This window comes from Boleophthalmus pectinirostris, unplaced genomic scaffold (assembly GCF_026225935.1).
Source record: "Boleophthalmus pectinirostris isolate CB_2022bp ecotype Guang Dong unplaced genomic scaffold, ASM2622593v1 HiC_scaffold_15, whole genome shotgun sequence".
In the NCBI taxonomy this organism is placed as follows: domain Eukaryota; kingdom Metazoa; phylum Chordata; class Actinopteri; order Gobiiformes; family Gobiidae; genus Boleophthalmus; species Boleophthalmus pectinirostris.
In genome coordinates this window covers 30,065,955-30,138,043 of record NW_026571070.1, presented here as the reverse complement: position 1 = coordinate 30,138,043, position 72,089 = coordinate 30,065,955, and the positions used below count along the sequence as shown (strand labels likewise).

The following is a 72,089-nucleotide window of genomic DNA, read 5'->3' as shown; positions in this document are numbered from 1 at the left end:
ATGCCACTTGTTTCCAGGGCAACAGACATCCTGAACGCTCATCAGATATTTTTCTCGCATTCATCGTTCATTTGATTCACCTGACCCACCCGTGTGTAATCACTGCCCGGCCGTATAATTTCAGAACGTTAAAACCCACCTGTTTCAGCAACTACTTGTGGGTATCCATTGGGGACATTTTGAAACAGGATATTATTCCCTTATTTAGTTTTTTTATTATTATTATTATTATTTATTTATTTAATTCCATGTGACAGGTTGCTGCTTTCTCTACAATAAGCCATAAGAGTCCGTGATCCCCCCCTGCAGCCGTAGTGCCGTATACACGATAATGAAACATATAGGCCCCATGATGAGCCCCCCACTGCCCCCCCCTCTCAAACAGGGACTTAATAGAATTAGCAGTGAATGGAGGCGGGGATGGGAAATGTCACATGTGGCTAATCACCACGGCGACAACAAAGAGCCAAGACAATGAGTCAGTCCATAACCTTTGGACAGATCCGCATGTTTGGACAGTGACGTCAAGATATTCAGCGAGATATCATAATCAGCATAATATACATTTCATAAGGAGGACAATTAGGAAAGGTCACAACTAATTAAAATACACAACAATTTGATGAAAAGTTTTAAAAGGCTATTCACGAGATGAGCCAAACAAATAGCAAATAATGAACCAAAACAGGAAATAGGGACGGACTAAATAATAACAACAACACATTTGGTTTATGTAACATTTTCACTTCACTCAGTCACTTTAAGCTGCATCATCCATCCACTCCACACTGGTGTAGTACAGCAACAAGGACCCGCCAGTCACCTCCAGTTACTAAATCATACACTGCATTTCAAAGGTAAACTGGGTGAAGTGTCTTGCCTAAGGACACAAAAACAGTGCAATAGTCTGAGCTGGTTTTGAGCTGGACGGACACCACTGCCTTACTGTCCTTAATCGACAGACTCACATCTATTGAGGCATTAACGTCCACACATTTGTCACAAAAATGCATATTTGGACTTTAAATGTGTGCATATTTGTCACTGTGACGTCTCTCGAACATCCTGGTGACATCACTATTATGTAATAATGATGTTACAGTGATGTAATAATGGTGTAACTGTGATGTTATAGTAATGTCACAATGTCAAATATGCACAAATTTAAAATCCAAATATGCAGTTTTGTGAAGAATATGTGACATCACTATTACATCAGTGTAATATCTCTGTGACAGGAGTGTCAAACTCAAATTCACAGAGGCCAAAATTCAAAACTGGGACCAAGTCGTTGACCAAACTAAATATTTATTGAAAAATTTCAACAACATCTGCATGTTTTCTCTTCTTTCGGATATGTAATGTTAAACTTTTCTTATTAAAATAAATGTTTAATAATAGTTTTGCTTAAACAATGAATCCAGAACAAGCAAAATATAAAATAATACCAACATTTTTAATAAAGAATGTCTCCGTAGTCTATCTGTAGCCGGCGGGCAGCTCTAATACATATTTGATATGATGTCGTGGGCCAAATATAATTATATATTGGACCAAATTTGGCTCCTGAGCCTGAATTTGACATGTCTGCTCTATGACTCACTTTTACATCACTGGCATCAATGTGACATCACTACTACATCACTATCCCTATCACCTCCCTGTGACATCACTGACATCACCATGAAATTACTTTGACATCATTACTCCAGCACTGTGACACCACAATGATATGACGGTGATATGACTGACATATTTGAAAAGAGCATTATGTAACCTTTCTGATGGAGGGTATATCACCTTGGAGATGTTATTGCTGTAAACATATGTATCTTGTATTTTACTTCTCGAAAATGCTTAAAAACATACTCTTACTGTGAGTGGGGTCATCTGACTGATACATTTAATACCATATTGTGGAAATATCAAAATCAAATCAATCAAATTAATATTATCTCCAGGGACACAACCCCAAAAAGTTGCACAGTGCACTTTTAAGCTGCAAAAAGAATGTGGACTAGTGGGATGTGGAAAAGCAGATTGCCATTATAAAGACTTAATAGAAAGAACACAATAAAGCCTATATGACTTTTACATCCGTGCTTGGTAATGCTTGGCTTTTGTGACGTTTAATTAGACATGATATCTCCATTTGCGCGCAGATGTACCACAAAGTAATTATAGAGAATTTTCCAAAGACTAAGCCCAACTGGCTGAAATCCCCCCTGCCTGTTGACTGTAAAAATAGCTCATTTAGAGAGCGCGGAGAGGCTGTCTTAACTGCCTAAGTCTTCACCAGCGCGGCCCCATGGGAAGATCCGCTGCAGTTCATCTCGCAGGCTAATTATACAAGACGCTCTCTGAAGAAAGACCAAACAATAATGAAATCACCAAGAGGAGATGGTGAGCGCAGCATATGTCTGGATGGAGCTCGTACCAGGCATCAAATAGGATTGCGAAGATTGTTTATGCGTGAGGGGATGAGGTCGGAGCACTTCTGAACTGCTGGGATGTCACTGGGTTCAGAAAACAAGATGGGAAAAGATTATAAAAGGTGTTGTCCGTTTCCAGTGTTGTGTCTACGTTTAGTTTCTTAAAGGCGCTCTACCTGACATTTTCTTTTTTTATGAACTAAAAAGTGAACTGATTTTTTGAAATTTTCCATCCAGTTCTTGTATTTGCAGAGGTCGCTGGTGCTAGGCTAGTGCATGTCAATGGTCTTACCCACTCCACAAAACACCCAAAGCAAAACTGTTATGTCTGTTTTGATAGTTTCTCCAACACTGTGGCTAACTAGGAAATGAGGTCCTATGTCCAAAATTCTGGACTGTCCCTTTAATCAGTCAGAAAAACTCATGATCCATTTGTGTCAAAACAAACATTTTGCGTAAAGTAAAATGTAAAATTTCGTAAAGTAAGTAAAGAAAGAAAGGACAAAGAACTGGGAAACAACATGAATTTTTACAGAATCCCCAAGTGAAACAATTTATGTGAAGTAAAATAAAGTAATTTGTTTGGAATGGTACAAGAATATTTGAGGGATTTGAGAGACAGAAGAAACAAATTAGCACTTTGACATTACGATGACATCACTGACATCTGTGGCCATACCTGCTTGTCAAAAACCTTACCTCATCAGATCTCAGAAGCTCAGCAGGGTCGGGCCTGGTTAGTACTTGGATGGGAAACCACTGGGAAAATCAGGAGCCACAGTGGGGCGCTAGTCAAAAAAAACTCTTGTTGTCTTAGGCAAGACACTTCACCCAAATTGCCTAGTATGAAAGTGGAGTGTGTGAGTGAGTGTTGGTGGTGGTCAGAGGGGCCGATGGCGCAGATTGGCAGTTGCGCTTCTGTCAGTCTGCCCCAGGGCAGCTGTGACTACAATAGTAGTTTACCTTCACCGGGTGTGGAGTGAAATAATAATGCTCTTTAAAGCGTCTTTGTGGCATTTGTCTGTGAAAAGCTATTCAGGGGTCACCAAACTTTTATCTCTGGGGGCCACATTATGGCTCCTGACTGTGATGGGGGCCAGGGTCGTTGTATAACAGAATTATATGATCCTGAAGACACACATTATATTCTTTGAAAACCGCCACACTTTCTTTACATATCAGACAAACTGCACGCTCCTTACACTGAACAAAAAAGAATCAGTCATCCACTGTCCACTGAAAACTCAGCACGCTCTGTCAACTTTTATTACTTTGACACTTGCTATTTTGTTGTCTTTAACTGCACTACAGAACTCTGCTTGTGCGTCGACTGTCACTGTTTGATCTCGAGCTTGTCAGGTGACAAAAATTCTGCGGAAAATGTAAATATGTCATATCATTATTTAAATATAAATATAAATACTTCATATACATTTTGTTTCTGAATTGAAAAAAAATTACCAAATACAAGATGCAGACGTGTTATTATTTCCCAAATAGTCATTTGAAAAAATAGGCCATGACAACTTTTGAGGATTGCCTCATAGGGCAGTTCAAGTGGTGGGGGCAGAGGGGCTGGGGGGCCGGTCAAAGGGGTGTGGAGGGCCTGGAGTTGGTCCTCGGTCCTTAGTTTGATGCACTATAGAAATAAAAAAACTTTCTTCCTTACATCACTGACAACATTATGACATTACAGTGAAATTATTATGAGAGCACTTTGACGTAATTTTTTTCAAGGTACTTTTGTAAAGCCTGAAACTGATTTTATGCAGGAAAAGCGAGAGTAAAGCTTGACGATCTGTGGAAAATCAGTATGAGCTATTAATTAACAATTACGGCACATGTTTCTTTTTTCCAGGAAATCACAATGTATTTCTATTTTTTGCCAAGTTACATTAACTCTAGTCTCCAAACATTCATCCACTTCTTTTTTTTTTTTTTTTTGAAGTAACTGTCTGGGCACGTCTGCATGCTTGTCCGCCGCATTATTCACCCGCTACGCTTAATTAATCTGCTTTAATTTAGCACATTCAACCCCATTCAGACCACACGTGTAAAACAAAATCACATTTACTTTTCAGGCCGTTCCCTTCCAACCCAGCGTCTTCTGTTCTTAGCTTGTGTTTTGGCCTTCATTATGTAGCGGCGGACTCACATTTATTCTAGGTCAATAGCTCCATTCAAGACTATCTGGTTGGGAATCTTCGTGCGAGCTAATTACGCTAATAGGCCCTTGCAATTGTTGATAGCAGCCTACACTTAGAGTAATGCGGCACGAGAAGGTAGCAGGCTCGAGCACCATTCGGTTTCCTTTCATCCGCTAGTTTAATAAAGTTGTTTCGCTGTGTTCTTTTTTCCGTTTATTCCTACTTATGAATTATTCAACAGTTGCCAAGGCTACAATACGTCTCCAGTTAATTAAAAAAAAAACTGTTGCGAGGGTAAAAACGATATAATTTTATTTAGATCCGTCGTGTCAAGCTTTAACAAGTGCGAGAAACACGGAAGAATGTAAAAATAATTATAAGTTTTTCAAGGTTGTGGAAAAATGGGACGATACGAACAAAGAAAGAGCAGAAGGATCAAAGTAATAATCGCTGCATAATATTTTCTGGGGTAATTGCGTTTACGGGCGCGTATGAATCTATGATTATATACAACACGCGTGACACACAAAGTAGGTCCTTTGTTTAAGATTGCATTCCTACAGCCAAATGAAACAATGAAAAATATATCGCTGCGTACTAAGTGGTAGTTACGCCGCCGACGTGTAATTGTTGGAAACAGGTAAAAAGTGTTTCAAAACCGCAGCGGATAATTTTCTATTTTAGACACACAAAAGTATAACCTGTTTTTACACAACGATTACTAAAGGTTTTGTGCCTTTAGTCTCACAATTCTCAGGTCTCAGGTTGTATGGAGGATTTTATTTTTAGTTTCAAATTGTCAATGAAAGTTTAAAATACAATTACAGAGACGCAACAGCCTTGTAATTATGATGACCAAAAAAAAAAGAATGAAAATCTATCAACTGTGGACGTAGTGAGGCAGATAAACATCAGCCAATAGAAAACGAGGCTCCCTCTTTATCTATTGGCTGTTAGGTTGTCAATCAAACTCCCTACATTTCTAGTGTAACTGACTTGCTGGCGGGATTACGTGGTTTATGCAGCGGTTCTTAGAGGCTTTTTCAAACTGTCGCTTCCCCGCAATTCGCACAAAGTTTGTCGCGATGGCAGACGAGAATCCACGACCAGTTCGCCTCAAAAGAAAGTCGGTTTTTGAGGTCGCTGAAAGAAGAAGAGAAGGGGAAAAGGAGCGAAGATAAACTGAGGTGATTCTTGGAGATTCCTTCCAGCGATTGCGTGACTGAAGCAGACGAAGGGTCTAAAAACTGACGCGTCGGTCACAAAATTATTTCTAGACAGGTCACTTCAACAGTAATTCTGAAAGCGCACTGGCTGTAAACAAGTGTGATTTCTAGAGTAAAGTGGCAGGAGATGTTTCTACTGAGGGAGCTGTGGAGGAGGAAGGTGGTGTCACGCATGAACAACATTTGAAAAAGGACTGTCGCTGTATTTGTTTTCCCTTAAAAAATCCTCTATACAACCTTTAAGTGTAAATAATGCAGATATTACACACACCTGATCTATGGAATCTGATAAAAATATATTATGGCTGCATTTAGACTGCAGCCTGAAGTGACCCAAATCCGATTTTTTGGCCTCTATGTGACCTGTATCTGATCTTTTAATGACAGTCTGAACGACACAGATCCGATTTTTTCAAATGTGACCCAGGACACTTGGATATGTGCTCCTGAAACCGATACATATCTGATCTTTTGACATGTGACTTCAGTGTGAACGGCCAAAACGCATTCATCAGACCTACACGTTATCAACAAGACACAAACGTCACTATTCTGCGCTGAAGTAGGTGAAAATTGTTCATGAACTCTGTGTCACTGAAGTGAAGCACATCACCACTCACCACTCTTGGCTCCGTCTCCACATCCACACGTTTCTTTTGACGGACTTTACTGCCGCTGTCCCACAAAACACCACGACCAAAAACCTCGTCCTTCTCCTTCTCAATCTCCTCCTTAAAACAAGTAAGTTGTTCATGTTCTGGCTCCGGTACGAGAGGAACTTTAAAATCTCCAGGTGCTCAATGCTGCGTCCATGTTTGGACAACTTCAATCAATCAATCAAACTTTATTTCTTTCACACTTTCCAACGACCAAAGCCGACCAAAGTGCTGTACAACATTAAAACAAGATAAAAAACAATAAACATCATACAAATAGGTCAACAAAGCACATTACACCATTAAAATAAAGAAAGTGCCACAGGGCCACTAAGTGTTAAAAGCCATTCTAAATAAGTAGGTTTTAAGTTTGGCTTTGAACAAAGGCAGGTCAGGGATGGACCGTAACTCAATGGGCTTCCGAACTTCTGTAAACACAGAGCACGCTCACTGCAGTTGACATCGTCGTGTCTCCAGTGCACATGCGGGACACTTTTGGGCCGTTTAACGTTCACACTGGAGTCACATACAAGTCACATTTAATTGGAAATGTGAACGACCTCGAAAAAACATCGGATTTCACAAAAAAATCGGAATTGAGCTTTAAGCAATGCAGTCTGAACGTAGCCATATTCTCACATTTCTTCAGTATAAATAGTGCAAATATCACACCCACCTGAGATAAAGAGATGTGCAGTGTTGAGAAGGTTACTTTTAAAATGTAATCCCCTACAGATTACATATCCCAGAATGTAGTTTGTAACGTTACATTAAATTACTTAAAGTGAGTAACGTAATCTGAATACTTTGGATTACTTGATATTGTCATGGTTTTTAGTTTAGTTCTGGTTTTAGTCCTAGTTTAGTCCCAGTTCAGTTCTGGTTTTAGTCCTAGTTTAGTCCCAGTTCAGTTCTGGTTTTAGTCCTAGTTTAGTCCCAGTTCAGTTCTGGTTTTAGTCCTAGTTTAGTTCTGGTTTTAGTCCTAGTTTAGTCCTAGTTTATTTCTGGTTTTAGTCCTAGTTTATTTCTGGTTTAGGTCCTGGTTTAGTCTGGTTTAGGTCTGCCAGTTGTTTGTCTCCATGGAGATGTTGCCTAGATTGTTCCTCAGCACGGCTTTTAACTTAAACCACCAGATTCAGAACCAAAGTTATGGAGCGAAACCACTCCACTTTACCTATATTTGTTGCTCATGTAAACAGGCCCTAAATCACAAATATTCATCAAACCGAAATCTTCACTTTTACGTGCAACAACTTAGTTTTCTTTTTCATACACACTCATTGCACTGTATTTGATTTATTCTTTGAACTCCATTATTGTATTTGATCATTTGAGATCTTTGTCGAGACTATTTCATAATTGAACTCCTTTTGCAGCAATACTTCACTCCATAACCTTGGTTCTGAATCTGGTGGAACAGAGTGTTTCAGCCTAAATATGCAGGGTTTTGTGTGTTAAACGTGTGTGAATGAACCAAAAGTCCAGGTATGTTTTTGATTAAGAAACAGGATTATAACACAGACCAGAAAACAGTGTAATAAGGGCTCTTTAAGTATTGAATCATTCACTTCTACTGTCCTAACATACGCTTTTGTTCTCATCTGTCAACTGTTCCATGAGTTTAAGCAGACGCCACATTGGAGAAACAACTCACAGTGTATGGATTTACTCAGTATCCAGTGAAATTGTGTTCTGTACCACGCCGCATATAAAGACGACCATCTGTTTTATACAACAGCGGCCATATTGTGTGCTCTGGTGGATTATTGCATCATGTGAGAGCTATATTTGCTTCCATTCTTCCATACACTCATTCACATCACAAGTGCTTGGATCCAGGCCCGAGGAGCTGCGAGCTGTGAGCAAAATTTCACACAAAAAACTGGGAAATAAATGTGTGGAATGTGTAGAATTGGTTACGTATAAGAATTCTGTTAAATCCACAGTTTTTATTCACAGGGAGAGACAAAAAGGTAACAATGGAAATGGGCGAATGTTCCATATGCAGATTTTCAATTATGAGCTTTTGAATGAAGCTTAGGACACGTAAAGCTCTTTTCCTATTGGTTTGGTATTTTAAGATCAACTGTGTGTGGAAGTATACAAATGTCTGTAAGTACAAGTACAAGTACAAGTAAGCAATAATGCAGTATGTCATCGTGTACATCAAGGGATTCTAAGTGGGGGAATGTGAAGTAGGCCAAAGTCAAAATAAATAATTACATAAAAAAATAAAAGCATGAATTTGAAATGCAAAAAAACATCTTAATATACAGAGAAATAGAAATTCATACAAATACTATATAAAGAATGACATATTAAAAGTAGTTTAGTAAATGTCATAAAAATATTATATTGATTTAAGAAAAAAATAAATAAAATTTCACAGCAAATGCAAAATTCAATTAATAAAATAAATAAAAAGCAACAAAAAGAGCATGAATCAAATATGTATTGTATCATTTTAGAACATTCATGTCTTTTTATTTGTTTATTATTGTGATTAACTGTATTTTATATTTATTTTTTGTATCAACAAATTAGAATTGCATCTTGGGACGAAAGTTGCACCAGCATTTAACCACCAACCTTTCCACTCCTGTCACGGGTATGTTGAGAAACGAATATTTTCCTCCCTCCTTTCTCCAAATTAACATCGTGCACATTAACCAGGCTGGTGCCACCTAGTGCCTCTGCTCAATTTCATTTCTCTCCAGCGACTAGGTCAGGAACCAGAAGACGGATGGATGTGGACGAAGACAGACATTCTGTGTTGCCAATGATTCCCGAGATCGAGAAATTTCAGAACAAAGAGAATGTTTGGTGAATTTTATCAAGGGGAAAGACATTATTGTCCTTCTTCCTACAGGATTTGGCGCATTACATTCATCACGACCAAATGGCAGTGATTGGTTAAATAAAAAAATACCCGCCTACCGTCGAGCGAACAAATCCTAATGCTGTGAGGTCAGACGGTTGATGAATCAGGCTACGTGCACACAGCATAGCAACTTGCATAAATATGACAGTGAGCGCCATCGAAACTACGCCAAGCCTCTGGGCGGCGCCTGGATTACATTTAAACCTGTAGCATTTATTTCATTACAGTATTACTCAAAAATACCTTGAAAAACATCAATTACTGAGCGGGCTCGCCTCTCCACAGACCTGACCTCCTGAGCTCATTGGTTTCTGTTCATGGATATGGTCCATCAAAAGTTTTTGCACCTGAGGATATATGCCCCTGCTGCTCTGATGCTTCATCATCATCATCATCATCATCATCAGAGCTCAAGGGAAACACTGGTCGCACTTTTGGTGTGTCAGCTCCTAAAAGTCTGTTTGTCTCAGTTTACAAGCAAACGCCAAACCGTCATTTTCCAGCATCTCCACTCTAGCCAGAGTTTCTAGAAGGATTCGTTTTCAGAGGTGAATTTGCCATTTGCGTGTAAAAGATGAATCCAAACGAAAGGAAATGTCAGTTTTTTAAAAATACCCGTGTAAGTGTAAACCGGGCCACAGTGTGACAGATTACAACAGGAAGGGCATCTGGTTTAAAAACCTTCCAAAGAAAACAGATAATTAGAATAACAAGATAATCAGATGATGTCACATTTCAGTCATAATTTTTTGGTCATTTTTGGTCCTCCATTATGCAACAACCCTGAGTAAGGAAATGAAAAGTACGTGTTTCCATTCTTTGTTTCTCACTTTTGGACTTTCTTCAGCACCTCCATTTCCCATCGCACCACTTTGTAAACTGTCCTATAGACTCTCCCTTCTTTAGCAGAGCGCTTGACCTCAGGGAAATTGCTAGAAGCCCTCCGCGCCCCACTTGGCTCAATGCAAACTCGGAAACTAAAAAAGAAAAAACAGAGGGAAAGAAAAGAAAGTAAAAAGGGTTGATGGTGGAGCGTGAAAAGGAGTTGTCTGATGCGGAGGGGACAGGGGCACAGGAAAGCTGAAATGGATTGCTAATGGCCCCTATATGTCCCCCGGGCTGTGAGGGCCCCGGGACACAGATAGGGGTGTTTTCTGGGGGGCCGCTGCAGACAGAAAACAGCTTACACAGTCTTCAGTGCACTACTGAGTCACAACAAATTCATTTCACAAGCAAACGGGAGAGAGTAAGATCTAAGAAGGACAAAAGAGTGGATTTCAATGCAAAAAAGTGGAAAAAAAGGTAGTACTTCATAAATATTACTACTATTACTACTATTGCAGCCATAGTTACCCTAGGACAGACTTAACTCTTTCCCACATGAAGATAACATTTGACGACCCCCTTGTTTCCTTAAAGGATTTTTTGACATAAATCTGTATGTCATCCCCGTGAGCAGTGTCGTGCATCCACACTGACTTACCCCCGACAGCGTCCGGTGAGCTGAGATACTGGTCGTTTTCGGTGCTGACGAAAGTAGTCCAGCAGTTGTCTGGGGACTGTATAATAAAGCGTTTTTCTTCTCAAAACAATATGTGTCCAAAAGAGTGATACATTTGCATCACCAAAGCATCGTCCTCAAAAAAGTCAGACCTCATAATCGCTTGGCACTATTTTCTCTCCGTTTCCTCCGGGCGCTCCGGTTTCCCCCATCAACCCAAAACATGCTACATAGGACTCCAGAAGAGTTCATAGTTAAGGTCAGTTAAATACAATCAATCAATGAATCTGCCCACGGACTACAGGTGGAAATTAGCCCTGGTGTTAGTGGCTAGACACTTCACCACATTGCCTAGTATGAAAGTGGTGTGTGCGTGAGTGATGGTGGTGGTCGGAGGGACCATTGGTGCCAATTGGTATGGCAGCTGTGCTTCTGTCAGTCTGCCCCAGGGCAGCTGTGGCTACAACAGTAGCGTACAGTAGTTTACAGGTGTAGGTATAGAGTGAATGAATAATGCTGAATAATGTTCTGTAAAGTGTCTTTGTGACAAAAATGCCTGTGAAAAGCGGCTATATAAATAAAGACTTACTTATTTAATTAGTAAGTCTGACAAAATCTATGAAAAATTTAGAAAATGTCCCAGTTTTCTTCATCTCCATGTTGTAGCGTTCCAAGATGTTCAGCTTATCAACAATTCCAACCATACCTCAGTTTTCATCATTTCCCCACTGACACACAACTCCGAGCACAACTCCCAAGGTACATGTGATTAGAAGAGACGAGGCGCCGAATTCTATATGATTCCAAACAGCACATACTGTACATATGCAGTCTTCATTTTACCTCTGATCACATTTACTCCAGTGGGTTTGATCCCAGTCGCTCAGAGAGTCCAGTGTCGGGAACTACACTGAAAGATGTTATCACATGTTCCCAAATGTCTTCCTGGTTTGTGACGTAACGTGAACAGAGCCTATTCCAGTATTGAAATAATCCAATGATTCTGTTGAAGGTGTATGGAGTTATCATTATTATTATTATTATTCAGTATTTTACCAGGTAAGTCAGTTGAGAATTTCTTCTCATTTACACAAACAGAACACTCTCACACATCAATCATAACAACAGAAACATGAGACAGTGAAACATTTGCAGATTAAAGATTTTAAAAAATATTAAAATCACGTGCAGTGATCCTGTAAAATACTCTGGATGGGGTTTTTAAAAGTCGACAGAGGTAAAAATGAACTACAGGATTCCCGCTCTTTTTCACTGACATTTCAAAACTTTTCCATGACTTTTTCATGACCTAAAGTGAATTTTCAATGACTTTACACATGTAGAATTGATCAGACTTTTAAGGACTACATATGAAATGTTAACCCTTTCCACTCACCTGATGGTTTGGGATTATAGTTTTTTAACATTCAAAATCCTGTCAGTGCATTTTTGTCATCTTTTTTAAATAAAGGCACAGACGTTCAGAAATAATCATAATATCCTAATGAAAACTTAACAGAACGCTGTAGTTGCGTGAAAGAGATACGAAAATGCCATGACTTTTCCAGAACTTTAATTGAATTTACAAAATGCCATGACTTTTCAAGGCCCGGAAATTGATATTTTACAATTTTCATGATTTTTCCAGGATTTCCATGACTGTGGGAACCCTGTAACTAAGGAACACCGTGGAACATTTTCTGTATTACCACATGACATCACAAGGTGGAACAATTTTTTTTTTTGTTTGCGAGAAGCGTGGATGTGTCACTCTGGTTGCACATGTTTTTACTTATGAAATCAGACAATATTAAACCGTAGATTCCCAATAGCAGATTTGTTACCATGGCGATGACTGATTGAAAATGACACTGGCCCATAGTTGACAACCATTAGCTCCAGTTACCACACCGTCTACCCCATTGTGACCTAGAAATTACAAGTGTTTCAAACCAGGAAGCCCCAGCCGCTGAAGGCAGTGCAGATGACAACCAGCCCTGCTCTGGTGCTACGAAAATTACTTCTTAATCATCAAACAGGAAGAAAAATGGTTTGCTGCAATTTCCATCACGAGACACGTTCGAATTCAATGGAAATGGAATACGCTCCGCTGGCACCAAGTTAAAATGTAAAATCGAGTTCAAGACAATTTGAGTGGAGCCATAGAGTGCCTCACTGTAACTGATAAGACTGAAATAACTTAAAGAGGCAGTGTCGTGCTAAATCGACTTCTTTTGTAATTTGAAAGATCATGTTATAATGTTCTAGCCTCATTAAATATACGCCTGGAGTTAGGTTGTGTTTCATTCAAGATAATAAACCTGCCTCTCCTGTATAAAGCAGCATGTTGTAATATATGAAGCTTCTCCTTGTTTTAAAGCTCATGCATCTCATCACTAGCCTTGTTTTGATTGTTGGCTCTACTGCTGTGCTTCATGTTTAAGGATGTTCAATGTTTAAGCAAAACTTTTATTAAACATTTATTTATTTAGTTCCAGTTTTTAATTTCGTTCTTCTGTGAATTTGAGTTTGACACCCCTGACTTGAATCATGGACAGGTGGATTAGCCAATCAGGGACATATTTGTCTAAATCTGAATCTGTTGTGAGAGAAGTTTGACTTTGTTTAAAATTATGAGCTCATTCATTTCACATGCATCACTGAAATAAACAAATCTGATTGGACAGACTGAGCTTGAGTCTGGCTCAAGGCGCAATGGAGGACGAGGTAACCAGACTGATGTTTATTTATTTATTTATTCATTCATTCAATATTTTACCAGGTAAGTCAGTTGAGAACACCTTCTCATTTACAATGACGACCTGACCAAGAGGCAGAATAAAACAAAAGCACAAACAGAAAACACTCACACATCAACTAGAACAGGAAACAGTGAATTGAGATATAAGACAGTGAAACAATTGCAGATTAAAGATAAAAGTGTTAAAAACACGGTGTCGCCCCCCAGCACAGGCCATTATTATGACTATTTTAAAATGATTTTGATTGGCGCATTTCACTTCGGGCTGAGGGCACAAACTTTACGATATCACAATGAGTGCGTATACATGCACATCAGTAACCCGGTTATGATCGGGTTTTTTGAGTATCCCGGTTTCTTGATGGTGCATGTATACGCAGTAACCCGGTTTCAGTAACCCGGTTATGGCAGTATCCCGGTTATTAGAAACCGGGTTACTGTAGCTGGTTTATTCCGATAGTAACCGGGTTACTTGTGGCATGTAAATGCAGTATCCCGGTTACTGCTGCAACATAAAGTTGAGTGCGCATGCGTCCAAAAGACACTTTCCAGCCTTTCACCACAACAGTAGTCACATAAATAAATTGACCAACATAAATAAAGTGACCAAACGAGTGAAATGACTGTAAAATAAAGAGCTGCGCTAAACCTGCACACGTACAATCTGCACTCGTACGACCTGCACTCGTGTGACGCTGAAAAGCTAAAACATGAACTATCTCCTATACTGTATATGCACGGAACACACTTACCATCATTAGCGCCTCTTCTGTCACAGAAATAACACACATAATCCACAGAGTCGTGTCATTTAGTCCAAAAGAAACTGATCGCATCAGCGGCGCAAGGAGCGAGTTGTTTTTATCGCCGCTAACAGTTTATGCTAATTAGCCTACACGGTCTTAAGTTTCGTTTCTGTAAAACGTAAACAAATGTGATCACAGCTGAATTATTTGATCAAACGGGCTGATGTGTCTATAGTCTTTATGGTTTATATGTTGTAAAGTTGAGTTTATTTATGCAGAAGATTTTAATGAAGAATCTGCACAGTGGATTGTGGGAAATCTCGTAGCTCCTTAGCTTCTTATGCTAAAGGAGCTCACGGTTTGTATTTTTCCTGGTTTATGAAATTTATTTAAGTTAATTTTTGCGCCTGCACATTTGTAAGATTATGTCAAGAAATCGGGATACTCCATTTGATCATGTACATGTGGATATGAGTGTCCCGGTTTCTCAGTGCGCATGTAAACACAGTAACCCGAATACTGACATAACCGGGATATGGCTAATAACCGGGTTACTGATGTGCATGTCTACGCACTCAGTGTCTGTTTATTTAGTGGAGTCTGATTGGACAACTGTCCTGTCACTCACGTCACGTCACGTCAACCTGCTGCGTCAACTCGTCGCAGCTTCACGATTAGCAGCAGCAGCTACTTTAGCCTAAAGCTCCACACAGGAAATGATGAGGACAGAGTCAAAGACACACGGACAGACCCGCCGCCGGGACCCGGGACTGTCACTACCGCTGCCGGGACCCGGGACATTCGTCGCGCGGACTCGGGACAATCGCTGCCGCCGCCGGGGCCAGGGCAGTCGCTCGCTGCTCTATCCACCTTTGCCCGCTCGTTTCTGGGTGTAAAAGTTTGACCTGAGCATCGGGCGCAGAGGCATAATTCTACCTGGTGTCCTGGTGCTGATATGGACTGGTGTAACTTTCACATTTAAGTGGGAAGTTACAACCGCTCATGCACTCAGCTCCTGGACCTCGCGTCACGGACCAGACTGGACCAGGATTTGGACCAGTTTCATCTCTTCATATTGGACAATAGACTTTTGGAAACAGAACCAGTGGGACAGTGGACAGAGGAAACACTCTGCTTCAGTCTCTGGAGAAGGTAAGAGGCTGGTTTTCATTAGTTTGCAGCAAATCTGAACATGAAGCCTCACAGATAAAGAGTGTTATAGTGTTAATAGTTAAATAGTGTTAATAGTTAATAGTGTTAATAGTGTTTATAGTGTTAATAGTTAATAGTGTTATGTGTTAATAGTTTATAGTGTTTAGTGTTATAGTTAAATAGTGTTATAGTTAATAGTGTAATAGTTAGTGTTAATAGTGTTATAGTGTTATAGTGTTAATAGTTAATAGTGCGTAAATGAGCTCGTGGGTGTGTTTGAGCTGCTCTGGTTGTTCTGTCGTGTGCTGTAGGAGCGGCATCTGTGTTCATGTTGTGATCGGAGCCTCTTATTGTAGTTTTACTGACATTGTTGGGTCTGGGTGTGAGCGGTGTGTTACGTTGTGTTACGTTGTGTTGTTGCGTAAAGTTTGCGCTTGGCTGTTCATTGTGCTCTGATCGATATTGTTCAGCCAATAGTAACCAAAATGTCTGTTTCTGGTATTTGTTATAATACTACAGCCTATATATATATATAATACATATATTATTCATAATATATATTTATAATTTTGGCCTTGGTGCCCCTTCCAAAAAATTATACCACCAGCCGCCACTGGTTCTGGTTTAGTCCTGGTTTAGTCCCGGTCCCTCAAGTCTCAGGTCTCTATAGGACAGGACTGGACGGCGTTACCCTCGTGTACCACGCCCACTACAGCCCTGGTGCTGCCCGATGCGTGGCTATTTCTAATTCAGAGGTGTTTTTGACGAGAGGCTGTTGTTTAATGTTTACAACCAGTGTCAGGCCTTATTGTTTTTTTAATAAACCTCAACCTTTTATTATTGTCTTGTGTTGTATCGTCTACCACACAGCCTCAACAACTATTGCAGCTAATAATAATAATTTTAATAAAATAACGATAAAAATAACAATACATAATTAGCCTAATACTGTTAAAGAAAAACGTGTTTGATAGCATGTCTGCTGTGTTTGACTCCACCGCATTAAAATATTTCTCAAATGGCAGTGCCCCCCCTGCTGGTGACCCACGCCCCTCCAGTAGATGTGCTCTGACGCCGACTCTGTAAAAACATGTGCATATCCTATAAAATACTCTGGATGGAGTTTTTAAAAGTCGACAGAGGTAAAAACGAACTAAGTTTTAAAGTCTGTTGAAGGTGGTTCCAGTCACTTGCTACAGAAAACTTAAATTGAGGAATGGCCCAAAGCTGTGAGGCTTTAGGAACGACCAGGGCGATGTATCTGTTGGAGCTCAGTGTGCGTCTGGAGCTGTGGATGAGTGAGCTGAAGTAGGACGGATGTGTATAAAAACAGAGATGTCATTAGGGAAGTTGAGGACATAAAGCTACCGTCCTTTAACCCTGGCTCACGCTGAATTGAGTTCTAAACATTATGAGTCTGGAACGGCTCTCGCTGAAAGTGAAGTGGAACATCTGGAAGGCGGAACATCGGGACTAATATCTGAATGTGATGGTGGAAGTGTCACAACAGCGGAACAAACCGAAAATAAAATGTTGTTACATCTAGCTGGGACAAAAGCACAAACGTTTCTCCCTCCACAAATGCACAAAGCTCTCACCTTCCCCACGTTTTTCACAAACCCAGTCATTTGTGTTGATGCTAGAATAGACTGAAGTACGTCTGTTGGTGTCGCCATGTTTGTTTTGGTTCACGTGCACAAACCTCATTGCTGCAACGTGATGAACGTGAGTTGGTGAACACACAAATGTCGAAATAATAGGCTCTATTCACGCTTACGTCACAAACCAGGAAAACGTTCAGAAATGGTAGTACATCTGACAACATCTAGAAAAATGAGAAAATGTCCCAGTTTTCCTCAACTCCATGTCGTTGTAGTGTTCCATTATGTTCGGCTAATCAACAATTACAACCACACCTCAGTTTTCATCATTTCCCCACTGACACACAACTCAGAGTGCACTGTGTACATGCGATTATGAGGTGATAACATAATAAATACCTATAATGTAATAATTTTAATGTAATAAAGCTAATAATGTAATAACTTGCCAATAATGTAATAAAATGTCTGAACCAATAACATAATAACCTGATGCCAATATTGTCATAAGTTATTGCATTATTGGCTCATTATTACATTATTGGCTTGTTATAAAACTGCTGCCAATAATGTAATAATTGTAATAATAATTCTTAATATTTCTTAATATCATTTAAAGGAACAGTATGCAAGAAATTACTGTAAATTAATCATAAAATGACCCCGATAAATCCAGATAACCAGACCGGGACCAGACCGGAGGCTCAGAGCTCACGGCAGGGCCAGAGCTCAAAGCTGGTCTTGGTCTCAGTCCCGGTCTCAGTCCTGGTCTGGTCCCGGACCTGGATCAGTCCTGGTTCAGTCCGGCATCGCAGTCACGGAAGTCACGTAAATGGGCCGTTATCTATTTTTACCATTCTTCATTTAAACACAAAATTGAAAACTGAAAAAACATTTTCATTTTGGTTATGAAGACAAATAATGAAGAAAATTTTAGTTTTTTTTTCATTTTCTTATTTTTGGTTTTATTTTGAAAAACGAATGAACGAATGATACACAAATTCAGATATATCACCAGACATTAAAGAATCATGATTATTTCAAATACTTTTATCACCTGACCACAGTAATCCAGCCTGAATAGTCCCTTTCCCACAGAAATTGCAGTTCAGAAATAGTTTTGGCCTGTTGCACCACCCTGCACCTCCATCTCTGATTTCAGCAAACCAGGTGGGGGCCTCTTGTGTGGGGAAGGGGATACTATGCTCTGCAGTACTTCATATGTGATTGCAGAACCAGTTTTGGCCACAAACCTACTTGCTGTTCCTTTAATCCTTTTAGATTTATTAGTTGAATTTAAAGTGTCACACTGTGAGATAAATTGTTACTTTTGCAAATTGCAAACTATTACTGGCTGCTACAAGGCGCCAAATTCCAGATGATTCCAAACAGCACATACATCTGCAGTCTTCAATTTACCTCTGATCACATTTACTTCAGTGGGTTTGATCACAATCGGTCGTCGAATCCAGTGTCGGGAACTACACCGGAAGTTGTCATCGCATGTTTCCAAATGTCTTCCTGGTTTGTGACATACTGTATTTTCCGCACTATAGGGCACTGTGCATTATAAGGGGCACTGTCATTGAATGGTCTTTTTTCAAACTTTTTTCACATATGAACCGCCCCGGACTTTAAGGCGCATTAAATGAAACACAACAGTTGGATGGGTCAGTGGGACTTGGTGTGACTCTGGGCTTTGTTCAGTTGTGGCGTGTAGGGAGGGTGCTGTCTGGGGGGTCAGCCTTATCATCAGAAGAGCCTCTAGTCAGAAAATCCATGTTCAGGTAGTGTTACAAATTGTTACAAATGAAATTGTATTTCAAGTTTTAAATAGTTTAAAAAGTAAATATTAAAAGTAATAAATATATTAAACCCTTAAAATACAGCAAAAATGTTTGAGGAAATAATGATTTATGTGGAAATGTCTGTCTTAAGTGGAACAGGGTTAATAATTGTCTGATTTTCAGGCAACAACTTGCAAAATGTTCAGTAATTCGAGCTCTACAACCTTCATTTCAATTTTATTTTAAATCTTTTTCTTTTAATGTAGCATTGGTGGGTTTGTAAACCAACAAATTAAGTCATGCTGGCCTTAGCTAATGCTGTTATGCATGATTTATGTGTTTTCCTGTCAATATCTCTAAAAATGTTGATGTTGCAGCCATTTTTAATTGGTAAACATCCAAAAGTTTACTAATTCTTCCCTGATATCCAGGAATTATTCCCTGTTGCTTTCATCAAATATACATTCAATTATTCAAGAAATATGTTGCTGACAAACCAATAAAAGAGGTCATGATTTTCTGACTAGGGGGCCTTCTGATGATAAGGGTGTAACCCTGTCTGGGACCGCTGGATTGTCGGCGTGTTCGCAGTGACTCAGTTGTTCAGTTGTGTCTAGGAGTGGCACATTGCACTCGCTTTTTCGGTTCGTTCCTCTGTTCCGTTCCTCGTCGGCGTGGAGTGACCTACAGAACAGACTTACTGCCACATTTGGCTGAAGTTTGTCTAACAAAAGTGCACAAATGCATCTGTGTTTGTCACGATGTGCGTTTGGTTTGGTAAACGTGCAGAGGCTGGTAAATATCACTGCAAAACCAGAAAAGAATGCAACTCCAGTTTGGTACTTTAAAAAACAGGTTTAAAAATCTTCTTCCACATTTTTCAGTTTTGTGTAAAGTGCCAGAGGAAGTTCTCTTAAAGAAGGGGTTCTCAAACTGTGGGTGAGGGTCCCAAAATCGGCACAGAGTGTTTCAGTACAGTTTGCTTGGCTTTGTAGTAGGTCGATCATTTTGACTTGGTCATTTTATAAGTAGCTCGCATGCTGAAAAAGTGTGGGCACCCCTGTTGTATAGGGTTCTCTGGATTGTGGGGTGCGCAGTCGTTTTTTTGATGGGGTTGGAGGCTTATGAGCGCGCCCTATGGTGTGGAAAATGCAGTAAGCATGAATAGAGCCTATTGCAAAAGTTTGAGCATCCGTGATGGCAGATGTGAAACCTGCTTCCCCTCCTGTCACCTGTGCCTTTTGCTCTGCTTCTGTCAGGCCAAAGTTGTCACACTGTCAGACTGAAGTATCGTAGGCAACAATCTAATTACGAATGGTGTTGGATTTTACATTTCAAAAATGCAAATTTCCACACAACTTTTATGTAACGTACAGCTTTGAGGTTTTTCCCATCCACACCATTCCAAGTTGTAGAAACATCATGAAAAGGCCATAATGCACATTGTTAAACTTTGAACATAAATACAAAAAAGCACAAAATGATCCCCAGATAATGCCAAGTGGAGCCTGTTTTTCATTATTGGCACATATTGTATGCAAGACATTCACACGTATGCAATTAATTTAGATTTGTTTTGTGACCACTTGATTAATCTATGGGCAATAATGATCTCCTGTGGGAAATACGAGCTGTAATTACTCTTCTCATAACTATTCTGAGAGTGGAGCTGTTCACGGCGCCGCCAAATGCACACATTCATTTAGCACTGTGGAATAATATTATAAAAGTACCTCTTGTGTAACTTTGTTAAGAGCACGGGGCCCAGAGAATGGAAGGATTGTATTGTAGGAGTAAGCACTAACTGTTCTGGGAAATATTCAGTGATTTGAAATGTTATGATTTTAACTTTTAATTACAATTGTTGTCATTGTGTTCATAACTGAGAAGTCCGTACGGTATCGCTCCGTAGAGGTTTGATTTTCTTTTGCACAAATGCACGTTTTTGCTAAACCGTTCACTGCATAGAGTAATTTTAAAGGTACATTGTGTAACTTTTCTGCTGTTAAATGCTTTTCTTCATGGAGACATTATTGCTTTGCCTGGAATGTTTCACAGTATGGCATTAAACCTTTCTATCTTCATGGAAACCAAACCACGCCAAGTTACAAGTCTGATCTGTGGAGTGGTGACACCGCTCAGTCAGAATGTCTCTTTCTAGGTATTTTTTATGCTATAAGACCACCTGTAATTGAATAAATGTAAGACAGAGCTGTTTAATGCCATACTGTGGAACATTCCAGGCAGAGCAATGACGTATCTACAGTATAGAAACGAGCAGGTGATGGACCCCCAAACAAAAACTTACAATGCACCTTTAAAGCAGACCTATTCTATAAAATGAACTTTTCAGAGCTGTTAACCATGTTATAGTTGTTTCTCCTTCTCATTTACCATATTTTTTGGACTACAAGGTGCACTTAAAATCCTCAACAGTGCACCTTATAATCCGGTGTGCCTTTATGGATTAATTCTGGTTGTGCTTACTGACCTTGAACTGATTTTATGTTGGACATGGTGCTCAAAAGTCTGTCAAAATGTTTTAGTACGACTTTGGTAAGATAAGAAGCCACACCGCTTGATGGATTGTCGGAGTATTATGGCTACTGTAATCAGGAGCTTCACGTAGTGAAGGGCGAAGTACACTTCTGCATCGACTCAACACACACATTCCACTGAGTCGTGTTCTTTAGTCCGACAGAAGCTGAACCGCATCAGCACACAAGGAGCGAGCAGTTTTTTTCAGCGCTTTATAATTCATGCAAATGAACTAGTTTCTTTAAAATGTGAACAAATGTGGCAAAGCTGCATTAAACACATTACTCAATGTATATTTGAATTGTAGTAGTGGTAGTGGTAGTGGTGCAATCAGAGACAGCAACCTGGTCCCCCATGAGGCATCGGTGGGTCAGTTCATCAGCACAGAAGCAGTTTATGAGGAGCCCAGCCCATATTACATGATCGTTATATCCACAATACAATGTGTGTATCTGTACAGGCCCATGAACATTAGTGTGATCTTGGTCACACATGAGAATGTCTGTGTTTACTAATGTGTAACCAAAATGTCATTTTTCATGAGTTGTGTGTATGTTAGCTGTGTGACTGTAGATCAGTGTGTTGTGTGCAGTGTTGGGAAGGTTACTTTTGAAATGTATTCCCCTACAGATTACAAATTACACACATCAAAATGTAGTTTGTAATGTAATCCATTAAATTACTTAAAGTGAGTAACATAATCTGATTACTTTGGATAGCCCAAAATGTGAAAACGGGAAAACAGGAAAATACCACCGTGTAATCCATTTATTTCAACAAAGTAACTGTAATCCAATTACCACTCACTGAAACAGTAACTGTAACTGAATACAGTTACTCATAATTTGTACTCTGATTTACGTAACTCCGGTACATGTAATCTGTTACTCCCAATCACTGGTTGTGTTTCACTAGAAAAACAAGAAATGGAAATTATTTTTGCTCCAATTAGAATTTTAATGGCAAACACTGAAAGAGAAACGAACTGTTCTAATTAGTGATTATCTGCAAAACTATTAATATTTGACTTTATAAATGCATAGAATTATAAATAGATCATAATTTTTCTGAGATTTTGAGACCACTCCTGTTGCTGTAGCTAGATCCTTCGCGGAGTTATGACCAAAAATGCATATTTGACCTTCAAGTGACCTTGACCGGTTTCAACCTGTAACATCCAGTGTACCCCGGTTATGTGTGTGCCAACTTGTGTGATGATTGGGCAAATATTTTGCCGAAATTGCCTATCCTTTATAATGGTGTGACCTTTCAATTGACCCGTGTGACCTCAAATGACCTCGGATCGTCACCAAACTTTTTTTTTTTTGCGGCATCGGGCACGGGGACTTGACCCACGTACCAAATTTGGTGACAATCGGTCCATAAATGGGGGAATTATGGCGGGTGGACAGACACAGACACAGGGTGAATACAAAACCTGGTCAACCCGCCGCTGACCAGCTAAAAATTGTGTACTGCCACTTTAAGATACAGTTTTCAGCAAAATCTTATAGAGAAGATGATCCCTGACTCCTGGTTCGCTCGTAATTTACCTAATTTCATCGTACGCTTGTTTCCCTCTATGCATCAGCTCTACACAGACATACCCAATCAGTAACTGTCTGTCACCGACCTAAATAAACCATGCCCCCGCTGGATTGGGGGAGCTACGGCACTTTGAACCTCTCCTCGCTCGCTGATGGCTTCTTTATTAATTCATCCGTTCTTTTGAAAAACTCCGCCTCATTACCAGCCCCGTATCACGTAGCATCCCGCGGGTTAGCGTGCCGCGCCAACACCGTCAAAGAATCTCACAAGCCTCGTCAAATTAAAAAAAAGGTTTGACGGTGACACTTTGAGGATAACGCGATGAAAAAGGGAGAATGAATTATGTAAGATCGTGGTGAATATTGCATGCTAGTGAAGGGGGCGTCCCGCGAGCCGCCCCGTTTCAATCTTAGTCAAGACATCAGTTGGAAGGAAGTTAGAAGACCCAGAACAGCAGAGGTAAACGGATCGTCTTTCGGAATTGTCGTCAGCGCTGGGATTTCACACTGTGGTGGAGTTGGGGGTGTTACCATGGTGATTGATAGAGATGGAAATGGAGGAAATAAGCTCAGAGAAGTGGCAACGCAATGTTTAGTAGAAGTTTTCATTTGGAGTTGGAACCTGAGGAACTTTGAAGTGGCAAACCGCTGGGTTGAAGTTAAGATTAGGCTGAATTTACTTTTTATTAACAAGTAGAACATATTTATTCGACCATAATGTGCTGTCGAAGGATTTCTCTAGGCCTAGATAATCATAATATTGTCTTATATTTCATCCCTGGAATTATATGGTTCTATTGAAGATTTGTGTTGGTATTATTGTTTATTAGATTTTTTTTTGTTGTTTTTTGCAATTAATGTTTTATTTGCAATTGGATACCAAAATCAAAATGCATTTTATATTTTACCTCAAAATCCCCAGTCTCGAGCTCATGGTGCACACGCACACGCACACAGACACGCACACAGACACGCACACAGACACGCACACAGACACGCACACAGACACGCACACACACGCACACAGACACGCACACAGACACGACACACAGACACGACACGCACACACAGACACGCACACAGACACGCACACAGACACGCACACAGACACGCACACAGACACGCACACAGACACGCACACAGACACGCACACAGACACGCACACACGCACACACGACACACACAGACACGCACACACAGACACGCACACAGACACGCACAGACACGCACACAGACACGACACACACAGACACGCACACAGACACGCACACAGACACGCACACAGACACGCACACAGACACGCACACAGACTCGAGCTCATGGTGTGAATATACACACACATATACACACCCCCCCCCACACACACACACACACAGAAGTGTATACCTGCCCACATGCACACACAAATACACAAAATAATACACATATGTATACATATATATACATACACACATATACATCCATTGCATGTGTACACACACACAAACACACAAACACACACAAACACACTCCTCACCTTCCACAGTGGTTGGTCTCTCTCCCTCATCCAGCTCAGGAGCTTGAGAGTTTTGTGCAGTATCTTTGCTGTTCCCAGTACTGCACTTTTCTGGACTGAGATGTCTGTTGTTTTTCCTGGTATTTGCTGTGGCCACTCTTCCTGTTTGGGGGTTACAGCCCTGAGTGCTCCGATCATCACGGGCACCACTGATGTCTTCACCTTCCAGACCTTCTCCAGCTCCTGCCCCTGGTATTTCTCTAGTTTCTTCTAGTGTTCCTTTTTCCTTATATTGCCATCGCTTGGTATTGCAATGTCCAACACCACGGCTTTGTTCTGCTTATCCACCACCATCCATTGATCTATATATCTATATATATATATATATATAGATATATAAATATATAATATATATATATATATATATATATATATATATATATATATATACATACACATACACACACACACACATATATACAAGCGTATGCACCCAGACACACATATGTAATTTGAAATTAGTAAAGATTTTTTGTTCTTTATTATATTTTTTAACCTTTATATATATGGTCATAACTTCAAATCTCACTGCCCAAAACACAGATAAAACTATGATAAAGTCTGTGAAGTGTCTTGCTCAAGGACATAACGACAGGATGCACTGAAGAGAGCATCAACCCAGCAACCTTTGTGTTCCCAGCTCTGGGTACTGAACTGTGATCGCCCACTGCTCCTAACAGCGCCACACTGTCTATAGTTATTTTAAAAGGTCTACTGTGTAACTTTCCCATTTGAGGGTTTGTCACCTGCTTTTCTTCATGAGATGTCACTACTGTTTTCCATGGTGTGGCATAAAACTTGTTATAGGAAAAACAGATCTTGTAAAACGTGTGCATTGTTTGAGTGTGGTTGTTTCTCCTCACCTGTAACATCAAAAAAGTTACATAGTTCTGCTTTGATAAAAAGTTATTATGATGTGAAAAGATGTCTGCGTACTCTCTCTCAGTCGTCCAGCGAGGATTCATAGCGATTCAAAAGAAAAATTCAATTCTGTCAGCTGGACCAAAGTTTCACTCTAAAACAGGTGTCCGTTCAAGTATGAGCATTTTTAACAGATCAGAATGAGTCACCTGACCTTTATTCATATTTAGATCCTCAATATTACACACTAAATATTTGATACAGACTTTATCCAGGTAAATTTTCAGAGACTTGCTGGAAAAGGTTCTGCTTAATGTAATACGGACCAAAAGCCTGAGGCCAAGGAGAATTGGTCAGCTGACAATTCAATTTTTATTTTTTTTTATTTTTTTTGCTAAGCTGTGAAAACAAACTTATTTCCACTGCCACTGCTTCTCCTTGACGCAAACCTATACTTAAAGGTGCACTTGTGTAATTTTTTGCATACAGGGTCTGCCACCTGCTTGACTCCAGAGACAGAGATGATATTACTTTGACTGAAATATTTCACAGTGTGGCATTAAACTTCTGCTGTTCATTCAATTATAGGTGTTTTTATTGCTCAATGACATGCACACCTATGGTCAGTGGGTGATCCTCTACACCAGGCATGTCCAAACTATGGCCCGGGGGCCAAATGCGGCCCTCAGACAAATTTTTTTTGGCCCTCAGGCTTCCAGGTGAATTGGCCCAAATGACCTTTTATCAATTAAAAATGAACTTTGTACTGCAAGTTTTTTGAAAAGCTACCTTGATAAAGCCATTATTTAATATTTAGTGTGTGGTTTTAAGGATCTTAGCGTGAATAAAGACTGATGGCTCTTTCTAACTTGTTAAACATGCACATATTTAAATTATTCAGTGTACTGAGCTCCAGTCTACGGCCCTCGATAGGCCCTCTGCCTTGTCTATGTTTAGATATGTGGCCCTTGATGAAAATGTGGCCCTGCTCTACACAGATCTGACCTGTATCTTGATCTGGTGCATGTCCTGCTCGTTTCCATGGAGATAGTTAACTTTAATACCATACAAGCTGTTTTCAGGTCGGCCAAAGCGGTGCCAGTTCCCACACCAGTTTCACAGGGAACCAAAGTGCTAACCCGTAAAAGACCCGTGTTCATAGCATTTCAGTGAACCCATGATTCGTCATTGACAGATGGTGTGGATTTGCCACCAAATAAAAACAAGGCCATACGAAAGCGGATGTCACAGCGTGGAAAATAACAATCATGATTCGCATCATCGATACCGGCACAGCGAGCATTTGTACTCATACAAATGATTATTTATCTGCGCCGAGCTATGCTACATCATCTGCTGTGGAGAAGGCGGCACCGAGGCCCAATCCAAAGATAGAACCTTACCGGGCGTTCACGGATACAACAAATATTTGGTCTCAATCTTCTTGTCACTTGATTTCTCCACCATATTCCACACACACGTTTTCTTTGTTTGTTTATTTTACCACGTGTGACCTGGATAACCCTGCTGACGTCTACTGTGTCGTCACCATTCACTTAGAAAAAACAACTTTTACTTTTTGCTCTGATTTTCGCCGCTAATACTGAAACATTCCAAGCACAGCGATTACATGATCATGGAGACAGCAATGTAGACAGACCCTCCACCACGAAAGTTACATAGGCTATGTTCAGACTGCAGGGCTTAATGCTCAATTCTGATTTTTTTGTGAAATCCGATGTTTTTGCGAGGTCGTTCACATTTCCAATTAAATGTGACTTGTATGTGACTCCAGTGTGAACAGTAAATGGCCCAAAAGTGTCCCGCATGTGCACTGGAGGGCATGATGACGTCAACCGCAGCGAGCGTGCTCTGTGTTTACGGAAGTTGCCCAAACATGGACACGAGCATTGAGCACCTGGCGATTTTTAACATTCCTGTCATACCAGAGCCAGAACATGAACAACTTACTTGTTTTAAGGAGGAGATTGAGAAGGACAAGGTTTTTGGTCGTGGTGTTTTGTGGGACAGCGGCAGCAACGTCTGTTGAAAGGAACGTGTGGATGTGGAGACGTAGCCAAGAGTGGTGAGTGGAGATGTGCTTCGCTTCAGTGACACGGAGTTCGTTAACAATTTTCGCCTACTTCAGCGCAGAATAGTGACGTTTGTGGCTTGTTGATGACGTGTAGATGGGATGAATGCACTTTCAGACTGAAGTCGCATGTCAAAAGATCAGATATGTATCAGTTTTAGGAACACATGTCGAAGTGTCCTGGGTCGTTCAGACTGTCATTAAAAGATCAGATACAGGTCACATAGGGGCAAAAAAATCAGATTTGGGCTGCAGTCTGAACGTAGCCACAGTGTCCCTTTAAACAATCAGAACAAATGATAGTATTTTACAAACTCTTTACTACACCCAGCATGAATACCACCAGTGTAAACACAGAAAACAGACTCAAACACACACAGACAAAGACAGATCGCCTAAGAACTTGTTTCTGACAGGGCTCAAACAATTATAAACGACTGCCTGTGTGTACAATATTCCACCATCTATTAGTTTTACTGCTAATCACTTTTCCTCTCCGCGCGGTGCTTTTATTGACCTCTTATCGGTTTGGCGTCCCCTCCCTCCTCATGCTCCGCTCCTCACAGAGAAACAAGCAAAACCATAATTGAATTGCACCCAACGGGCCACCTGATAAGTCAATCTCATACGCCGTAGTTTTGATGAAGTCTCCGCGTATGGTCTGCATGCTTATTTGGAGCGCAGTCGGAGCATAGCTAATTGTTATCATAATAATTACAAGTGTGTTTGAAGGGAGCGCGGCGTCTGGTTTACACGGGGGAATTAAACAGCGAGGGGGCGGGGTTAGACTTCTGTTGTACGACCTGGGGGGACAAGCTGGACAGTGTGGGTGCGGCGGATTAGAAGTTTTATGGAATTTAAAAAGGTTGTAAAAAGTTGAAGAGCCTGTAGGTCATTCACCGTGTGTGTTGAGTGGGATCATCATCAGCCTGTTTGGGTCCATGAATTCTGAGTTCCACTGACGTAGAGCAGAAGTATGGACTTTGTCTGAACATTCAACAGGCCAGAGGCTGAAGTTAAGGCTCCAAAGATGAAGCACCCAAGTGGTCTAAAAGGTGGGGATACCGTCCGACTATGCTGGGCTGTTTTAGGGGAAATAACAATCAATCAAACTTTATTTCTATAGGCGAGTTTCAGCTGACGTCATTGTTATTAAAAGACCGCGTTGCATGCTGGGAAATATTTTGGTCGGAGGCAAGAAACACGATAGCGGTCAAACACAGTGCGTAACCTCGCGTATTTATCCTCGATAATGGTAAATTCCTGCTGCATTATCGGATGCACAAATAGAAGCACGGAAGAAGGAAAATGTCTTTTTCGTATTCTGAGTGAAAAGAACCACTAACGGTGAATTAAACGGCTTTCAAACATTTGCAGAGCAAATGTAGAAGATCCTAACAAACCGTGGACTCCAACAAGTTCAACAACACATCGAGACTCTTGGAGGCTTTGATCTTTTCTGCTGTGAATGGACCAGGAGTTTCCACCGAGTCATTGTGGATATCGCCGAAGTGAATGTTTAGCCAGGTAGTTGGTGATTCTGACCAGAAATTTGGTTTGGTCCAGGCTTTGTCGGGGTTGAAAAGGGTGATTTGACGTCCATCGATGCTTATGACCAATTTCTGGTCTTGGGTCCTCTGCCGTTAGAGTGGATAAATTACCAGGATCTATACCCTTTACGTGCTTTCTCGCTTCGTCCGTCATGTTGAATTAGTGTTTATTGCCGCCGACCAAAATAATTCCCAGCATGCAACGTGCGCTTTTGTCAACAATGAAACTCGCCTATAGCACCTTCCAACAACCAAAGCCGACCAAAGCATTAAAACAAGATAAACAATAAACATCATACAAATAGGTCAACAAAGCACATTACACCATTAAAATAAAGAAAGTGTCACAGGGCCACTAAGTGTTAAAAGCCATTCTAAATAAGTAGGTTTTAAATTTGGCTTTGAACAAAGGCAGGTCAGGGATGGACCGTAACTCAATGGGGAAAGAGTTCTAGAGTTTTGGACCAGCCACTGCAAAAGAACGATCACCCCACTGTTTGCACCGGGACCGGGGGACCTTCGGCAGATGTTGCCCAGCAGATCATAGAGCTCTGCTGGGTTGGTGAAGGGTCAAAATCTCACAAGGAGGAAGGTGCAAGACCATTGACTGCATTAAAAACAAACATCAACATTTTAAAATGAATTCTGAACTGGACAGGGAGCCAGTGTGAGGAGTACAGGACAGGAAATACTGACTATTTTGTTTATTAAAAACAAGGGAAGCACTTTTTGTGGAGGGAGAGAAGTCTTTGCTTTTCTCTCAACTGGATTTACCAAAAGTGTGATTTCGTCTTGTTTTGCCTTTTACGCTTCAGTCAATCATCTTAGGTCCAGATTGTTTTCAGTGAGAGCCATCCTGGATAAGTAAATGTGTAGAACTTAATTCTGAGAGCTGCACATATCAGTCTGGTGTTGGGAGGTTATTATGACCTTAACTGTACCTGTTCCTCATTCATTTAAGAAATCTTGTTATTACCATTATTTTTATTATAATTTTTTTTATTAACATCAACATCAGTGTAAGTAGCTACTCCTAAATGTATCCCCAGTGGTGCCACCAGTGTTTGAGGCATGAACAGTTTGTACATTTTACATTAATGTGTGTGCATTTGAGATAGAAAATATTTCACTTTCTGTTTAAAATTATGTGCTTGGGCAAGTTATTAAAAGTTATTTTCTTATTTTATTTAAGAAAAGCTAAAATTTTATTGTGCTCCATTGTGCAGAATTTGCTGCAATGTGAAGTTCAAGAATGGCAAAAGAATATGTCTTCTTCTTTTGGCCCATCACATCCTTGAACAAAATGGACATGTGGTTAAACAATACAATAAAAATTTATATTTTCTACAATGCTTCAAATAATTGCTGTATTTATGGACTTTTTCCCTAAGAATTCATAAGAGAACAGCTCAACCCACGGCATAACTTACCTTAATAATCAAAGCAACGTGTTGTGGCTAATCACAGTGTAGCTAACATCTGAGATGTTAGGGCGGGCTTCATCCATTCCTCATGAGAAGGATTTCCATGAGTCTGCCTGTGAAGTGCAAATGGAAATCTGTTAGGACTGTGATGCTGAGTGCTCCCACATGTCCACCATCTGCCCGGGACCCTGCAGAGAGCCGGCGGTGCGACCCGGGCTAGCAGCTCCTCCCCGGTCCCCTGCCCAGCCCCCTGCCCCTCTCCGAGTGGTCATCGCCCCAGCGGAGGTGGCAGTCTGTCCCTGGGTGAGTCACTTGCCGTTGGCCGGAGTGTGGTTGTGTGTTATTCAGCAGATGCACGTCCTCAAGTGCCCCAGTGGAGACATGAGGCACTGAGTGTGGAGGATGTGGTGAGGCCACGTCACACAGGCCATATGTTACATATGTTGACTTTTATCACCGGAAGAGCCAATGGTAACATTCTTGTAAAGATACTATGTAACATTTTGTAGGTGATGAAAGTACAAACCATATTTTGGAACAGTCAGTCAGTTGATTACCAATGCAACATTTCCATAGAGAGGAGCAGGAGGAGGTTCACACGCTCACACCAGTGTGTCACACTGAATTTAATCAGTCTGGAGGTTACATGCAGCTATTCAGACATTGATGTCTAATGGTCGGAGAAGCAGCATAAACACTATTTTTCAAGTGTCCCGTCCCACTACTTTGACTTTTTTTTCTTTGTCGGAGCATATATTCCAATCTGGAATGGCTCTCAGATCAGAAAACGGCTTAACAGGCTCAACTCTCCACTGATCTGACCTATAAGTCAGCCTAGTGGTGTCATCAGCTTGCAGCATTAAGATAAATAATTTAAATTCAGTTAAATGCTGCATTGTGAAACTAAAACACAAACATCTTCATGGTAGAAGACCCACCATCAGAAAAGTTCTGTTCTGCACCTTTAAACTTAAATGTGTGGCATACAGACCACTCTGAAGGTGACAAAGTTGGAATCAAAAACATGTTTGTGGGTGAACTCTGTTGTCATAGCAATTAACTACTTCATATTCTAACTTTGGAAACGTAAAATCAAAATGGCGCCTTTAAACAGGAAATTTAAACCAAATAATAGAGCCGTACACTTCTGGAGACTAGTAAAACACTTCTATTATTTTGAAATACTTTCTTTACGGCTTTGCACCTTAAGGGGACAATTTTAGCTTTACGCCTCATTAAAGTCAGAAAGTACATTTTCACAAAAATGCACAGCCCTCCCAGCTCCTCACAACTGTAGCCGTATCATATTTTCTAATTACAACCAAACACTCCTCTCGGCACGTCGCTAATCAGCACGCTCGCTCGGCCGTTCAGCGGATCAGACACGTTAGCTAGGTAGGCTAACATCTTCCATCCTCTATCCACAGTGTTGGGGAGGTGACTTTTAAAATGTAATCCCCTACAGATTACAGATTACATACCCCAAAATGTAGTTTGTAACGGTAATCCATTAAATTACTTAAAGTGAGTAATGTAATCTGAATACTTTGGATTACTTGATTTGCTGTAGAGAAGCAAAGCTGTTTCATCTGCTAAAAGAAAATAAAAAGCTCAGACTTTACTGAATCAAAGTAAAAAATATTATTGATAGAAGAAGAGGAAACACAGTCCATGCAGCATGATTTAGTCCAGTTAAATCCTGGTTTAGACCTGGTTTAGACCTGGTTTAGTCCTGGTTTAGACCTGGTTTTAGTCTTGGTTTAGTCTTGGTTAGACCTGGTTTAGTCTTGGTTTAGACCCAGTTTAGACCCGGGTTAAGACCTGGTTTAGACCTGGTTTTAGACCTGGTTTAGACCTGGTTTTAGACCTGGTTTTAGACCTGGTTTAGACCTGGTTTGGACCTGGTTTAGTGTCCGGCAATGAGTGGAATTACTGGGGAAAAAAAAAAGGGATATAGCCCAAAATGTGAAAACAGGAAAATACCACCATTGTAATCCACTTATTTCAACAAAGTAACTGTAATCCAGTGACTCATAATTTATACTCTGATTACATAACTCCGGTACATGTAATCTGTTACTCCCCAACACTGTCTAACCATAGCATTTATTCCTAGCCTCCGTTGCCTTGGTGAGCTCCCCCCCGCCGGGTGCTCGAGCGCTCCACGCTAGCGGTTCACGGCCCTTTTTTTTGGAACGCCGCGGTTTCACGATGCGTTCGCCAGACCCCCTCCCGTCGCCGCGGAGTACAGATGGTTGCGTCGAAGGCCCGGTGGAAATGACACTAAATAAAATTCCCCGCAAATTCCCTCTCAGGACGTGACAAAAGAACGCAGGAGCACCTTACGCCACCTGTATCGTCTGGCGCCTCATGTCTCTCTCCCTCCAATTAAAAAGGCAACGGGAAAAAAATAAAAAGGGGGAAAAATCGTCAATGCTCAAGGGTTGTGGTTTTGCATAATAACATTAGCATAAAATGAGACCATCTGGTTTGCTAGCTTTAATTTTTTGACTGTGACTTTAATGTGCTAATGCTGCTAGCGCCTGATTTGTTGCGCTGACGATTTGCTGGTGGGCAGAGGAACTAAAGGTCTAGATTGCTGTTAAGTGCAAATTAGAAGGAGCTCGGGTTCATGGTGCAGTAACAGTTTTGGCAAAGAAGTGCTAATAAACCATTGGTCTGATTATAAAAATGCAAATGAGGTGTCAATATTGTTTTAAGAATGTGACCCAGAAAGCTAAGATAATTAAATGCTGGATTAGTCTTTTTTTTTTTTTTCGTATGGTAACACAATTTTGTTTAACTATAAAACGCAACAATGCTTATGGCAAGAAAGCCACAGATTCGATGTGTCTATGTAAAGTTTACTTGTTCTACCTGTGTATATTTTATTACATAGGCTACATTCACACTGCAGCCTGAAGTGACCCAAATCTGATTTTGTGGCCCCTGTGTGACCTGTATCTGATCTTTTAATGACAGTCTGAACGACACAGATCAGGTACATATCCGATCTTCTGACATGCGACTTCAGTCTGAACAGCCAAGGCGCATTCATCCGACCTACACATTATCACATGGTGGACTTGTATATGCCAAAGAGGTTGCTGTTGTGCAGTAACAAGAGCCTGTTGCAAGCCAATGCAGCCCAACACCGACACGTTTGCTCATGGAAATAGGCCGCCGAAGATGTGTTTCCTCCTGCAAGAGTGGCACAAGTAGTGCACAAACGTTCTTCTCGTCATACGAAAATTGTTAATGAACTGAAGGGAAACACATCGCTATCCCACCACTCTTGGCTACGTCTCCACATCCACACGTTCCTTTTAACGGACGTTGCTGCCACTGCCCCACAAAACACCACGGTCAAAAACCTCGTCCTTCTCCTTCTCAATCTCCTTAAAACAAGTTGTTCATGTTCTGGCTCCGGTACGAGAGGAACTTTAAAATCTCCAGGTGCTCGATGCTGCGGTGGATGTCGTCGTGTCTCCAGTGCACATAGTACTTACTTTTATATTACCATGTGGACTTACTCAAAAAATCAGAATATTATGTAATGGAGATAGCTAAGGCTGTCCACTGTGATTTATTTGGACAGTTCATCCAAACAAGACTCGGTAAATATTTCACTTTAGGTGTAATGAGTCCATGCAATATACAGGTTTGACTTTCTGAAATGAGTGACAAAATTATATATACATTTTAAACCATATTCACATTTTTGAGAAGTACTTGTATATCTTTGTAATCCCTCAGTTGTCTAGGTATATTCCATAATCTTCCACGGATGTGTACTAGTCTGTGATCTTACACTTCTGTCCTGTGAAAGTGACTTTAGTACCAATACCTGCTTAAATGTAGTTACAATTACAATTATCTAGTTACAATACTAGTTTTAGTATCGATTAGTATCAACCTTAGTATTCCTACATCAAAGGATAATAAAGTGTACCTGACATGGTGGGATTCTATCTTAACGAATTTGCGTCAAGATTGGGAATAGAGAAGTAGATATCTTATTAGATGTAAGGTGAATTTATATAACTACACTTTCATTCATTCATGCCTTAATAAAGCATGAACAAAGACTTAACAAATACCTAATATAGAATGAAAGAACTCGGTAAATGCTGATTCCTTAAGGTGCTATATTACGCTGTTTTCTGATCTGTTACAATGTTTCCTCATCACAAACATACCCAGCGTTTGGTTTTGTTTTGTTTCATTCACACATTTTTAAAGCTCACAAGTCAATTTTGTGTAATACAGGACCTTTAACATGCTCTAAATCACAGGTGTCAAACATGCGATCCGGCCCTCCAAGACCTTTAATCTGGCCCTCGGCTGATTTTCTACTAAAATATTTGAATTATATTTTCTATTAAAATCTTGTTAATTTTCTGTGGTGTTTATCACAGCAGCGTCTCCAGCGTCTCTGTACGTGGCCCCTCCCACCAGAGCAGCACAAATGAAGACTTGTCTCTTTCCAAACGCTCTTAAAGGACGATCGTTTTTGACTGTTGACCGTGACACCCTCATCAACAAAAATGTCCAACATGAGAAAAGTGGAGCCGAGTGCAGGATTTTCCAAGAAAAATTGACTTATTCCTATTTACATACAAGTTAATGTTCAAACTTTGTGTTGAAATTACATTTTTCTTAAAGTTTAAGGTTGTTCATCATATTATAATATTTTGTAAATGAAAGAGTTCATCAATTAAAAAAGATTTCTGTAATAGATTTGTGTTTCTCTGCACAAATATTTGAACTTATTGTTATTTTTGGGTTTATATGACATGACTTTTCTGATCCGGCCCCTTTGGGATCAAAGTAGGTTGGATACGGCCCCCAGACCAAAATGAGTTTGACACCCCTGCTCTAAATGTTTTGGGGTGATGGGATAAGCAGGAGCACCCAAAGGAGATCCACCCAGACAAGCTTATATTACCGGGTTTTAGTGTTTCTTCTGTTGTTTCTTCTTCTTATTTAATCCTAATAACACAGTGACCTTATTATTTATGCAAATGATATGTCAACACTGGCTCTGAACATGACCCTCGGGCAAGATAATGAGCTTTGGAATGTTCATCTTGGATATGGTGAAAGAAAATGTGATTATTTGAACCAGCGTTATTAAATTTGAGTTTTGCTTGAGGCTAAAACAAGCAATATTTTATTTTTTAACAATGAGTGTTTGAAGTAGCTACACTAAAAATGGTCTGACGTGGGGCGCTCGAATTGCAAACACAAATCTGACAACAATAAAGGCCAACACACGGAGTTATGGTACAGGCTTTCGATTATTTTGCGTCACTGTCCAACATTTTGAGAATTCACTTGATTGTAGTCTTGTTGAGAAGCGTCACGTGATGGTGCAGTGATATGTCTTGGAGGTTGATATACTTGTGTGACTTTAGGTACCCATAAATTGCAAATAAATAGATAAATAGGTAAAATACAACACATAAAATAACTAAGGCCACAGGTAAGTACGTAAAATAAGGACAGAGATGTGACTTAAAATGTATAATTAAAATGTATTAAACACTAAAAAGGAGGGCAAGTAGTTATTCTATAAAAAGGAGCCAGATGTAGGGTTACATTGATAAAAAGCCAAATTTCATAAAAGGTACTAAAATAAGGATAAAATTTCGCAGCCCCTGGGCGGAAGAACAAAATCTGTAACATTTATTTCTGTTTGTTGCAAATAAACCAAACAAGGCTGACTTGAGAGGGGGCATTCCACAGTGAGCGCATGAAGGAGCCCAGAGTCTGTTTCTTTGGGGTCATCAGGTGCAGGCGGATGGCGTCCAGGACCTTGGTGCTGTAGTCTCTCTGGGTGATGGCTGCGTGTTCAACATGGTTCTTCTCCTGACCTTTGCACAGGTCTTTGTACACGGCAGCGGCTACTTCTTTGTACCTGCTTGGCCTCACCACAACTGTCCACTCTGAAACCTGGTCCTCCAGCTGTGCCAGGAGGTCCTGGGAGAGATGCACTGAGAGAGGGTCAAATTTCTTCTGGAAGATCTTTGACACCACCTCAAATACCAGTGCGTTGCAGTCATCGCTGCTCCACAGTTTGGGCAGGGGGTCCAGCTTCTTTGATGAAGGGGCGCTGGGCACATCTGGAGTGGGCAGTGGAGCTTCAGCCACTATCTTTGAGGGCACCACCTTATCCTGAGGGGCCATAGAAGGCTGAAGGGGAATGGGTGCCATAACCTCTTGGTTACTGGGCTGAGGGAGCAGATGAACTTGTGTGCGGATCCTCCCCAGATCTCTCTGGACCGAATCTGTCAGGGAGGGCTGCTCTGTTTGCCCGTGCAGACAGTCAGAGACTTGTGACAGTACTGAGCTTACTGCCATCTGGACACTATTCCTGGACCATGAATGGCTTTGTCCTGAAGTAATGCTCTCAGTGAGGCTCTGACTCAAGTCACTGTACAGTTCCGGGGTTAAGCCTCGGAACAGTTCATGGAGCCTGTACTCAATGATGCACTCATGCAGAAGAGAAGCGATCAGCTCCGCCACTTCTTCTTCACCAGGGCAAGAACTGGGGCAACAGCACAGGATTCTCGTGTAGCACTTGTTGGCCACACTTTTCAGACAGGGGAAGCGGGTTAGAAAGATGCCGTCCTTCTCCTCAATAATGGGAGATCCTTCTGACTCTGCCTTGATGCGACGTAATTCATCGGTGATGGTGTTGACTACATCACCAGCGGTCTCTAGGCTGGGTCCTAGGTCCCTCAGGCTCCTCTCCTCCTCTCCGGTCAGCTCCATGGCCTCGGCCAAAAGGATCTCGTGTACTTTTGCAATGGGAGCTTGGATGCTGGGGCTGGAGGTGTCAGACAGTAACAAACTCCTATTACACCCTGCAGTGGAGTGGGGAGTGAGGCTTTTAGAGCAAGAGGCAACACTGGAGCTCTTCAGGGCCCCAGTGCGGCAACAGCTAAAGGGACACAGTCTGGATAAGAGGGGTCTTGCTTTGGGCAGCTCCTCTTCACTCTGTTCTCCATCAGAGAGGTTCTGCAGCGCAGGACCTTCATCAGACCTTGGACTGGGTACAGTCTGCTCCACCAGAGACTCCTCTGAGCTGGATCCAGCACTGTACGTGGTGGTAGTATGTCTATTATCCATTTATATAACATTGAATATGAATGTGTTATAATTATAATATGTATAAGGATAATAAAATTTAAATAATAAAAGTGTCAAAACTTGTATCTGGCTGAGTTGCTTGTCTGTGTTTGTTCTTGTGTCAAACGTTGGATGTTTCTCACACTTAGAATCTCCTGTTGGGGAAGTCAAAGCTTGATGTGAAATTTCAAAGGCAACTTTGGTTTCCACGGCAACAAGTTCTAGTTCTCAGTCACATAACCTTCACATGGTTTTATGACATCATCACACCATGTGAAGGTCCTTTGACCTTTCAAAGACAGAAAACCTATGGATCTATTAAAATAAGATAAAGCCCAATGTTTAGCTATGTAAGAAACCAATAACTTGAACCAGTTGAACCAGTTTTACCTAATGACTTTAGGAGCAGCGCTTGAGATGATAAAATGAAAAAGGTCAACACAAGTGAGCTGGGTGTTTCAGAGCTGATCAAAGCTGCTGACTCCAGGCAGGCCTCCAGAGAACCAGACTGGTTTATTTATGACAACCAAGGGATGATTTTGCCTCACAGCATTTTGGGTAGCCTGGAGGACTTCAGGATTTATGTGGAGGCCAAAGGAAAAACGAGGCTTTTGAAAAAAATACCAGATAATGACCATTTATATGAGGCTTTAAGAAAACATAAATTCAGTGCTGTAGAACATAAAAGTGAGGTCCCCCCAGGTGTCGAAGAAAATGCTTTGGAGCATTGGAACACACATATGAGGCTGCGGAGACGTCAACAAAGCAGTTTATCTGGTTCCTTGAGCAGGCCAGTTGAAAACCTCCTGATGAATCATGCTAATCGATTCAGAGAAACACAGGAAAAAAGAGAGATGCTAAAGTCAAGTCTTGCCACTCGTTCAGTCTGGATATGGTCACTGTGTAGGAAGTGAATTCTGGAGGCTTCCCCAGCATTATGGAGATGAAATGAGTGGCATAGCAGCTACTCTGACTAAGACAGAGAGAGGCATCCAGGAACCTAGCGCCCAAGTTGGCTTACCATGCAGCATACGTCAGGAATCAGGACTTAAGGATACAGCGTGCCATGCATCTCGGGCATGGGATCAGAGCATATATTTGAAAGAGCAATGCCAGAAGCTTGGGGAAATTGTACAAGAAGTGGATTTCAACAAGCCGAATATGGATAAACTGGAAGTGATTGGCTCCTCCAAGCCATTTAGTACTTTGCATTGTAGCAATGCATTACTGGAGGATCATAAAGAGAAAGAACCCAAAGACACCCATGAAGACCTGGTTCTACAAAATAATGATATGGAACCAGAGCCAAAAAAGTCAGCTATCCCTGCTTTAAGAATCTCTGGGCAACTTGCAAACTGGACTGGAAACTCTAACACTAATCAGGGTCTCATGAATGTTGCCCAAGTAGGGATCAATGCCACTCTCTTGTTTGAGGGCCCCACTGGTGAACTACAGCGGTCCCATCTGGATCTGCACAATGAGGGAACTACAGCCATCTTCTACAGTTGGCAGCAGCTCCCTCTGCCTCAGCACTTTCCTCACCTGTTGCCGTGCATAAAGAGACCACACTTCTACTTCAGCTCCAGCTCTGGTGTGATCCTCCCTGGTGATACAAAAAAAATAGACTTTATCTTCAAGTCTGACTCTCCTGGCATCCAGACAGAGCTCTGGCAGCTAAATACTCACCCTGTCCTACTACAAGGAGCCCCCATACATGTAACTCTGAGGGGCGTGGCTCTGTATCAGGACAAAACTGCAGACTACCGGCTGTACATTGAGAAAAGGCTGGAGAAGGTGGTGACCTTGAAAATATGTCAAGCAATAGTGTGTATGAGATGGTGCAGGGGATCCACTCACCAGATAGACCCAGTTCCCCTGCAGAGCTTCATCAAACTGAGGAGCAGGAGTTTCTTTATAAAAACCCTAAGATATGTTATAAAAACCAGCCAGTTGAGCAGCTAAAGAAATTGTGGCATCAAGTCAAACCAAAAAGCCATTGGGATTTGTCTGTAGGTACTTTACGACAGGCTCTGCTCTCTTTACCTGTTACAAAGACAGACGATGACTGCCTTAACCAAGATACAGGGCTGGCCCAGCTCAACTCTGTGCTTCTACAGCTCTCTGAACCTTCACCTAAAATGCATAGTGCAACAATAACAACTATAGGGCAGCTGCTGTGGAGGGATCCATTAGACACCCTGACTAGTGAAGCTGTGAGGCTCACACACCTCCTCCAACTCTCTGAGAAAGCTACATGGATGGATAAAATAGAAAATAAACAAGAAGACATCTCTTTGGACCATGACTTGAGTCCAAGTATAAGCGAAGAAAAGACTGATAAAAAAGGACGAACTTCTATAAAAGAGGAAAAGACAGTGACTCCAATCAAACAAAGTGAGGACAGAAAGAAAGGGAGAGAGAGTCGTACTGACCTGGGAAAGCCAAGAAAGAACAGACACAGTAAAGAGAGTGACTTACATCTGCAAGAGCAGGCCTCTGAAGGTCCTGCTTCTGACATCAACAGGATGGACATTTACACCAGGCTTCTTCACCAAAAGGTTTATGGACTGATTGAAAATCTCGTGGAGTCTCTTTGTGTGCTTACTGATGAAGAGGCTTCCCTCTGATACTGTCACAAGACTGGAGAAATATAAAATAATAAAAGTTGAAATTATAAAAAATAAATAAATAAATTTAAAAAAAAAAAAAAACTTTCAAAGACAACTTTGGTTTCCACGGCAACAAGTTCTAGTTCTCAGTCACATGACCTTCACATGGTTTTATGACATCATCACACCATGTGAAGGTCCTTTGACCTTTCAAAGACAACTTTGGTTTCCACGGCAACAAGTTCTAGTTCTCAGTCACATAACCTTCACATGGTTTTATGACATCATCACACCATGTGAAGGTCCTTTGACCTTTCAAAGACAGAAAACCTATGGATCTATTAAAATAAGATAAAGCCCAATGTTTAGCTATGTAAGAAACCAATAACTTGAACCAGTTTTACCTAATGACTTTAGGAGCAGCGCTTGAGATGATAAAATGAAAAAGGTCAACACAAGTGAGCTGGGTGTTTCAGAGCTGATCAAAGCTGCTGACTCCAGGCAGGCCTCCAGAGAACCAGACTGGTTTATTTATGACAACCAAGGGATGATTTTGCCTCACAGCATTTTGGGTAGCCTGGAGGACTTCAGGATTTATGTGGAGGCCAAAGGAAAAACGAGGCTTTTGAAAAAAATACCAGATAATGACCATTTATATGAGGCTTTAAGAAAACATAAATTCAGTGCTGTAGAACATAAAAGTGAGGTCCCCCCAGGTGTCGAAGAAAATGCTTTGGAGCATTGGAACACACATATGAGGCTGCGGAGACGTCAACAAAGCAGTTTATCTGGTTCCTTGAGCAGGCCAGTTGAAAACCTCCTGATGAATCATGCTAATCGATTCAGAGAAACACAGGAAAAAAGAGAGATGCTAAGTCAAGTCTTGCCACTCGTTCAGTCTGGATATGGTCACTGTGTAGGAAGTGAATTCTGGAGGCTTCCCCAGCATTATGGAGATGAAATGAGTGGCATAGCAGCTACTCTGACTAAGACAGAGAGAGGCATCCAGGAACCTAGCGCCCAAGTTGGCTTACCATGCAGCATACGTCAGGAATCAGGACTTAAGGATACAGCGTGCCATGCATCTCGGGCATGGGATCAGAGCATATATTTGAAAGAGCAATGCCAGAAGCTTGGGGAAATTGTACAAGTGGATTTCAACAAGCCGAATATGGATAAACTGGAAGTGATTGGCTCCTCCAAGCCATTTAGTACTTTGCATTGTAGCAATGCATTACTGGAGGATCATAAAGAGAAAGAACCCAAAGACACCCATGAAGACCTGGTTCTACAAAATAATGATATGGAACCAGAGCCAAAAAAGTCAGCTATCCCTGCTTTAAGAATCTCTGGGCAACTTGCAAACTGGACTGGAAACTCTAACACTAATCAGGGTCTCATGAATGTTGCCCAAGTAGGGATCAATGCCACTCTCTTGTTTGAGGGCCCCACTGGTGAACTACAGCGGTCCCATCTGGATCTGCACAATGAGGGAACTACAGCCATCTTCTACAGTTGGCAGCAGCTCCCTCTGCCTCAGCACTTTCCTCACCTGTTGCCGTGCATAAAGAGACCACACTTCTACTTCAGCTCCAGCTCTGGTGTGATCCTCCCTGGTGATACAAAAAAAAATAGACTTTATCTTCAAGTCTGACTCTCCTGGCATCCAGACAGAGCTCTGGCAGCTAAATACTCACCCTGTCCTACTACAAGGAGCCCCCATACATGTAACTCTGAGGGGCGTGGCTCTGTATCAGGACAAAACTGCAGACTACCGGCTGTACATTGAGAAAAGGCTGGAGAAGGTGGTGACCTTGAAAATATGTCAAGCAATAGTGTATGAGATGGTGCAGGGGATCCACTCACCAGATAGACCCAGTTCCCCTGCAGAGCTTCATCAAACTGAGGAGCAGGAGTTTCTTTATAAAAACCCTAAGATATGTTATAAAAACCAGCCAGTTGAGCAGCTAAAGAAATTGTGGCATCAAGTCAAACCAAAAAGCCATTGGGATTTGTCTGTAGGTACTTTACGACAGGCTCTGCTCTCTTTACCTGTTACAAAGACAGACGATGACTGCCTTAACCAAGATACAGGGCTGGCCCAGCTCAACTCTGTGCTTCTACAGCTCTCTGAACCTTCACCTAAAATGCATAGTGCAACAATAACAACTATAGGGCAGCTGCTGTGGAGGGATCCATTAGACACCCTGACTAGTGAAGCTGTGAGGCTCACACACCTCCTCCAACTCTCTGAGAAAGCTACATGGATGGATAAAATAGAAAATAAAAAGAAGACATCTCTTTGGACCATGACTTGAGTCCAAGTATAAGCGAAGAAAAGACTGATAAAAAAGGACGAACTTCTATAAAAGAGGAAAAGACAGTGACTCCAATCAAACAAAGTGAGGACAGAAAGAAAGGGAGAGAGAGTCGTACTGACCTGGGAAAGCCAAGAAAGAACAGACACAGTAAAGAGAGTGACTTACATCTGCAAGAGCAGGCCTCTGAAGGTCCTGCTTCTGACATCAACAGGATGGACATTTACACCAGGCTTCTTCACCAAAAGGTTTATGGACTGATTGAAAATCTTGTGGAGTCTCTTTGTGTGCTTACTGATGAAGAGGCTTCCCTCTGATACTGTCACAAGACTGGAGAAATATAAAATTATAAAAGTTGAAATTATAAAAAAATAAAAAATAAAAAAAAAAAACTTTCAAAGACAACTTTGGTTTCCACGGCAACAAGTTCTAGTTCTCAGTCACATAACCTTCACATGGTGTGATGATGTCATAACAAACAAAAACATTCTAAATTCCAGGATGGATGTTTGGAGACAAAAGTGAAATAGAACATAATGTAAGTTCATTGAGTGCATATACATGCACATCAGATTCCCGGTTATTAGTTATATCCTGGTTATGGCAGTATTCGGGATACTGCACTGTAAATAATTACCAGGATTTCACAATATTCAGCTGTAAAATTTCACACTAAATTGCTGTATTATCACTTTACATTATTTAACTTTAATGTTTACAGTATGACACTGTAATTTCAAAGTTGTTATGTTGGTGGTGTAGAAGAAAACGAAGGCTAGATGAATCTTCAATAACGTTTAATGCGGCAATCAGTTTTTCACATGGCTATATTACACTGGTATTAACTTTTCTATCTATCACTCAAGTTCCTCTCTTATATGTTACATCGCCCTCTACAGGTGAGGCGTATATCTCTGTAATATTACACTAACCACTATAGTAATCACCTTTACATATCTGTCAACACAACAGAAGTTTACTGTAAAAACAGTGCCATCACAGTAAACTACTGTATTATTTATTGTTTTAATTATTACTAGGATTTCACAGTATTTTATTGTATTTTTTCACCACAAAATACTGTATTAAAGGCCGTTACAGCGAAATTCACTTCACTCTGACTTTGAATGGAGGCGAAATTTGGCCTGACAGTCTAAAGGCAGGGTGAATTCTTTTTGTCTCATTAATATTCACAAATACACAGATTGTGACCTACAAATAGTCATTGGTTTGTGCATGTGTGCATTGACATCCACAAATGCAAATTTAATATTTGTAACTTGGAATTTGGGCTTTACAAATTGGTTTGTATTTGTACTTTTTCTTTTTTCTTTTTTTTTCATTTGCAAAAAATTATTTCAATTGTAAAACTGAAAATTCTGTTGTGATTCACATTTGTGGATTACCAGTTACTCAAATCCACTCATTTTGAGAAATCCACAAACTCAGACACTTACTTGACCAGCAGGTGTCAGCAGTTGGCACACGAAACATTTGACACTGCTGAAACGGAAGTGTCTCTTGCTAACTTAACGTCACTTAGGCTAGTATTTACCATTATCAAACGCCTCAACAGCTCAAAGCAATGACTATTTGTAGATCATCATCTGTGTATTTGTAAATATTAATGATACAAAATTAACCCCACAGTATCAAAAAAAAAAAAAAAAGTCTGACCATTAGGGCGGTCATAAGTGGAGTCAGTAGTGTGCAGTATTTTACAAGGAACTTGTTCCTGGTAAGACTCATGACCAGTTGAGGCTGTGGTCTTGGTCTTGGTGTGGTTTGGGGGCTGGACATCCTGAAGACCAGTTTTCGGATCGTCCCCAGAGCTTTCTGGACAGAGTCAGGCAGGGAGAGCAGCTGTGTTTGCCGGTGCGGTAAGACTTGGGTAGGTAAGGCGTTTACTGTCATCTGGACACAATTCCTGGACCATGACCGGATTTGTCCTGTAGCAATGCTGGTGGAGATGAAGTCACTGAGGCTCTGACTCAAGTCCCTGTGCCGTTTCAGGGTTAAGCCTCAAAAGAGTGCTTGGAAAGTGTCGTTATAGCAGAGGTAATGCAGAAAAGGAGTTAATTCATCGGTGATGGAGTTAACAATAGCAGTGGTGGTCTCAGGGGGTGCACTTGTGCTCTCCCCTCTGTCACCATGTTCCTGAAAGCATTCAGGGTCAGGTTGGAGAGAGTAGCAATCACCTCCAAGAACGTTTTGGCCAGGATCTCCCTGGACTCATGCTGTGGCAGGTCTGTTGCATGGTCCCAGTGGAAGACCACCAGGGGTGGCACCTGCTCTGTGGGGATTTGGGGGATCAAACCAAACATCCCACGCCTGCACTTTGAAAAGGCCATTCATGCATTTGTGACCTCGCGGCTTGACTACTGTAACTCTTTGTATGCTGGCATTGACCAGGCCCAGCTCTGACGCCTGCAGGGGGTCCAAAATGCAGCAGCTCACCTTTAACTGGACAGAAGCAGAGGGATCACATCTCTTGTATTCTTAAATCTCCCCAGGACCAGGCTGAGGACCAGAGACGATAGGGCCTTCTCTGTGGTCGGTCCACGACTGTGAACACTTTGCCATTGCACATTCGAACTGCACTGGAGCACTTTAAATCCTTGCTCAAAACACCCCTTTTATATAAATATATGTATATGTGTATATATATATATATATATATATATATATGTGTTGCCGTGTGTAACTAGGAATAACGGACCAGACACAGGCAGCTCCCAAAAGTAATAATGTGGGTAACTTTTATTTCCCGACTGTCCTCAGAAGAGAGCAGCATTCATTTTGGTTTGATTTGGCTTTTTTTGGAAGATGACTTAAATGGTTAACAACTGTCAGGATTCACAATATCTGGCTTTTTTTGTCTTCACCCCATATAACCTGCACAGTTCTGCAATTACCGCACTCTCGAAATTTCGGCCTTGGTCTGAATGCAAGCGCTCAGGCACACCGTATTTCATGAACCACTCTTTCAATATAACTTTAGCTGTTGTTTCTGCTCTCTGATTTCTTGTGGGGAAGGCCTGACTGAACTTCGTGAATACATCTGTGAGAACAAGGACATTTTCATGTCCGTCACTCGCACGGTCGAGCACTGTGTAGTCTACAGCGACCACTTCAAGAGGACGGGTAGCTAAAAATGGAACCTGGGGGGCACGAACTTTGGGTTGTGGCAACTTTGTTAAAATGCATCTTTGACAGTTTTTGATCCATTGTACAACATCCTCATACATGCCTCCCCAAAAGCATCTTTGTCTGAGGAGCCCAAGTGTCCTTTCTATGCCTTGGTGTCCCATCTGATTGTGCACACTTGTAAGAACTTTTTCTTTCAGACAGGTAGGTAACAACAACTGGTGACATGTTCCAAGATTCACATCCTCAATCTCACGGTACAAGAGTCCATCCTTTTCCCTGAGACGGGGCCACTCTTTCAACAGGGACCTTACTGGGTTTGGCAGAGCTTGTCTTTCCTGCACTGAAGGCTTTTGCTTTCTGTCCCAGAGCTCTTTTAATACTTTGAGAGTTGGATCGGAAGCTTGGAAGGCCTGGAGTTCAGCTCTGGTGTAACTGGGAAGAGTTGGCATGTTACTCTGGACCAACTCACTGTCTCCACTACCTGGGTCTAAAACACTCAGCTGCCTTACCCAACAGTGTTCAACCCCTGCTGATACTAACTCGGAGCCTAAAGCAGTGCCTGCTCTAAGACTGTCACAAATAGCTACACAACCATCAAACCCTGCATCCTCTGAATCTGGTTCGGTCTCTGTTAAAGCTGGTTGTCTGGAAAGGGCGTCGGTCGCGGAGTTACAGCGACCAGGCCGATACTTGACCTCAAAATCAAACACTGCCAATTGTGCAACCCACCTCTGTAGGGTAGCCCCTAGTTTGGTGTGGACAGATGACAGAGTGGGTTGTTGTCAGTTAGGACTGTAAACTTTGATCCCAGGAGGTAGCTGCGAAATTTCTCGGTTACGGCCCACTTTAAAGAGAGAAGCTCTAACTTCATGCTACTGTAGTTTTTGTCGTTCCTCTCAGCCCCTCTAAGCCTGCAACTGGCATAAGCTATGACCTTTTTCTTCCCACCCTGAACCTGATACAATACGGCACCTAAACCCAGGTTGCTAGCATCTGTCTCTAGTATAAAGGGTAACTGAAAATCTGCGTAGCCTAGAAGGGGTGCACTGGTAAGCTTGGCCTTGAGCACCTCAAATGCCTCAGAACACGCTGGTGTCCAGGCAGACTGGAACAACTGTTTGGCCTTAGCTGGACTACTCTCTCTGATACAGGCATTGACAACATCATGGAGTGGCCCTGCAACCTGCGAAAACCCTTCAATAAACCGCCTGTAGTAGCTACAAAACCCAAGAAACTTACGGAGCTCCTTTACTGAGCTGGGGATGGGCCATGTCTCAACAGCGCTTACTTTCTCAGGATCAGTGCCTACACCCTGAGCCGAAACCTGATGACCTAAGAATTTGACTTTGGACTGGAGAAAATGACACTTTTCCACTTTCACTTTCAGGCCTGTCTCTTTTAGCTTCTGTAAGATAGTCTCGAGTCTTTCAAGGTGTTCCTCAAAAGTTTTGGAAAACACAAGCAGGTCGTCCAAGTACACAAGAACAATCTGGAAGACAAGGTCACTCATAGTCGTTTGCATTAGGCGTTGAAAAGTTGCAGGCGCATTACATAATCCAAATGGCATACGTAAATATTCATATAAGCCGAAAGGGGTTGTGAACGCTGTTTTGTGCCTGTTTTTTTCATGGACTGCAACTTGGTGGTAGCCGCTTGCAAGGTCAATGCTCGAGAAGAACTGTGCACCACTTAGCGCATCCAGACTTTCATCAACACGTGGTAACGGAAATGCATCACGTTTGGTTTTCGAGTTTAGCTTCCTGTAGTCTACGCATAGTCTTAGGCTACCATCAGGCTTGCGGACTAAGACTATAGGTGACGCGTATGAGCTTGAACTTTCTTTGACACCCTTCCTTAACAGTTCTGAGATGTGATCCCTCACCTCTTTGTACTGATTTGGTGGGATCCTCCTGTATGGCTGGTTAACAGGGGTCTCGTCCAGTAGTGGGATTTCATGTTGGACTCGGTCAGTGTAACCCAGATCTTCATCCTGCACTGCAAAAACATCAGCATACTTAAGTAACAGCACTTTTAGATCAGCTTGCTGTTCACTTGTTCCACCAAAGTGCAGTCTATCAAACAAAGCTTGCATGTCCTTATCTGAGCTATCTTTCCCCTTCTGACTGACACTGACTTCCTCATGTGTAGCTGAGATACGCTGAAACTTAACTTCATGGGGGTCATTTTCGATACACTGACATGGGGTTAAAACACCTAACTTCCATCTTGGGAGAAGTTAATACCTTGCACTGGAAACATGTGACATTTGGCTGATACCACAGTGGGCACGACAATAATACCACCCGGTAATGGAGCGTTGCTGGGTTTTAGCACTAGAGTGGAGGTGTCGTTAAAATCTCTCTTTGGGCCCCGTACATAAACTGTGGACACTGAAAGTGCAGGCAAGTGACACTTCTCTCTCTGTACTAAGCGAGCCATTGCAGTTTTCTCTACCAGTTCTGCCTCTTGTACTCTCTGAAAAGCCTCTCTCCACTCAGAATCCAATTCTCCTCCAAGTGCCGCATCAAACTCTGTTAGTAACTCTCTGCACCGTTTTGCAATGTTCATTCCGATAATTCCAGGTGGGGACAGGTCAAGCTCTTTCTTGTCTGTTTTATTGTCATCTCTTATTATCAAAAATCCACATTCAGGTAGAGTTACTCCCATTACTTGAATATCTAGTTCAACATAGCCCAAGTAAGGTAGTGGTAGCTTATTAGCAGCAGTGATTTTTAACCATTTAGATGTACAGTGCATGTCCTCATCTTCCCCATGGAGATGATTTCTGAAAAAGCTTTCTGTTAAAGTGCTAACATTACTTCCTGAGTCTATGAGGCATTGTAAGGGGACACCACCTACTTGAATATCAACCACAGGGCATTTACCAACTGCATTTCTCAAAAAACGTTCTTTGGTCAAGGTCTGTGGTGAGCCTTCAGACTTCCCTCGCATTGCCTGGCTCATAGCAACCGAGGGCCCTCGTTTCCCTGCCCTGCTGGGGCAGTTGTGCTTGTTGGGGTTTGGGCTCTACGTGCGGGGCATTGCCTAGCCATATGTCCAACCCCTTCGCACCTCAGACAGATAGGCTGACCATCCTCGGTATATCTAGGGCTTATCCGTGGCTTGTTGTTTACATTTGGTCCATTTGACTTCACCTTTTGGGTGTTAAGTTCACGTACTGCATTTGTTAATTCTCCAATAGCCTTACCTTGTTGGGCTATTATTTTGACAACTTCTTGGAGTGTGGAGGCTAAGTCATTTTCTGTGTTACTGCTGGGCTTAACATGACCAGAATATCCATCAAGACTCTCTCCCATTAGGTTTCTGTTTCTTGCCACAATTGAAGTTCTGTTACGATCCTCAAGGCCCCACATGATGGCCTCTTCACGAACGTCAAACAAGCTCGATTGTGGTTTCTCTCGGATGAGCCTTCGGAGTTCGCGGCGGAGGGCAGAATCACGCACCCCTTCAATGAACTGGTCTCGTATTGCAAGCTGGGGGTCTGTGACAGCATTAGGAGAAGTTAACAGAACAAAGTTTAATAACTGAGAGAGTGCATGTGAGTAATCTTTCAAATCCTCACCCTCTGACTGTCTGCGTGCATAGAATGCATGTAACAACTGTGGTGTCGTACGTTTCTCTCTAAATGCTTCACGTAAGTAAGAAAACAAATCTTTCGGCTCAACTGTTTTTCCACGTGTACGTAACTTGATTTCATCTAATGCACAACCTCTCAAATGTGACAGAATAAAGTCTACTTGGTCTCTTTCCCTTAGACCCCTAAGACTCATAGCCCGCTCAACCTCATCAATAAACTCATCTACTGAGTGAGCATCTTTACCCGGGTCACCATTAAAAGGTAAAATCTGTTTCTCTCTTGGTATATACACAATGGATCTTGGTTGCATATCACCCAATGAATGAAGCTGCACAGACTGTTCTAGAAAACGTTGAGTGGTTGGAGATTAGAAGTTGTAGTATTTTGATAAATGATATCACAGTAATCTAAAATGGGAAGAATTAGTTGTGAAATAATCTTTTTCATAACAGAAAAGCTAAAACAACTGATGGACTGATAAAGTAATTTTAAGCGATATGGAATTTTGTTTGTAATAGTTTGTATGTGGGCGCTGAATGAGAGCGACGGGTCAAGCTATAAACCAAGATATTTAAATTTATCAACTGCTATAATTGGTGATGAGTCGGTAAATGTCAAATTTATATCATTAACAGAAAAAGGACGGATTTGTTTCTGGAACAACATGAAATATGATTTAGATGTATTAAGTAGAAGTTTGTTATACTGTAGCCATAATTGAACAGTGTTGAAATCATGTTGAAGTGAGGATTGAATATCAGTAATATTAGATTTAGATGTATAAATAACTGTATTATCAGCGTATTATAGCGTAGCGTATTATAATATGTATAAGGAAAATAAGTCTTGTAATAAAAGTGTCTAAGCTCGCTAAAAAGCTGGTTTGTATGTGACTGAGTTGCTTGTCTCTGTCTGCTGTTGTGTCAAACGTTGGATAATCTTCTGCCCCTTACAGTGTCCTGTAGGCGAAACCAAAACTTTGTAATGTGACATCACAAAGACAACTTTCTATTTGAATGTGACGGAGCCAGTCAGTCTAGACGGCATTTTCCCCCTAAATGTAACCGCAGTGTCACACCCCCAGGGGAAGTATCCATTAAATTAGGGTGACCAGATTTTCAAAAACTGGGACTGGGACTGGTTTGTGGTGGTTGGTAATAATCAAAGTATGAAATGAGAGCGTAATTAAGGAAAATTGTTATGCCGAGACCATGCATGATGTGAGTCAGTATAGTCACATTTTCATTGTGTTTTGGTAATTTTTAAGCAGATTTTTTGTATTTTACTTAAACAATTTATGCCTCTTTTTACTGTTGGCAGGGCTCAAATTAGTCAAAAATAGCGAAACCTGGGACATTTCTTGTATAAAACTGGGACATACCACTGGTTTTGTATAAATCTGCTGGGACGAGGGGCATAAGGCTCAAACCTCGGACTGTCCCTGGTAAATAGGGACGTCTGGTCATCCTAGATTAAATATTAGTGGCCTATAGAAGGATATCATATCATTTGAAACTTAGCAGTATACTTAATGACTCAGCATGCTAAGAGACCACTGGCACTACTTCCTGGTTTGCTCAGGAAAAAAAAATTCTTTATTATGAGAAACAGCCAGCACGCAGTTTCTTCAGAGCTGCTTATACAAAGTATCTCAATCAATATATAAGTAATTGGGAAGAGCCTCTTTAATGAAGGTGCATGAGATTTGACCCACGAAACATCTGGCTATCAGGCGTCTGCTATGCATTGTGTGCCACTGTTGTCGTAAATATTTGTTCTAACCATATTTTCTCTGTTTACTCACAGCAGCACCAGTAAACCATTAGCAGCGGTTTCTTTGATTGACCCACAATTCTTCAAAGACCTAGCCGAGCATCAGCATACATTTTCCTAATTTATCTTTAAAAAGCTCATAATACTCTGTTTTCTGATCTGTTCTAATGTTTCCTCATCACAAACAGACCTGGAGTTGTGTTTTGTTTCATTCACACACGTTTAACACACAAACACTGCAGAATTAAGGCCGAATTATAGACTGTGCCATTTTTCATTTATGGATCTGCATCGAGGTCTATGCACCGCAAAGTAATTCAGTCATTCCACAACCCTAGGAGACTTGGATTTAAAAATGGCGTCCATGTATACAAAATGAAGTGGGAAAGCACAGTACCGGAAATGAATGTACCATATTTTTTCAGACTGTAAGTCGCTCCGGAGTATATATCGTACCAGCCAAAAAATGCATAATGAAGAAGAAATAAACATATAAGTCACATAGGGGTGTCAAATTATCGCGTCAATTGCAATTAATTAATTACAGTCATATTTAACGCGTTATGTTTTTTAATCGCGTTAATCTCATTTTTAATCTCTAACTTTATGAGTTGCTTTATTATAAAACCTGTTTTATGTGTTGTTGGGAGACACACAAAAAACACATTTATACATTTTTTTATTTCGGTAATTCCACTCATTGCCGGAAACCCACACAAAACGCGCGCAGTAAGAGCGATGTAAACGTCATGTAAACGTCATGTTCACGTTGGCGGCGTCAGTCACACAATGGACGAGGTGGAAGAGCCAGTAGAACAGAGCAGCAGTGCACAGGGAAAAACACATTCGTGTCTTGGAAATTCTTCTCCCGACGTGAAATATAAAAGAAAATAACAAATATAAAATCGCCTACAACTTAAATGTAACTGGTGAAAACAACCTGCATAGACTCATGATGTCTGCACTACTGTCCTATACACACACACACAAACACACACACAACACACACAAACACACACACAAACACACACAAACAAACACAAACACACAAACAAACACACACAAACTATCACAAACAAACAACACAAACAAACACAAACACACAAACAAAACACACACAAACACACACAAACAAACACACACAAACAAACACACACAAACAAACACAAACAAACACACACAAACACACACAAACAAACACACACAAACAAACACAAACACACACAAAACACACAAACACACACAACACACACAAACAAACACACAACAAACACACACAAACAACACACACAAACAACACAACAAACACACACAAACAAACACAAACACACACACACAAACACACAAAAACACACACACAAACACACAACAACACACAACACACACACACACAACACACACACACACACACAACCACACACACAAACACACACAAACACACACACAACACACACAACACACACACACACACACAACACACAACACACACACACACACACACAAACACACACAAACACAAACAACACAAACACACACACAAACAAACACACACAAACACACAAAACACACACAAACACACACAAACACAAACACACACAAACAAACACAAACACAAACACACACCTTCATCATCGTCATTACCCTGAGAACGCACAGACCACGTTTCCTTCCGTAGTTACTGCGTGGACACCGACGTGCTCCCGTGAGCCGCGTGTGGATCGTGTTTTCTCGCGTACGCGGCGTAAACCGCGCTTCCTCCTGTGCACCTCTAAACCAGAACTAACACCAAGACTAAAACCAGGACTAACCCAGGTCTAAACCAGGTCTAAACCAGGACTAAACCAGGACTAAACCAGGTCTAAACCAGGACTAAACCAGAACTAAAACCAGAACTAAAACCAGGTCTAAACCAGGACTAAACCAGGATTAATTCATTCCAGGACTAAACTAGGACTAAAGTAGGACTAAAGCAGGTCTAAACCAGGACTAAAACCAGAACTAAAACCAGGTCTAAACCAGGTCTAAACCAGGTCTAAACTAGGTCTAAACCAGGACTAAACCAGGACTAAACCAGAACTAAAACCAAACTAAAAACCAGAACTAAAACCAGGATTAATTCATTCCAGGACTAAATTAGGACTAAAGTAGGACTAAAGCAGGTCTAAACCAGGACTAAAACAAGGACTAAAACCAGTGATCTCATATATAAAGCATTTCTCTATCAATAATTTTTTTAATATGGTTAAGGAAAGACTGGACTTTTTATTGTCTTTAAGTAGACAAAAGTTATTATGTGAGACTTGGGCTCAACAGCCAATTTGGAGAGATTTGTTAAACAATAAATGACTTTATAAAGTCACTTTTTTTGTTCTATATGAGTCTTTTGATCTGCCACAATAATGTAATAATGAATTTAAATGAAAATACCTCAGATTGAAGGCTTTTCTCAGCAATTTTTAGGTGAGATTAAAATGAGATTAATTAGATTCATTAATCACAGATCATAATTAATTAATCTCTCAATTTTTTTATCGCATGACAGCACTAAAGTCACATCGGACTATAAGGCTACGTTCAGACAGCAGGGCTTGAAAGGAACATGTGGATGTGGAGACGGAGCCAAGAGTGGTGAGTGGTGATGTGCTTCACTTCAGTGACACGGAGTTCATTAACAATTTTCACCTACTTCAGTGCAGAATAGTGACGTTTGTGGCTTGTTGATAACGGGTAGGTCGAATGAATGCATTTTGGCCGTTCAGACTGAAGTCACATGTCAAAAGATCAGATATGTATCGGAGCACATATCCAAGTGTCCTGAGTTGCATTTGAAAAAATGGGTTCTGTTCTTGGGTCACTTCAGGCTGCAGTCTGAACGCAGCCTAAGTCACACTTTTTGGGGGAAATTTATTCAGAGACCAAGAACTGACTTTCCTGTTGAAAGTCAAGTTCTAGTAATAACAACAGAACAGAGAACAACAGACTGTTAACGTCACATATGAACAGTTCTTCAGATAAATATAACATAAACAACAGAACAGAACAAGTTTACCAAACTCTCCATCTCACTCCAAATCACTAAATCCATTCAATTCTTCATCCTCGGTGTCACTTCTGAGCAACTCCACAACCTCCGGAGGTAAACAGAGCACCGCTTCCTCTTCTGTGTCGCTGTCGTCAGACTCAGCATCAGTTCCAGTTAGAATTATTCCAGCCTTTCTCAATCCCGACAGGATGGTTTCAGTGTCACTGAAGTTCAGACAGTGGTACAGGAGTAATAGGAGCAGCAGATACTGACACACAAGACTGGAGCCTCCCGCGGCTTCAGTGTGAACATTTTAATATTAGGGCCGGGCACGTTAACGCGTTAACTTTGCATTAACTAATTAAGTCATTAATGCCGACAATTATTTTAATGCCGTTAACACAGTTTTGGTTGTCAATTTATTTATTTTATTGTAAACGTCTGTTTTTCACTGGCTTTTATTTTGAAAAAGTCCACCGTCTTTTCTTTACACTTTTTTCATTTTTTTCTGACCACGTGAGATGCAACATGTCCGAGCCTCCACGAGCCACGGGCCCGGCAGCGGGTTCGACCGCAGGCTCCGACTCCGGCCGCGGCTCTGGTCGCGGGGTCGCGGGCTCTGGTCGCGGGCTCTGGTCGCGGGCTCTGGTCGGCCGGGCTTCTGGTGCGGGGCTCCGGCTCTCGGCTGCTGAGCTTCATTTCTTTAGTTCAGTGCTGGAGTAACTGATTTACCCAGATACCATTGGAAGAAAAAATGTGATTGGTTCTTTTCCATTCCATTATATTAACCCTTTGTTTCCTAAGAAATATCAGTCCAAGTTTACAACACTGATCTAGAAATTATTACTAGTGTAGTGTTCATTACTCACAGCATCAAAAATATTCAATAAATATATTAGTAGTACAAACGTCCATTCAATATTTTTTCTTGAGCCTTCCCTGAACACCTTGAAGGCTCTGAGGTTCCCCTGTGAAAGAAATGCTGTTTGCACAACAAATGTGTGGCTCTTTCATTTACATTTCCAATAAAAGAGCGCTATACTCTACTTTTTCATTAATTGGTTTTGCGTATAACATGTGATTAATCGTGATTAATTTTTTACAATTTTTGCCCAGCCCTATTTAATATATAAGTCACACTGGAGTATAAGTCGCAGAACCACCCAAACCATGAAAAAAAAAGTGCAACTTATTGTCCGAAAACTATAGTACAACATCACTAGAATCATTTGGATAATTTCAGCCCTGGAATTTCCAATCTCCTCTGAACAAAAGGTAAAAGGAGCTGTTCACTTGAGAACTACCACAACATGACATCACAAGGTGGAAGAGAGTGTTTTGAGCTTTGGAGATGTCGACACACTATTTATAAAGGGTTACTCAAACCTGTGTGAATGAAACAAAACACCATTTTTGTTTATTTAAAATTTATTTATTTTTAACTATAAAAACACCTACAGTTGAATAAATGGAAAACAGCAAAGTGCAATGTCCTGTGGAACCTTCCAGACAAAGCCGCTATCAGGACAAAATTAAATAACAATCCTTTAATATTCCTTCATAAACCATTTGCATATTTTGTGATACATTTTGAATTCTTTTGAGATTAGAACAAAACTGGATTTCAGCAGGATAAATCTGCCGTACTGTCAGCATCTTCTAGAGAGAAGAGAGAATAATATTATAAGTTATTGTTTTTTGTTTTTTTGTTTTGTTGTCTGAGAATCAGTAAGTGTGTTGTTTGCATGCTAGCTTTACCGCTTTACCATGATGACAAAACTCACAATGAAATAGGAAATAGTACACAGTAGACCTATTTTCCTATCTGCAACTGTTTACAGAGTTTTGTTTTGTTTTCATCGTCACAGGATTAGGAAATGTGTCGTTAGCATGCTAGTTGTTCTCTGAAAGTTGTGAAAAACTAAAACTTACACGTATAAACTCATCCTGGTGAATAATTAGGATGCTAAGAACACTCCAATACCAAAAGAATAAATCATTAACAGCATCGCCCAGCTTACATTAATGCCTTTTTTTTTTTTTCTTCTTTTTTTTACAGATTTGTTTGGGCACTTGTCATCTGTTCCCCAGTGTCATTACAGGAAATAGTGCAGATTTAACTCTTGGCACGCACGCTCCACATTAGGAAACACATGCGCGACCACCGCAAAGGAAGTCATGAAGCGTACGCACGTTTGGCATGACAATTTACACTGTAGAATCTGGCACAAGTTATTATTATCAGTAAAAGGTTTCTGACACATTTCTTGCATTTTGAAGAATTTCACTACATTTTACTACATTTTTTGGGTCAGTTTGGCCTCTGCTTTTATGTGGAAACAACAAAACCGTCCACTCCGTACTGAAAGATGTTTTAATATATAATTTCAAACATCCTCATTTGATTATCCTCTAATTTTGACTTAATTTGACGTGATAATACTTGTTGTAAATGGGCCTGGTCAAGCAGAAGTAAACAACAAGGCCAAAAATTCAAGTTAATGCATCTGATATAAAAATGTATTGAACAGATACATATGTACTCTAGTTTATGAAACTGTTGACCTTTTTTCTGTACCATTTTTGGTTCTAAAGTTCCATATGTTTTAAACAGACCATGTATGAAACATGGAACAAAAATTATTTCCCAAATTTCAAAGACCTGAAAATCATGTAAATAAATGGATGTATTTCATCATATCTTGTGTTATTCCATCTTTGAACTGTTGATGAAGGTACAGGATTTTTCCAAAAAAAGAAAAAGAAAACTGTATTTAAAATGATAAAAATTTGCTTGGAAGGACTGACATATTTTATAGAAATAGTTTCCTTTCATTTTTAAGTAATATTAAAGTATTCAAGTACAAATTATGTAAAATCATGCACCTTCTTCTTGCTTGCACAATTTTCCCTCCGTTACCATGACCTTTCTTAATAAAAAATCTCATGAGTCAAAAAGTAAGAGGTTTTTCAACCTAATCTTGTACCATATGGTAGAAAACTATATGAAGCAAATATTCAAACCAGTTTGTTAAGGATATGGAAGTGAGAACCAAGAGTTATCACTGTTTGGATTTATTGCCCAAAAAGTGCTGCATATTTCATTCCCTCTGTTACCAACATGAGTTTTTAAATTTTTTGTCAACAACTTGAAAGAATATCACAGGTTTAACTTGACCCTGTTGGAGTGTAACTCTTTCCTACATTCTGATACTTTACTTATTTCAATAGTTCCTCTAGTTTCTGAATAAGAGACATTTGAATGTCAAAAATCTGCCCCTGTTTCCCTCCGTTACCACTTGACCAGACCCAAATATAAATTATAATTTTACACCAATCAAGAAAAGTTGAAAAATTTATTCTCGGAAAACCACATTTTTCTGATACTTTAAACATGATTTCAACAAAATAAAGGTGTTTTTCTTATATTTTTATTTGTCCAATCATCATGTGTACATTTGAGGAGTTTTGGTTTATTGTTGCTAGGTTACAGGTATGGAATTTCCTAGACCAGTGTTTCCCAAACTTTTTTTTTTTTCTGGGGACCCATATTTTAAGTCACAAATCTTCGTGACCCAAGTCAATAGACATTGTTCGTAAATCACAAAGTAAAGGTGGATTTGAACATTATTGAACATTAATGAGGATATTTTATTGTTAACTGAGTGATCATGTTTCTGAATAAATAGTATTACTCAAGTTTTAAACAATGAAAAACATTGAAGCAGCAATAAAAGGATCCATAAAAAAATGCTTATTAAAATATTCATTAAACTGTTTATTGTAAAATTTTAAATGTAATGATCTTCAATGTGTTTTAGTAGAATGTGTAGTCTCACCCGTCATAGGCACTTTATAGTAACACTTAACACAATTTGGACAAAATGTACAGAAGACTTTTTTGATATCTAATTCCAAGTCTGATTTATTCAAGTTTTAAGTTGAAATTTGAATTTTTAGGCAAATCTTAGTTTACTCAAGTACTAGACAAGATAAGATGAATCTCCTCTGTAGAATCTATAGATTTGTCATATCTATTAAGCAGGGGTGTGGTGGCGTGATACGCAGGGGTGCACTGTCCACACACTTCTCCCAACGTGAGATATAAAAAAATAACAAATATGAAATAGATACAACTTAAATGTCAAACTGGAGCTGCTGGCAACCGTGAAAACAACCTGCATAGACTCATGATATCTGGACTACTGTCCTATAGTGACCTGAACCAGGACGGAACCAGGACTGAACCAGGACTGAACCAGGCCTAAACCAGGCCTAAACCAGGCCTGAACCAGGACTGAACCAGGCCTAAACCAGCCCTAAACCAGGACTGAACCAGGACTTTGTGTCAGGTTGGGCCCAGAGGTGCACCCGCTTAGACCGCCAGGTGACTGCAGGAGAAAGGATCAGTGCAGCACTTTGCGGAGACCCTGCTCCACAGGCTTGGGGTTCTCTCTCTCAAGTCCAAGACTAGTCCTGGTTTAGTCCTGGTTTAGTCCTGGTTCAGTCCTGGTTCAGTCCTGGTTCAGTCCTGGTTCAGTCATGAATCGCATACCCCCACTTAAAAAAAAAACTAAACACTACACCACTGCTAATATGTCAACAAAAAGGAGTAAGACATTTAAAGGTGCATTGTGTAACTTTTCGTCACCTGCTTGTTTCTATGGAGACGGCATTGCTCTGCCTGGAATGTTCCACAGTGTGACATTAAACAGCTCCACTTTACATTTATTCAGTCTCAGGTGGTTTTATAGTTAAAAAAAACCCAAAACAAACAAAAACACTTAGAAAAACTGACCTTGTGACTGTGAGCGGGGTCGCCTCTCCACAGATCTGACCTGTAACTTGCTCTTGAAAGATAGAAAGGTTTAATGCCATAGTCAGAAACGTACCCTCCACCAGAAAAGTTACACAATGTACCTTTAAACTTGGCTCTTTTAATATTTCGTCAGTTTTTATACATAAAACGCCTTATTTTTATGTACAAATATCACATGAGGAAAAACATGTAGTAAATTTTTTTTTTACATTTCTATAAGTAAACTACAGGAGAAGTTTCACGTGATATTTTAAAGTGCACGTGGATGTGGATGGTTCGGCGTATACGGGAAACAATGGGATTTTTGTATTCATCAAACAGACTGGGATGTTGTCTCTCCGTGGGACCCCCGGCTGTGCTCCATCTCGCAGTTTTTCAAAGCGTCAACAAAAGTCTGAAAACGCGGGCAAATATTGGTCGCTATTTTAGGAAATGGAAGCATATGGAGCGGAATTGTTTGAATAGAAATGAACTCACACAAAGGGAGATGTTGTCGTCAAGTCTCATGTAGTCTGTGCTTTTTAATGTTTGAAAATCGTACTACACAACTGACACGTTTAGTTTGTAGTATTTAGTATGTATAGTGTGTAACTTATTTTGCTATATATGCAGTGTTGGGAAGGTTGACTTTTAAAACGTATTCCCCTACAGATTACAGATTACATACCCCAAAATGTAGTTTGAAATGTAATCCATTAAATTACTTAAAGTAAGTAATGTAATCTGAATACTTTGGATTACTTGATTTTCTGTAGAGAAGCAAAGTCGAGGAAATCATAACCTAAGATGTTTTGTCTGATAAAAGAAAATAAAAAGCCCAGACTTTACTGAACCAAATTAAAAAATGTTATTAGATATTATATTATATTATATTATTACCACTTGACCGGACCCATATTTACATTTTTAATGTTCAATAATATGTGCTGTCCCTTTACAAATAAATAAAATAAGAAATAAGGCTACGTTTTATATGATGATGGTCTGAACATACACAAAAGTGGTATTGCATCTTTCACTTTTTATTCCGTGTTTAGACGAGTGTTTTCGGGGGGCAAACTGAGTGCACACGATGACGCAAAAGTGTGTGGAATTCGATTGGGTATGCATGCAATCTGACATGACGTGTACGCGATGTGAGCAGATCTGACCAGAGTTTTATACACAAAGTTTGTGTGTGTCTTAGGGATGGGCATGATTAATCGATTAATCGAATAATTGATCATTAAGAATTTCATCGATTACGTTCATTTTAATCGACAAACCGAATGTAGGTTGCTGTGTGTAGTGTGACCAAACAGGTGTGTACATGTGTCTCTGCATCAGAAGGAGCGAGACACAAACAGTGGGTCAGTCTGCAACGTACTGAAGCACAAATGTGGATTTAACGATGATTTGTACAAGAAATTCCACGCTTTCCGTTGGGACAAGTGTGAGTCCATGTGCACAGTGTATAAAGCAGCACATATGTTTCTGTGTCCAGTGGGAAAAAGTTTTTCCAGGTGAGAGTCGCTCAATGTGGATGACGAGGCCCCGCCCCCCTCCCCCCGTACGGTGTCCTGGTTTTGACAAACACAAATCTGGTCACACTGACCTGTATTCACCTGAGTCATGTCTTTTAATCCAACAGAAGTTGAACCGCATCAGCGACACAAGAGCTGTAGTTTTATCTTCGCTGAGTTTATGCAAATTAGTGATGCAGTTTTAAGTTTTGTTTCTGTGAGAGTTGAGCTAAACTGAATTAAACACATTATAATGTCAAACGGGCTGATGTGGCTCTAGAGTCGTTACAGTTTATATGTGGTAAAGTTGAATTTATTTATGCAGATTAGTAGTGCAGATAGTAATAATAATGATGATGATTTTAATATAAAAACGTTAATGATTAATCGATAATCAATCGTTAATTCTTCTGACAATCGATTAAGAAAATTTCATCGAATTCCCATCCCTAGTGTTGTCTGTGTAAAACTCTGGAACAGCCTGGATACACATTTCAACCAATGCCAAAATATCCATAACTTCAAGTTGTTCTATAAACATATGGTCTGGTCACAGTATATGGAGAGTGGGTCATAATATTAGAACAATACTTCCTCTGTTGCGCTGGTTTGTTTGTTGTTTTCTTACCATTGCTGGTTTGTGTTGTCCATTACATGACTTGTAAGTGTCGTCTCTTATCATTTTCTGTATCCTTAACATTACCATTGTTGGTTTGCTTATGTTATATTACCAAACTATAACTGTGACTCTTTGTCTGCACTTGTAAATAGTTCATATAGTTTAAGGCTCATTGTGTTAGATTAGAAGAGTGGGGGTGGGGGTAAATACATTTTCTTCTTCCCACTCCTTTTTGGGCAAATTTTTTGTTGTGGTTATCATTTCTATTATAATTTCACTTACGTTATATGTTTCATTGTATAAGAATGTAAATCTTTACTTTCCCCAAATAAATACATAAAAAATAAAAATATTTTGTTGTTTTTACCCGCAAGTGTAAACTGGCCCGGAGACCACGGCCAATCAAGACCAAATCAACACCACCTTTGTTATTTTCACTTTTTGTTTTTTGTAGTTATTTTATAGTTATTTTGGCACAGCTATGTCAGTGTTTTATAAATCTATCTCCATTTTATCTGATTAATGTTCATTTAGGCTTAAAATAAGCCAAGTAAACTGTACTGCACTGAAACACTCTGCACACCTTTTTTGGACCCTCACCCAGTTTGAAAACTCCTTCTTTAGTAGAAGACCAGTCTCGAATACTACGACACTAATGAACAGGCCATGCCTCATGTGAAAGCACCTCCAGAAGTCCCTCCCAGAGCTGCAGAGGCTGCACTAGCTCTCACTCACAGGCTCTGGGCTTCAGGTAGAGACCTGTTCAGATCAGGAAGACACAGTTTAATACTTAAAGCAACTGGATTTCAACACTGACATTATCAACCCAAATAAGAGATGATAATTTGGGCTCATTTTGCTTTCTGATTAAATAATCGTCTTCAAAAACAAAACACCAAATTATAACATAAACAACTTGTTTAATGTGTTTGTAATGAAGAATAAATCATCATTACAGTTGTTATTGTTAAAAGCTACATTTGATTTGAACATGTTTACCTCATATCAGGGATACAGTCAGGTCAAGTCTGAAATTTTAAAACAAAATCTTACTTCCTTTAAAGGTGCACTGTCTAACATTATACCACGGTCAGTTTGAATTACAGTGGCTAATTGCCCTGTTTTTGGCCGCATTCTGTTGTACTCGGGATTCTGGGAAAACCAAACTCCACCTCAGGAAAGTGCAATGGAACAACCAGTCAAATCGGGGCTCCGAAACACAAACTCGGGCTAGTGCGGTGCAGACCCGGTGAAAATGACAGTGCACACAGTAAACGGAGAGAATTGTCTTTAGTCATTTTGATATGTGAAGCTGTGTTTGTGTAGAGAAAGTGTCTTCTAAAAACTTAGTTGTAACTGATATTTTGGACATTTACAGACAGAGAACAGGGTTTTCACATTCACAGGTTAGGCTACGTTCAGACTGCAGGGCTTAACGCTCAATTCCGATTTTTTTCTGAAATCCGATGTTTTTGCGAGGTCGTTCACATTTCCAATTAAATGTGACTTGTATGTGACTCCAGTGTGAACATTAAACGGCCCAAAAGTGTCCCACATGTGCACTGGAGACACGATGACGTCAACCGCAGCGAGCGTCTCTGTGTTTACAGAAGTTGTCCAAACATGGACGCAGCATCGAGCACCTGGAGATTTTAAAGTTCCTCTCGTACCGGAGCCAGAACATGAACAACTTACTTGTTTTAAGGAGGAGATTGAGAAGGAGAAGGACGAGGTTTTTGGACCGTGGTGTTTTGTGGCAGCGACGTCCGTTGAAAGGAACATGTGGATGTGGAGACGGAGCCAAGAGTGGTGAGTGGTGATGTGCTTCACTTCAGTGACACAGAGTTCATGAACAATTTTCACCTACTTCAGCGCAGAATAGTGACGTTTGTGTCTTGTTGATAACGTGTAGGTGGATGAATGCACTTTGGCCGTTCACACTGAAGTCACATGTCAAAAGATCAGATATGTATCAGTTTCATGAGCACAAATCCAAGTGTCCTGGGTCACATTTGAAAAAATCGGATCTGTGTCGTTCAGACTGTCATTAAAAGATCAGATACAGGTCATATAGAGGCCAAAAAATCTGATTTGGGTCACTTCAGGCTGCAGTGTGAACATATAGTCTTAGACATTTCAGTTTGTAGCCATGGCATAAGCACATTATACAACTTCTACATATCACTGCTTTGCTGCCATGGCAACGGGTAAACACATCCTCAACTGCTCCGAGTAGCATGCAGAGATAACTTCATTTAAAACACAGAAATAATTAGAGACATTTACAGACAATGGAAAGCTTTTCAGATTCTCGGGTGAGACATTTCAGTTTGTAGCCGTGGTATAAGCGCATTAAACAACTTGGAGCCGCGCGTTCTGCAGTTTTAACGCACTTCACGGAGGAACACCAGGACTCTGCGGCGAGCGTTAAACTCCATAACGCACAGCTCCTCTTTGTTCAATGCTAACTTCTCAGTGGAGGGTCTGGCAGCCGCTTCTTTCTCAGTATTAACACATCTGTGGACTTGGAGCCACTGCAAAACATTCAAAACAAAGCAGGTCTTTTCCCATGTTTTTAAAAGAGTCAAAACCAGGTACAGAGCGCAACAGAAGACAAAACATTTCGAGACTTGCCAGTTTTTTAAGCAGGCTCTGAATTGCTTACATCTGGTCCACTGAATGCCAGTTGGCGTAAAAATCAACTTTAATCTGCGGTCATTGTGAAATCGTGCACACAAAAGGGAATACGCCGAAGTGTGTTGTTGTAGAGCTGTAACTAATGTAAGCACACACACGGCCCGTCATTACTGAACTCAAAAAATACAAATGCAACTCTTTTCTGATTAGAGTGGCACTTTTTTGTTCAGATTCCAAAAACTTTAGTTATGCCCAAGAGCAATAATATAATGCAGTTTACAGTGACGTATTGTGTAGTCCTTTTGATCCACTTCGAAGTAATACTACACTACCGGTCAAAAGTTTTAGAACACCACACTTTTTTCCAGTATACTGTTTACTTTTGACCAAAACTAAACTTTTGATTCATGAACATGTCCACCTTTGGCAGATGTAACAGTTGAACACACTCGTGGCTCGTTCTTTTTACAATAGAAATCAAATATTCTTCAGAAAGTTCTTCCCAAGTCTGTTGCAGAAGTTTCCATAAATGTGTGGCACTTGTAGGTTGCTTCACTCTTCTGTCCAGTTCATCCCAAACCAGCTCGATGGGGTTTAAGGCTACGTTCAGACTGCAGCCTGAAGTGACCCAAATCCGATTTTTTGGCCTCTATGTTCCTGTATCTGATCTTTTAATGACAGTCTGAACGACACAGATCCGATTTTTTTCAAATGTGACCCAGGACACTTGGATATGTGCTCCTAAAACCGATACATATCTGATCTTTTGACATGTGACTTCAGTGTGAACGGCCAAAGTGCATTCACCCACCTACACGTTATCAACAAGACACAAACGTCACTATTCTGCGCTGAAGTAGGTGAAAATTGTTAATGAACTCTGTGTCACTGAAGTGAAGCACATCACCACTCACCACTCTTGGCAGATTTAAACTTAATTCCAACCTAAGTGTGTGGTTTATTCAGATTTTAAAGCCAAATTCATTTATTGCTCGATCATGTAAACGTTTATTCTTCTTAAAAATAATTGCGGTCGGTCGGCGCATGCTTGTTGTGTCGTCCTTCTGACGCGATCTGGACGATCTGGCTCCACCAGTCCTCACTTCGGACTTTCACTCACGTCTCTTTGGATTTGTGTGGGAGTGGGGTGAGGTAGAGCAGCCTCAGACTCAGTTTGTCTTCTTCCTCCCTTCTCCGACACTCTTCCCTTCTCCTCCTCAGCTGACAGATGCAAAGTGTGATGAGAGAATTCTCCAGCTGCTGCGTAATTATCATCAGAACAACTGCAGGAAGTTTGGATCATGTTTGTGTCCGTGGAGTAACGACAAACCAAGACGACAGAAAAGCCGGTAGCAGCTTCATGAAGCGTGTGCTTTCTTCCGGTGGACGTAAATACGTTGGTGTCCCTGTCCAATCAGAACCCTTCCCCACCCCCAGACGCGGAGTGGAAATAATGAAGGCGATTTAAAGGGACAGTTTGGAATTTTGGACATAGGGCCTCATTTCCTAGTGAGTCAGAGTGTTGGAGACGTGTGGAGACACTTTTTGAAATATTCCATCCAGTCCTTGTATTTGCAGAGGTCACTGGTGCTAGGTAAAACCAACCTTGCGTTTGAAGGATTTATGTCTGAGCAGCAGCAGTGAGTGATAGAAAGTTTGACAGTGGCGGAAAATAGTCCCTCAACATGCGACGATTCATGCGATGCAAGGTTAGTTTTATTTCAAACATTATTCTATCAACACAGACATTTAGATCAATAGTCTGGTGTAATAATAAATTTGCTTCGGGTGTTTTGTGGAGTGGGTAAGACTGTTTTTAGTGGCAGGCTAACTATGGCCATTGACATGCACTAGCCTAGCACCAGTGACCTCTGCAAATACAAGGACTGGATGGAATATTTCAAAAAGTGTCTCCACACGTCTCCAACACTCTGGCTCACTAGGAAATGAGGCCCTATGTCCAAAATTTCTGAACTGTCCCTTTAACATGTTTTCCATGTTAATCTCAATTCAGAATTATTATTTCCATGTAAACTTGAAGGACAATATTTTAATTTCAAACTATTTAATTCAGAACAATTAATTCAGAATAAAAAAAAAAAAACATCATGTAAACGTGGTCATTGTGTCTTATTGAATCAGTTCTTTAACCCTGTTTCACATTTGTACTCTTGTATACAAACACACTTGTACATCTTAACCTGTTTGGCCCGACCACATCATCTCTGCCTTTATAAATATGTAAAGAGGCTGGCATGTAGGGGCCCCTGTGGAGCGGGGCCAGTGGATCACTCGGACCCCCCTCCCTCCGTCTCACACACAAACACACATGCGCACACATATGCACACACACACACACACACACACACACACACACCCTCCCTCCTGCGGGGCCCATCAGGAGCCAGAGTAAACAGTGTAAATAAGTCATGATGACCACCACTTGTTGGCAGAGCTTCACACAGACTGGAACACGGCCTCTCTCAGCCCCGGCCCCGCGCTGAGGAGGAGGAGAGGGCCGGGCAAAATGGAAAAATGGGTTTTTGATTGTGTAGATGTGCAGATATTCCGCTGGTTTGTTTTGACGGATACATGTTCCAGATGTGGCTGCTACAATGTGCCTTTCATTTGCAGAAACATGTGGTGGAAACGTGAATGAAGTCTGGATACGTTCAAATATTACTCTGGATTATTTGTGCACTACCAAAATATATATCTAACAAATATATGTGATTATTTTTTATCATGGTTGTTGGGTTTCTGAAGTTGTCAGACGGTGGAAGAGTGGTGAGGATGTTTGTCTGAGAGCAAGAAGGTCTGAGGTTTAGTTTGAGGGTTTGACTTTGCGTGTGACGTTTGAAGCTTGCATCCATGTCCATATTCTTTAAAACATACAAATAGTGTTCGAGGGACACGATTTTTATGATATAGCTGGTTAAATAAAGGATATTGCCCTACAGAACAACTGCCACATTTACATGAGAACTTTATTTCCCTTAAAAAATAATTTTATTCTGAATAAAAATTAATTCAGCTTTAAATAGACCATGTAGCCAAATTAATTTATTCCTAGATCATGTAAATCAGGGGTGTCAAACTCATTTTGGTCTGGGGGCCGTATCCAACCTACTTTGATACCAAAGGGGCCGGATCAGAAAACTCATGTCATATAAACCCCAAAAATAACAATAACTTAAAATACTGGTGCAGAGAAACGCAAATCTATTACAGAAATCTTTTTAAATTGATGAACTCTTTCTTTTACAAAATATTATGAACAATCTAAAACTTTAAGAAAAATGCAATTTCAACATTTTAACATGAACTTGTTTAAATAAGAATAAGTCAATTTTTGGGGGGGAAAATCCTGCGCTCAACGTCCACTTTTCTAATTTTGACATTTTGTTGATGAGGGTGTCACAGTCAACAGTCAAAACGATCATCCTTTAAGAGTGTTTGGAAAGAGACAAGGTGGGAGGGGCCACGTACAGAGACGCTGGAGATGCTGCTATGATAAACACCACAGAAAATTAACAATATTTTAATAGAAAATATAATTAAAATATTTTAGTAGAAAATTAGCCAAGGGCCAGATTAAAGGTCTTGGAGGGCCGGATCTGGCCCCCGGGCCGTATGTTTGACACCTGTTATGTAAATGTTTATTCTTTATTCTTCTTCTCTCGTTGGGTCGCCCTTCTGACGCCATGACGCACTGCAAGATGTGGGCCTGGAGCAAATGTTGGGCTCAAGCTGAAAGTATTTTTTTAATAAGTGCACTGAAGAACTACAAATAATGAAAAGAGTGGATCATCGGAACAAATGCGAAAACAGTTTGGGTCATGTTTGTGTCCGTGGCATAACGACAAAGCGAGATGACGAAAAAAACGGTAGCAGCTGAAGTGTGTGTTTTCTTCCAGTCGACGTAAATACGTTTGTGTCCCTGTCCAATCAGAAACCTTCCCCAAATAAAGGCGATTTAACGTATTTTCCATGTAAACCTCAATTCAAAATTATTAATCCAGGTAAACTCAAAGGAGAATATTTTAATTCACAACTATTTATTTCAAAACAATTAATATGATTTTAAAAAACACCGTGTAAACGTGGCCAATGATAAGAGGATTGAAGTATCACAGTAACTTAACGTGTAACTTTATTTCACAGTCCTATGAAGAATCTTGACCCGTTCAAATCCAATTAGAAAGAAACAAAGATGCAAAGGTGTTAAAGATGCATTATCTAAATTTTATTAGAATGTTATGTTAAATGGTTTAAATAAGGAGTCTCCGACCTGTCGCTTGAGAGATACTGGTAGCTCTCCATCCCCTTCCAAGTAACTCACCAAAGGATTTCTGAATTATATGTATGGTACTGAATAAGTGAAATTTGATTGATTAAATGCCTATTACCATTGTTAATGCATAATTTTATTGCCTAACGTTGTTCACTAATAAATAAATGTCAATAAAACATAAACCATTTTCCAACTACTTCATCTAAGTCTCGCCATGGCTCTTATATTTACTCTAAATACTAAAACTAGTAGCTCTCTAGCATTTTCGTATTGTAAAAGTAGCTCACCAGAGAAAAAAGGTTGGAGAAATCTGGTTTAAATGATTCAAGAATTTGTCAACTGTTTTATGATTCTTTGCAATTTCCTTGTTGGAGCCTCTCAAAGAAATACACTGTAGAAATTATTCTTTCATTCACACTTGGTGGTTACTGTTGTAGCCACAGCTGCCCTGGGACAGACTGAGGCTGCCAATCTGCGCCATCGGCCCCTCCAACCTCCACAAAGGCAAAACTTGGTCCACACAGGAATCAAACCTTCAGCGTTTGACTTGGTGGACAAAACACTTTATGAACCTTGCCTCTGGAGGAATGTAGTGTGTGAGTGTTGGTAGGCTGATGGCACAGATTGGCAGCCTCACCTCCATCAGTGTGCCCCAAGACAGCTGCGACTAATGAATGACTACAGTGTTATACTTTGAGAGGCTGTGTTAATCCGTGTGTCATTCGTTCATTTGTTTTTCAATATAAAGCCAAACATAAGAAAATGAAAAAACAACTATTTTCTTCATTATTTGTCTCCAAAACCAAAATGAAAAAAACAGATAATGATTCGTTTTTTCAGTTTTTGATTTTGTGTTTAAATGAAAAATGGAAAAAAACAAATAACGGCCGTTTCCCGTTTACGTGACTTCCGTGACTGCGATGCCGGACTTTAGCACCGCATACGGACTGAACCAGGACTGATCCAGGACTGGGACCAGAGCGGCGTCCGTGGGGTCCGAGCCTCAGCTTCGAGCTCCAGCCCTGCCATGGGCTCTGAGCCTCTGGTCTGGTCCCAGCCTGGTCTTGGTCTCAGTCCCGGTCTAGTCCCGGTCTGGTGTTGGTCTGGTGTTGATCTCAGTCCTGATCTCTGTCTGGTCTCAGTCCCTGTCTGGTCCTAGTCTGGTCCCGGTCTGGTGTTAGTCTTCGGTCTGGTCCTGGTCTGGTCCCGGTCTCAGTCCTGGTCTCAGTCCCGGTCTTGTTCCAGTCTGGTTCAGTCTGTATACGGTGCAAAAGTCTGGCATCGCAGTCACGGAAGTCACGTAAACAGGCCGTTTTTTCCATTTTTCATTTAAACACAAAATCAAAAACTGAAAAAAGGAATCATTATCTCTTTTTTAATTTTGGTTTTGGAGACAAATAATGAAGAAATTCATTCATTTTCTTACTTTTGGTTTTATACTGAAAAACTAATGAATGAATGATACACGGATTTGTGTTGATTCATTTCATTTCATTCCATTTTTGTTTATAGTAAATGTTCTTGTTTGTCAAATATATCTACATATCAGAGTGAACCACTACTACAGATAATCAATTGTATTTGTTAATCTTCATGCAGTCATTGTATTGTTCTACACATTCTATAACTGCAAGTCAGATATTCTGTCTTCTCTCTTAGTTTCCTGACCCACTTTTATGTCTATACCACCAGAACAACAGAGTGTGTATAGAGCGAGATGCCCTGGATTAATAGTGGACTGGTGGGCGTTTGAAAGCATCCGTTGTGCAGCGTCAAAGCCCCAGGGGTGTTGTTTCCTCTGACGCGGTGTTATGAGAAAATTCTAGTAATGAAAAAAGAAAAAAAAAAAAAAAAGAAAGGAAAAAACAATAATAGAAAAACAGTGTAGCCGGGCAGCCTCCAGCGCTACATTCGCTCCCCTGAGATGTTCTTATGATTGACGGCCTTCAATAATGGAATTCACAATTAATCGTCTCTCACCTCTCTGCTCTTTCCGCCGCTGCTGTTCCGTTGAGTGTGAAACCCCCCGCACCGTTCTGGAGGCTCGGTACGATGTTGGGAGAGAGCGGCGGACGCGTGAAGTCAATCAATTTACAGTTAACGTGGTATAAAATCGTCTTGCGTGAGTGCTCCTGGTGTACTGTACATGATGGTAATGGGAGGAGATTGGAAACAGTGGGGAGAAGGAAAAATCAATACCCGCTTCTGAAAATGTATTTATATATATATTTTTTCTATTTATGTTTATTGAAGACCTCACAATCAAATTAGACAAGCCAGATGCACTGAAAAAATATAAAATACATGCATAAAAACAAACAAGACTCAATAGTTACATACAGATAACATATAGAGTGTTATTACATTTTCAGTGAGTGTTTTTTTTTTTTTTTTTTTTTTTTTTTTGGTGGGAAACATACAATAATCTTTGATTTACATTTAAATTTATTGCTATTGCCATTTTAAATCAGCTGGGAGCAGTTCCACAGTCTGGCACGTTTGGCAGAGAAAGACACTGACCAAGAGTGCCCTATACATTGGGACTACTCAATTACCACTGGTAGTACCTCTTGTAGTAGCTCTGTGTGTACATTTTATGGTTCTGACAAATTCTGAATTCAATGATATATCAGAGTCAAGACACTTAATAATTTAAGATTATTAAAATTGGTAACATTTTCAAAGTTAAATACGTTATGTGGGGTTAATGAAAACAATAGTGGTAGTAGTGTTTGTTGTCATAGTATTTGACAGAATTGAATATATATAAATGCAATATTGTGGCATATAAAACATTATAAATGAAGGGTGGTAGTCACGCAGTCGACCTTAAAGGGCCCATATTATGTGGTTTTCTGATCTCTGTTATAATGTTGTTTTCTCATCACAAACAGACCTGGAGTTGTGTTTTGTTTCCTTCACATGTTTAACACACAAAACCCTGCAGATTTAGTTCAGTTCCCTCATATTGAAAACTCTGGTGTCATGTTGTAATACAGGAAGTGCTCCCAATACTGTCCACACACACACACACACATTATGCACAGTGTATAGGGCAACAAGTGGTAGATGGTATAGAGATAGAGATATAGATATAGATAAAATATGTGTAAAGCCTGTTAATATGTATAATCAGTGCAAAAGCAACATAGGCCAATTTGGTCCCAAAAAAGATGAATCTCCATTCTCCTCCTGATGCCCCCTCCCCCTCCTCCCAGTGGTCTGTTTGATTACGGCTCAGTCTCAGTTTAAGTTTGGCAGACGTCTGTTTGGACATGGCCTCAAAAAGACATTAAGAGTCAGGATGTGTTTTTAAATAAAAATAATAGTTCATGTTGATGCTCAAGCCAGACAATACTGCTTACTGTCAATAAACTTTATAACAGCACCTATTAACCATGTTCAGACTATGTTAACAAGTGTTGCAAATCACACTGATAAATTCTGAATTATTGTTCATTCCGGATGGGGTGGGTGCAGTGGTATGGTGGGGCACCGTAAAGCGGCCCTGAGTGCTCCACTGTGTTTTCAAACTCCATAAACCATACTAGAGCCATTTGGATCATTTCAGATAAGGAACTGCCAATCTCTACTGAACCAAAGGTAAAAGGAAACAGATAACTTGAAAACTATTGCTTCTTCACATCACAAGGTGGAACAGAGCATTGTGAGTTTGGGAAATGTAGACAGTAAACCAGCATTACTCAGACATGTGTGCATGAAAAAAAAACACAACTCCAGGTCTGGTTTTGAGGAGGACACTACACTTTAACAAGCCTTAAAGCTCATAAGAGTCATCATGTACTTTTAATAAAAAATCATCATGTCCAAATCGCCACCTAAATGTTTGTTTTAACTTTCTCTTCGTGATCGTGGTGTTTTATTTCACTATTTTGTCCGTCAATCTTGATATGGACATTATCAACACACAAATCAGATCCCTGCTCTCTCTAGCGTTGGCCACAAGTTTGATTGACAGCTCTTGCATCTCGTTGCTAAGCAGAAGTGGCGTGTACCTTTAACAAGTTCCCTCCTGATTGGTTCTTTACTTACCATGAAACGCGCACTCCAAATTTCAAATGTGGAACTTGGCTCGTAATGTAACTGCTATAACTGCTCTCCTCGTTTGACTTCAATTGGCTGGAGCCGAACAGTAT

General features: G+C 40.6%; 2 protein-coding genes across 2 annotated transcripts; both read left to right on the top strand.

Annotated features, from left to right (window-relative positions):
• The first annotated feature begins 38,008 nt into the window (after positions 1–38,008).
• Positions 38,009–40,218, top strand: LOC110165550 (mycbp associated protein). The gene is given in 3 exon segments (XM_020930750.2): positions 38,009–38,451; positions 38,453–39,415; positions 39,418–40,218. Coding segments are annotated over 3 exon segments (2,199 nt in total). The 5' UTR covers positions 38,009–38,016.
• A 421-nt stretch (positions 40,219–40,639) lies between these two features.
• LOC129408085 (MYCBP-associated protein-like) lies at positions 40,640–42,744 on the top strand. Its single transcript, XM_055150831.1, is given in 2 exon segments — positions 40,640–41,824; positions 41,826–42,744. Coding segments are annotated over 2 exon segments (1,878 nt in total). The 3' UTR covers positions 42,519–42,744.
• Positions 42,745–72,089: the final 29,345 nt, after the last annotated feature.